The following is a 72,089-nucleotide window of genomic DNA, read 5'->3' as shown; positions in this document are numbered from 1 at the left end:
ATTGCCATGTTCTTGTTTATTTTCACAATAGCTGCTATTCATAATGTGTGTACTAGGACAGGATTAATCTTGAAAATATATTCCTAGTATCATAGTGTTCTTGAGTTTGTCAATTCATGATGAAAGAGGGCTGGGGTTCCACTCCACTAAATGCCTGTCAGTCTCATAGGACCGATCATTACCTAAAACCAGGGTGACTGTAATTATGCGATTGCGCGGCTGCGGTGATTTTCACCTAGTTATACGTTTGCCGCATTTGTCACATAATCCATCATCTACCGCAAAATCTGCAAATGTGAACAAAAATGATTGTTTATCACTCAAACGGTTCGAAAGTAACTAAAAATGAAGTTACATGTATTGCTGCTCAGCGGAAAGCCCTTTACAAAGCTGGGCCTTTCTATTGCTTAATGCTATATTTGAGTGTTAAACTGGCCATAATGAGGTGCAATCAATGCCCACACACTGTTACCAAGTTTAAAAATGAAGAAATAATGAAGTAATACTATTACAAAATGTGCTACATTATGCCACAAAATTAGCCTTTTCTTGCCCCATAACTTACTGAACCGTGACGCATTATCTGGCCCTCTCCTGCCACGTAATTCCAGCTGCCCTGCCTAAAACACACTTTACTCATGTATTGCTCCATAGGTTGCAGTCCACCAGGTTCACTGTTTCATACTTGCACATGGGCTAACGCCTTAGTGCCTATGGTCTAGAAAACTGACTCCCGAGCCATGTTCTAGAGCGAAATACAGAAGACATATCAGCATATTACTCTATTCTATTTTAAGATGAGCCAAATATGTGACTAGGCTGCACAAAGATTGCTCCAATAATTGCATCAAGCTCCAAGCTATCCTATGCTATTACACACTGGAACTTGCTTGGTCCTCAAATATCTCTATAGAGTGTGCCTTAACCATCCTATAAGAGGTTTAAAAATGTAGCCTGTGACCAATCAAGTGAGTCAGAAGTGATTCAGTATTACATTTGTCGTTGTTGCCAGTGTCTTCGAGGTAAAGTTTGTAAAGGCTAATTAAGGTCATAGTCAGACTCTGTCCCACGTCTTTGCCACCTTTCTACTGCCACCCTCTGACCACTCAATGTATGAATCCGATGCAACTTTTGCACATTTGCAACATTGGTGACACCTATACAAAGACTTAGACTACCACATTAGTCCCATCAATTCAGACTTTCTTTTATATTGAAAAATAGAAGGCAGTTTTAGGCAGACCAGTTTACACTCTAGGCTTGATGGACCTGGAGCATATTTTTAATAAGATAAGAAATGTGTTGTTCTCCTAATTCCTACATGATTCTGATTTTAGTACGAAGTAGGTTGCTTCTGTTTTATTTAAAGACATTATAATTGTCATTTGTCCAAAACCTATTAAAGAAAACAGTTATTATAGACATCAGGGGGCATATTACTCGGAGTGCCCGGGGCACGACAGGCATGTTTGCCTGCTTTTCCCGCCCCTCCGGGCTCTATGGTATTACAGAAGGGTCTATTAGGTGCTTGTGCTGCCACTTCTGTGATAGTAATAGTGCTGGCACACATGTACATCCCACATGTACACCAGTGCTATCCCAAGATGGCATTCCCTCATTTTCATGAGGTTATGGCCCAATGCAAATGAGGGAATCACATTGCCTTGGTGCCCACGTCATGGTGATAGAGCGGTCCGTACTAATAATTTTACCTGTGTTCGGACGCTCTTTAGGCCGATGAATCTTTTGACTAAGTGGGACTCTCTGTACTCTATATCGATCAATTTCCTTAAATCAATAATTAATAACGAACATAAGCAATACCTTGATCAACATAACACTTGACAATTAATCCAGAATACATTTTCGGCGAACCCTGACCTTTCAGTCAGGAATAACCACACCAGTTTATTCAAAGTTAGTGAATTTATTTCCCTATATTAACAAAGCTAGCACAATATAGATGTGTCTCAACACCAAATGATAAACATAAATGAACATTAATAGCTGTCCATAGCGGCGAAACAGGTGCAATCTATGTAGCATTTGAATCACAAGGCATTCGATAATAGCAATGCAAATCACTAATACGATAATCTGTAGTGAACTAATTTCATACATTTAGTCAGCATAACAAGATCTCAAATTGCATCGTGCGACATATGGAATCCTCGTCTAACCTCAAATTAGCATCGGCATGTGGGACTTCATGCAAAAACAATTTAGCAACATTAATTTAGAAAACTCCTAACTAGGGCTCTTATCAAAATCAGCAGTTGGTTACCTAAAGGAAACACAATGCAATTTTACAATTTCCTTTCATATTTACCAATTACGATCAGCAATCAAGGAAGTCTTCGTCTCACAGGTACCGTTTCTCGATCAGCATGGGGCGGGGCAAAAAGGGCAGGGGTGGACGGGGCAATTGCCTCACGGCGGCAAGGTAAAAACTACTACTTCATGCAAGGGATCAAAGTTAAAGTCTCTAGGGCAAGAATCATTAAAGTCTCTTTCTCTCGATTAGAGAAAGCATCAAAGTCTCTCAAATGGCGTCGCAGCAAAGTGGGCCATAATAGTTGCAATGTCCTGCAAAATGGCGGGTATCGAGCTGGTAATGGCGGATAATAGCGCAATCGCTACCTTCTTCTCGTGCACCTGGTTTTTATAGCCAACAGTTCAAATCCAGTAGGGTCTTCCATTGGAGGGTTCATAGGTTAGCTTCAAATTGTCCAATCAAAAACGACAGTTCTCAAGCTTTTACTTAAGCATACATTATCCTTGGAGATGGGTACGCAAGTTGCAACATTTTATACCAATTAACTCACTTTCAGAGCTTCCATTGTCCGCACCTGCAGATCGACCTTGGAGTAAAGAGAAAATATGCCAGGCTGGCACGAAACCTTAAGATAAGCATGTGAACGATCTCAGTGGAAAAGTACAGCTTCAAGCAAAAATACACGTTTATTAGCACATTGGAAAAATACGAGCATTTAAACCGTGAGACCAGGCAACTAGGCCGAAGCCTGCACTAAAGTTATGCTAAGCTAGAACATTTCAAACAAGCAAATCATAGCACACGTTTATAATTATGTCGGATTAGTGCAATTCTAATACATCACGTTATATAAAGCACGCTTATAAATGTTGGCAAACTACTCTGAGGGCACATTTTGTCCCCGTACAATCTTTATTAGTTCGGTTAAAGTCACACATGATTATTTCACACTACGTTTACGCGTTAATAAATGTAAAACCTTCATTTTCTGCTTCATCAATCCCTCCTCTGATGACTACTTGTCATCACACCAAACCATGCCCACAAATTTTATTCCATTAAAATTCTGTCAGTTCCCTTTTCCTTTTAATTCCCCTAGTTTGCGCTTTGTATTCTTCTGCCATTCTTTTCATAATTTTCTCTTCTTTTCTTCTCTTAATTCTTTCCATAATCATTATTATTCCCCTTTTTATTCCCCAAATTCCAAATATGCAAATTATCACTATTAAAATTCCCTCTATTATTTTTAACAATATTCCATTCCAAATTCCCCCCAATCCAATGTCCCACTTAAGCAATACCTTTTCCAACCTTCTCCCACACTCCTGGTTCTTTCAATTCCTTCAAATCTGCACTCTCTTTTGTTAGATTAGCAAGCATAGTTTTAATTTTCACACTATTGTCTGGAATATAAGTACAACAGTGTTGTGCACCAAGCATTTTGCAAACGCCACCATCCTTTGCTAAAAGAATGTCTAAAGCAAGCCTATTTTGAAGAGTCATAGCTCTTTCCGCTGCAAGTTCAGCATCTATCAGGATTATAGCACCTGAAAAACTTTGTCAACATGTTATCCACTATAGTAGACAACTTTCTTATTTTGATGGAATTCAGCACAACTCCCAATGAAGGAATCATGGCTCCAAATATATCTCCTACCACAGCAGCTGCGGTCTCTCTTTTCTGGATACGATGGGATCCAGATGTCTTTTGAATCATCGATAGGTCATCCAGTTGATAAACCTTTGGGAACACTATACCCAAATAACATCTCCCCCACCATCCCTTTGGAAGACGATAATAGGCATTATACCCACAAATGTAATATACACCTGGAATGACAGGGTCAAGTCCGTCCATCATGAATGTCCATTTGGCCTTAAAGATAAACGTATGTTTACACTCACTCGCTCCTACAAAAATGTTGTCATAATAAGATTCACTTCGATATATACAAAATTTCCCTACATGCCAAGCATCTAAAGCTAATTTCCCTTGTGTCTTTATTGCATCAAAATCATAATTATCTACTGAAGTCCTCTTATGTAGCTCTTTTTCTAATTTCGCCTTCATTTGTGCCCTTCTATCATCTGTGCGATCTAAAAAGCTTATTTCTACTGCAGAGAGCGAGCAGGTGAGATTTTCCCTATGAGCGTGAGCCGTTTCAAAAGGTTGCATTGGCTCGAAAAATTCCCTCATAATTTTAGCATCCCAATCTTTAGCAATCTGGCTTAGCTGCGCTATTATAGGAACATATGCAAAGGTAACATCATAATTTGAGTAAAAATACTGTATGTTAGTTTGACCATAAAATCTAGACATTACTATACTACATGTAATCCCGTATGTAAGAGGCATGTGGTGATATGTCACCCCTTCCTTCACTGATGTCGGTATCTGTGTACACACATAACAATCTTTTGCATCCATAGTCTCAACATATTCTGTTAGCAAGCAATAGAAAACGTTATACGAAAGCTCTTTCTTATCGTGCAAGAGTCTCTCATCCAATGCTAGTCTCTTCAATGCGGTTAGTTCGGTGACAGTAACAGGAGCAAGAGTAGAAGCATCAATTCTCTCATTCTCAGTCTTACCATGTATTCCAAGTACAATTGCCATTATTATTAGTACACATGCAATTATCAAGCCTATACACACATATTTACAATATTTCTTTCTATTGTTTTGCGTCATGATCTGTATAGAATCAGAGAGCTAGAAGCACTTGTAAATAAAACTATTTAGCAATTCAGTTACAAAGCTGAGCGAGCGCAATGTTCACACTGTCTTCTTCAAGAGGCCAGTCACTTATCGGTTAGCAGCATTTGTCTCAATTCGGCAATAACTCAGTCTTTATCGGTTTAGCAAATGTCTCATCCGGTTTAGCAATGTCTCAGCTGGTTTTATCACTTTAGATTGTAGCAAGCAATATCATTTATCACCCTTTCAATCAACACTGTCCATAAAACTTTTCTTTTCTATTGGTATCTCTTCTTCTTCGTTCTCGATGCTTAGAGATACAAATTCGTCATTCCAATCATCATTGACTGCATATGCCCATTCAGGACCGCAATATCTCCTGTTTGGTATCCTTTTCCTTTTCAATTTTGCTTCTCTTTTTGATTCTGCTTCGCTGGTACTTTCCTCTTTTGTCAAGTCTTTTTCTTCACTTGAGGATTGTTCCACAACAGTCACTTCCTTTCTTTTCTCTTTCACTTTTGGCCTTTCTCCGTCGTTCAAACTTTCTTTTATTGGTGATATACTTAGTCTCTTTGCACCGTGTCCATTTGATGGACCTGCGATCTTTTCTGTGGAAGCTTGAACTGTTTCGTTCTGTTCTGCCTTGTCCCCTCCTTCTGGGGAATCAATCACGTTCTCTTTTTCTTTTTCTGTATCGTCTGCTTCTGGGAAAGCCCTCCTCTGATCAGGCTCTCCTGCTTTTTCACCTTTTTCGAGCCCTTCGTCACCGTTACTTTCGTCAGGCTCTTTATCACTTTCAGCTGCTTCAGGTTCTATGTCACCTTCAGCTGCTTCAGGCTCTTTGCTACCCTCAGCTGCTTCAGGTTCTTTGTCACCTTCAGCTGCTTCGTCGCTGTCTGAACTTTCTCCTTGGTCTCCCCCAAGCGAATTGGTCTCTTCTTCCTCAGAGAATATCTCCCTCTCTCCCGTTTCTGCCTGTTCGCTTTCAGTTCGGTTTTGCTCTGTCTCAGCACTCAGCACTGTTTTGTCAGGCACTGGCAGTTTTAGCGCTTCAACTTCCTCATCTGTGGGACACAACACCTTCTTTGTGTGACTGGCGTGAATCCAGTTGGGAACCCCCGCACACTTCACAGCGGTAGTTGTCGTCAGGATCACTTGGAAAGGGCCTTTCCAACGGGGTTCCAGACACGACTTTCTCACGTGCTTCTTTACCACGACCCAGTCACCTGCTTTCAGTGCGTGTCCTGGACCTTGGATCGGTGGCAAGGTGGTCGCTTCCACCTGGTGAGAGAAAGAGCGAACCACGTCAGCCAGACCCTTGCAGTAGTCTAACACCATATCATCTGTAATATTCAAAAGCGCGTTTGCGGGAACTGCAGGAAGTCTCATAGCCCTGCCCATGAGAATTTCGTGCGGAGACAATCCAGTCTTTCTATCAGGGGTGTTTCTCATTGACATTAGCACTAAGGGCAATGCGTCAGGCCATTTCAAATTTGTCGATGCACATATTTTCGCCATTCTTGATTTCAGTGTACCATTCATTTGCTCCACCAGTCCTGAGGCTTCAGGGCGATAGCTACAATGTAGTTTTTGCTCAATGTTCAGCGCTTCGCAAAGTAACTTTATCACCTCGTTATTGAAGTGACTTCCCCTATCTGATTCTAAAGAGATCGGGAATCCGAAACGTGGTATTAACTCTCTCAACAATAGCTTTGCAACTGTAAGGCTGTCATTTCTACGTGTGGGGTAATCCAGTGACTAAAAATGCACACAATCACCAACACATATTTCAGACCTCCATGCACAGGCATCTCAATGAAGTCCATCTGCATACGACTAAAAGGCCCGCTTGCCCTACCAATGTGGCTCGCGTTCACAACTGTTCCCTTTCCTGGGTTCATCTGCTGGCAAGTGACAAATCGATGGCAAACTGCTTCTGCACCTTGACGAAATCTGGGGTTAAACCAATCAGTTTTGAACAATCTTATCATGGCATCTCTCCCTAGGTGAGCTTTCCCATGATAGAACCGCGCAAGCTGTGATAAGAGACTGTTTGGCAAAACAAATTTTCCCTCATTTGAAACCCATAACTCGTCTGGTCTTTTTATACATTGTGATTTAATCCAGGAATCTCTTTCATCCTCCCTGACATTATTTTGTAATGCTTTTAATTCATCTATTGTATCTACGACCTTCAAGGCAAATGCTTCAGCTGGTTTGAGTTCTGGCTCACTTATTGAATTCCATTCGTCCCTGAGTAATATACAGTTCAAGGCACAAAATCTTGCGACTTGATCCGCATATGCATTTCCCAGAGAAACCTAGTCCTGTCCTTTCGTGTGAGCACTGCACTTTACCACTGCAACTTCGGCTGGCACTTGAATGGCGTGTAACAATTCCCTTATCCTCTCCCCGTTCTTCACTGGGGATCCTGAAGAAGTCAGGAAACCTCTCTGTGACCATAGTTGTCCAAAGTCATGCACAATCCCAAACCCGTATTGACTATCAGTGTAAATGGTGACTTTCATCAATGCAGACAGTTGACATGCTCTGGTAAGGGCTACAAGTTCTGCTACTTGTGCAGAATAGACTCCTTGAAGCCATCCCGCTTCCAAGACCCCTGTTACAGTACATACAGCATATCCTGCTTTCAAAATCCCCATCCCGTCTCTTAGACATGAACCATCAACAAAAAGAATTTGGTCATTTTCATCAAGCTTAGTGTCCTTAATGTCCGGTCGGGGTTTTGTGCAAAATTCAGTCACCTGAAGGCAGTCATGCTCGACGTCTTCAGCGTTCTCAATTTCGGCATTTTCTCCAGGGAGCAAGGTTGCTGGATTCAACGTAGTGCACCTTTTCAGCTGCACATTCGGTGAGCCCAGAATTATCGTTTCATCTCTTGTAAGTCTCGCTCCGGTCATGTGTTGCGTTCGGGAGCGGGTCAAAAGTATCTCAACTGAGTGAGGGACCATGACTGTTACTGGGTGTCCCATCACTATTCCTTCACTCTGAGTGAGGCTGATACCAACTGCTGCTACGGCGCGCAAACACCCTGGGAGTGCTGCTGCGACCGGATCCAAAGTAGCTGAAAAATACACTACTGGTCTGTTTACGCCACCATGGGCTTGAGTCAAGACAGACAGGGAACATGCATCACGTTCATGACAAAACAATGTGAAAGGCTTTGTGTAGTCAGGCATACCTAAAGCTGGAGCCCTACACATGCATTCTTTCAGTTCAACAAAAGCATCCATCTCAACTCCTTTCAGCTCAATTTGATCCAAGGCATCCTTCTGGGTCAATTTCAGTAAAGGCTTTGCTAGAGTTGAGAAGTTGGGAATCCACTGGCGACAATAACCCACCATTCCCAAAAACTTCCTCACCTCCCTCCTTGTCTTTGGTGGACTCATTTGAAGTACGCTTGTTATTCTTTCCTTCATTATTCTCCGTGACCCTTTCTCTATCTGGTGACCCAAGTATTTCACTTTCTTCTGACAGAACTGCAATTTGGAAGGAGACACCTTATGTCCATTCCTTCCCAAATGATTCAACAGAGCAATGGTATCGGCTGTGCAGCCACTTTCTGTCTTTGATGCAACCAGTAAGTCATCAATGTACTGTACTAGGGTTGACTCGAATGGCAATTCTAATGCTTCCAAATCTTTCTTTAGAATCTGATTGAAGATTGACGGTGACTCAGAAAACCCTTGAGGAATTCGACACCAACTGTACACTCTGTCTAAGAATTTGAAACAAAAGAGAAATTGGCTGTCCTCATGAAGAGGCACCGAGAAGAACGCTTGTGACAAATCGATGACTGAGAACCACTCGGCATCGCCAGGGACCTGGAACATTATCACAGCTGGATTCGGTACTACTGGGCAGCATTTGACTATGATGTCGTTTATTTTCCTCAAGTCCTGCACGAGTCGGACCTTTCCACTCGGCTTTATTAGTCCCATTATTGGTGAATTACATGGACTGCTTAACACTGCTTTCAGTACTCCCTGTTTTACAAATTCGTCAATAAGTTGGGCAACTTTCATGAGGGTGTCTTGTGCCATGTGGTATTGTGGGGTCTGGGGAAAGATTGCATTGGGCTTTACAGTCACTTTCACTGGTTCCACTCCTTTCATCAATCCCACCTCTTTCCCTGTCATATCCCACACTTCCCTTCCGACTGTTTCCCGTAATTCGGCTGGAATATCTTCTTCAGTTATCATCGGGAAAAGACAAATCAGAGGATACTCTTCATCTACAGTTTCCATCTCATCCCCCTCTACACTGTCCTCTTCTTCCCCATCACTGCTCGTCTGTATTGTTATTCCTTCGTTCGAACACATGATCGAACAACCCAATTTGCACAACAGGTCTCTCCCTAACAGTGCTATCGGGCTTGAGTCACATACCACAAATTTGTGTAACCCTTGATAGTTACCAATGCTGACTGGTACCGGATCTGTTATTGGGTTTGTCAGGTGCCTGTTTGCTACTCCCACCACTTGAACTGTACTCCCTGAGAGTGGCAAATTTGGTACTTCACTGCTCTTAACAGTTGAACGTGTGGCTCCCGTGTCAACCAAGAATGAGACACGATGACCCATTACTCTTCCCTCTACGTACGGACCCTTTTGATCAACTTCCAAGGATGCTGCAAGCACACAATCTCCTTCTTCTTCTGAGCTTTCACTCTCCCATACATTGTTTATTTCACTCTCACTGTGTAGTGGGAACTGTTGCACGGTGCCATTTGTACTCATTACCTGACCCGAGACCTGTGGAGGAACCATCACTTGCTGCTGACTCATTGGTGCCAAAGGTATTTGCATTTGCTGATTAGGTACCATAGGTAACTGCTGTTGCATTGGCTGCATTTGCGTCATCTGCATACGGGGCATCTGCATCTGCTGCGGCTGCATAGGTTGTAATCCCTGCAACTGATTTATGGTCTGAAAATTTGGGTTTGGACCTCTCATTTTCGGTCCCCTCATTGTCTGAAATGCATTGACATCATTGTTTTGCTGACCAACACCTACACCTGCACCTGCACCTTCCTGCACCACCATCGGGCACTCGCGTTTCCAATGACCTACGATTCCGCACGCGTGACACGGCATCACCTTCTTCATTGCCTGCACACCCGTCACAACAGTGCTCAAATCTGGACCATTATTCACAAAACCTCCTCTGCCTCTGCCTGTGGCTGAAACGCTGTGTTTCCCTGTAACTGCGGCTGCGGTTGCGGTACCTGCTGTTGGAACCCTTGCAACCCTTGCAGACCTTGCAAACCTGTCTGAGCTGCCTTAAGCTGCATCATCATCACCTTCTCTTTCAAATTTTTCTGTTTCACTTCAATTTCGTCGCTACAGTATTTCGCATAATTCAAGACTTCGTCAATCGGTTTAGACTGCCAGCAAATCAAATGCGACTTTATCATCTGACTTATCTCTGGCCTCAGCCCTTCCACAAATCTAAACTCAAAATGAAGCATGTCCTTCGCCTCTATTGTTTCCGTGCCACTGTAGTTCTTAAACGCCTTCAACAACCTCTCATAGTAACTATGAATCGATTCTTTAGCCTCTTGGGCAGTTCGATCAATCCACATTTTTCGCGGCAACCTTCGTTTTCAAATGCTCAATCACCTTATAGTACAAGCTCATCACCATAGGTGATGGTGCACCCGTCTCCCTGTCTCTCTCTGGTTCACTTGTCGGCCAACCTACAGCTCTTTTGCAATCCTCCCACAAATCTGCCGGAACCACAATCTCAAAGAGAGTATTCAGGTCTTCCCAGAGACATTTTGCAAGCTTCACAAACCTGTCAGTCTGTTGATACCATTCGATCGGTTTCTCTCTCAGTTTGGGAAAATCGTCCGTAAAAGACTGAATATCGCTTCTGTGCCATGGTACATGTATTAATTTTCCCCCTGCTGTCTCCCTCATTGGTAACATGGTTACTGTCTCGCTGCTTTGTGGTCTTTTCTCATTATGCTCTGTAGCACTGTCCCTCCTCTTTTCCTTTCTCTTTACCCACCTGCTTTCCCACTTGTCTAAACACCTCCACACTTGTGCACTCTGCAGCAATTCTCTAAGGTGTGCCTTCATGCCTGCTGACCTCATGTGTTCAAAATCTGTGGCCCCAAAATCCAACCTGTAGCTTCTGCTCAAGTGTTTTGTCTTGTCTATGTCAACCCCGTTTTTTGTCGGCTATTTCCTGCAAGCTTTTATGTACCTTGTTCACTTCCTTCATAATCTTTGGACATAGATACCTCAACTCTTCTTCCGAGTAAGACTCTAACCTATTCACACCCATAGTCCCTTCCACCAATTCTTGTGCTTCCATGTTTAACCTCATCCTATTCAGATAATCTTCTCCTTTCCCACTGGCTGAGCCCTGTGTGGAATTCAAACTGTTGAACCACCGTGTCAGCTGTTGCGCATTCACCCCCATCAGTGTAGCGTTCACATCGACTGCCATTGATGGTTGCGGCAACTTTTCAGTGTTCGATGTTAGAGGTATTATCAGGGGGGGCTCGACCTCACCAGTGTTGACTGAGCACACATGGGACTAAACTCCATCAAGGACCCGGATCCATTTGGCTGAGCCGCTATCGGAGTTATCCCTGGAGTGTTTTCTATGCACCTCCTTTCGGTCCCATTCTGCAGCATTGATCCCTGACCGCTCATACCTAAGTTAGGCTGACTATACAAAGGTACCGGTGGACCTACAGTAATGGGTAGTGATATCGCATCTGGGTTTTGTCCATTTCCCATGTTCTGAGGCATGTTCATGCCCACACCATGGGTCATCATTGCCGGCATACCCATCTGACTCCCCGTCATTTGAGCATGTGCGTTTCCCCCCTGCATCTGCTTTTGGGGCATCAAAAACTGAGTTGATTCAGCTTGTGCCAATGTCTGGTTGTGACCATTCTGTACTCCCCTTACGGTTTGTTCTAGAATCATTCCTCCACTGTTGTCACTGCTGTAGTACCCTGGCATCTGCGGCTGATAATTTTCTGCTGATTTCAACATGGGCACATCTGGATATATTCTCCTAACCTGCGGTATCTGCGGGGTGAACAATAAACTCGGGTCCTTAGACCCCGATGATGCTCCTGAACTCTGAGTTTCACTGTTCTGTACCGGTGCCGGAGGGGCAGAACTGGTACTTGGACCTTGTCCATTCTCCGCATAAGGTGGTGGACGGTCGTTCAGCAATTGCATTATTAACTCCTCATCCTCTAATTCCTCTTCTCTTCTCAACTTTTCCTCGTCCTCTCTATCCTTGGAACACTTCCTGTCTGTCTTACAGGTAGCTTTCTTACCTGCCTCCCCTTCTTCCTTAGTAATTGCGGGAAACAATTTTATCCCCTGCAATACATCTGACCTCCACACCTTCTGTGCATTATCCCACCTAGCATCCGCTAGTGTCTTTTCTACCTTTCTCATCCTGGTCTCAAACTTCTTCTGCTGTTGCTGTCTGGCCATTAGTTCCCAAATCGCTAGAGCCTCAAACTGGGCTGGCCTTGGAGGCACCTTCCTGTCGTACATCGTGAATCTCAAATTCTCTAGGATCCTTATATTGAATGTCCCATGTATCGGGAACGCTACGCTCCCATGTTTCTCTGTCAGTTTGTGCCATTGCTTTAGCCAAAGACACGGAGCTACCCCCTTCTCTTCCATTACAATGTAAGCTGGTGTGCCTTCGGGCGGCGTTTCCTCTCCTACGCTCGCTTTAATGTAAGACTCCCCCTTCATCGCACTCCTAAATGCTTTAAAGAATTTCATTTTCTCGTCCTTTTATTTCACAAAGTTTGTAATCAATAGGTGACTTTAATTCCCGGAATACTCTTCGCTTGCCTTTCCCCTTCCAATCGAGTCCCACGGACTGCGTCCAATCCGTGCGCGACCCTTCTCTGCAACCAACCTATCCCAGCGCGGCTCCTAGTGACGTCACACTCACACACACTGCGGCTGACAAAGCCTCGCGGCTAGTCTTCCTTCACTCAGCTCCTCTCGTAACAACTTCTTGCATGTATCGCGAGCTACCAAAAACTAAAACAGATCTGTCGGTTTACTACAGGAAGGGTAACACAATCGCTTCAGGACCTTAGGGACTTTTCACTAGCCTCGGCAGTTATTCCGTCTTTCTCGGTCCCCACGTTCGCAAGCAAATCTGACCCGCAGACCTACTCTCAACTTGTCAATGATCTGTTCTAGTGCACTTAGAATCTTGTCAAAGCCCGAAGTCGAAGTTTCTTTCACTCCCTTACACACGTACCGACTCGTTGACCACGCCCGATCAACCTACTAAACCGCCCAGACCACAACATAAAACAACATACTCCGGAGTCTCTTGACCTCGCAGGGCCCGTCTCAACAACAACAACCACGTGGACCTTTTTATGCACAAAGCGCCACACGCACATGAAGTTCGACGACTTCCCTACTCTCACACTCGGAGTCGCACCTCCGCTATTTCTATGAAGTTCGACGACTTCTCTACTTCTACACTCGGAGTCGCACCTCCACTATCTTCTAAAAGAAAAATCCTCGCAACCTTTTCACACACCCTGCGGCAATAAGCTGTGCAAGCGCAAAACCCTAACTTCACTCATACCATCACTAGTACCGCCAACGCCGAATCCACACCTCCATTCTCTCCATTCGCAAGCTCCGAGATCCCGGGAAAGTCGCGGTGGACCTAGCCCATCATCATTCTGTCAATCTATTTTACCCAAGAAAAATCTAATTCAACTTCTCGAGTGGGGTCTCAAAATGCGTGCTCGTTAATTCAACACCATGTACTTTAAGAGTACAGGGTCCCAAAAGACGAAACCGTCCTCTGCTACCATCTACTGATAGAGCGGTCCGTACTAATAATTTTACCTGTGTTCGGACGCTCTTTAGGCCGATGAATCTTTTGACTAAGTGGGACTCTCTGTACTCTATATCGATCAATTTCCTTAAATCAATAATTAATAACGAACATAAGCAATACCTTGATCAACATAACACTTGACAATTAATCCAGAATACATTTTCGGCGAACCCTGACCTTTCAGTCAGGAATAACCACACCAGTTTATTCAAAGTTAGTGAATTTATTTCCCTATATTAACAAAGCTAGCACAATATAGATGTGTCTCAACACCAAATGATAAACATAAATGAACATTAATAGCTGTCCATAGCGGCGAAACAGGTGCAATCTATGTAGCATTTGAATCACAAGGCATTCGATAATAGCAATGCAAATCACTAATACGATAATCTGTAGTGAACTAATTTCATACATTTAGTCAGCATAACAAGATCTCAAATTGCATCGTGCGACATATGGAATCCTCGTCTAACCTCAAATTAGCATCGGCATGTGGGACTTCATGCAAAAACAATTTAGCAACATTAATTTAGAAAACTCCTAACTAGGGCTCTTATCAAAATCAGCAGTTGGTTACCTAAAGGAAACACAATGCAATTTTACAATTTCCTTTCATATTTACCAATTACGATCAGCAATCAAGGAAGTCTTCGTCTCACAGGTACCGTTTCTCGATCAGCATGGGGCGGGGCAAAAAGGGCAGGGGTGGACGGGGCAATTGCCTCACGGCGGCAAGGTAAAAACTACTACTTCATGCAAGGGATCAAAGTTAAAGTCTCTAGGGCAAGAATCATTAAAGTCTCTTTCTCTCGATTAGAGAAAGCATCAAAGTCTCTCAAATGGCGTCGCAGCAAAGTGGGCCATAATAGCTGCAATGTCCTGCAAAATGGCGGGTATCGAGCTGGTAATGGCGGATAATAGCGCAATCGCTACCTTCTTCTCGTGCACCTGGTTTTTATAGCCAACAGTTCAAATCCAGTAGGGTCTTCCATTGGAGGGTTCATAGGTTAGCTTCAAATTGTCCAATCAAAAACAACAGTTCTCAAGCTTTTACTTAAGCATACATTATCCTTGGAGATGGGTACGCAAGTTGCAACATTTTATACCAATTAACTCACTTTCAGAGCTTCCATTGTCCGCACCTGCAGATCGACCTTGGAGTAAAGAGAAAATATGCCAGGCTGGCACGAAACCTTAAGATAAGCATGTGAACGATCTCAGTGGAAAAGTACAGCTTCAAGCAAAAATACACGTTTATTAGCACATTGGAAAAATACGAGCATTTAAACCGTGAGACCAGGCAACTAGGCCGAAGCCTGCACTAAAGTTATGCTAAGCTAGAACATTTCAAACAAGCAAATCATAGCACACGTTTATAATTATGTCGGATTAGTGCAATTCTAATACATCACGTTATATAAAGCACGCTTATAAATGTTGGCAAACTACTCTGAGGGCACATTTTGTCCCCGTACAATCTTTATTAGTTCGGTTAAAGTCACACATGATTATTTCACACTACGTTTACGCGTTAATAAATGTAAAACCTTCATTTTCTGCTTCATCAATGGCAAACATGACCTTAGCAGGCACACTGACAGTGTGCCTCAAAAAGTCACAGCCAGGGCGCCCCCTGAGTACAGCCCTCTCAAGGGATAAATGAGGTCCCATGGACCCCCTTAAAATCCGAATGAGCAAGGGGAACGCGCTAGCCCCTCTGTAAAGTGCAGGTTAGCTGCTGTCTGCACACTGAAACACGGAGCAGCTTTGAAGCAGCTGCTCAGTATTTCACTGAATGTGCTGTCCCCAGAGCAGGGCAGCTTTGCGACTGCCTTGAAGGAAGCATATTCTTAATAATAGGATGCACTGTCCCTGGTTGCATCCGGTGTACCCTTTTAAGCATGCGCCATTGTGCAAACATAGACAGTGCGCCCTATCAGTAATACAGTCCAAACTCCAACTCCCTTATTCCTTTTGATGGGAACTCGTATTCTAGGTTATTGACCAACAGATTGGCACTTTTTATCAACTCTATTGTAAATAAGGATTAAACTTGCCTCCCTAAAAGCAGACTTGTGGCAGACAACACTAAGTTTATTTTTCATATCTGTAACCGAAATACATGTAATTATCCACGTACAATGTTTGCCAAGAAGGTTTATGATTAGAGGACATGGGATTTTCTTATTTCGTGCAATGCATTACAATTTGAAGTGATACTATTAGTGGTGACGCAAAAAAATCCTTAGATTTTGCGGGCATTATAATTTTAAATGCATTTAATACTAAAGACTCTATGCTAGACATACTTTATTAAATAGCATGAATGTAATTTTTTTCTCCATGCCACCTGTTTTGTGTAATAGAGCACCTCAGACCGTGTGGTGTTGATTCATGATTTGCAGGAATTCATTATCTCAGAGTTCTAGTTATTAGTGATATATCTACTTGCGCGTTCAATGCACATATGATGACAGACATTATTAAAGCAGACTTTTCTAGGTCGTCTCCCTATATATTACACATTACCTAGTAGGTGAAATAGAATAGAAGCAATACTGGTGCTAATTGTTCCAAAATTGCATATTTAATTTACCTGTAAGTCCCTAGTAAAGTGCACTACAAGTGTCCAGGGCCTGTAAATGAAATGCTTCTAGTGAGCCTGCAGCACTGCTTGTGCCACCCACATAAGTAGCCCTTAAACATGTATCAAGGCTGACAATGCTAGGCCTGTGTATGCAGTTCCACTGCCACACTGACTTTGCATTTAAAACTACTTGCCAAGCCTTAAACTCCCCTTTTTCTTCAAATAAGACACCACTAAGGTAGGCCATAGTTAGCCAATGGGGCAGGGTGCTATGTAGGTAAAAGGCAGGGCAGGTACTTATGTATTTTACCTGTCCTGGTCGTGAAAAACTCATAAATTCGTTTTCCACTACTGCAAGGCCTGCTCCTTTCATAGACTAGCATTAGGACTGCCCTCATATACTTTTTGAGTGGTAGATTTTGATCTGGAAGGAGTAGCCCTGTCATGTTTAGTATTGCCAGAGTGGTAATAGAAAATACTGGTTACTGGTGAATGTTTTTTATTGAGTTAAATACAAGAACATTACCTGAACATTGCCAGAACAGAGACATGCAGTTGTGAATATATATGAATAAAGAATATTGTACTTATAAATGCATATTAAACATGTAAATTAAATAGGCATAGGCAGCAATATAGTATCAAAGACTCCAAGTTTGAATAAAGAAAGAAGAAAGAGAGAGGGAGAAGAGCTATAGGGATAGAAAAGGGAATCAAGTGATAGGCATGTGGAGAGAGGAGTAATAGGCAATAGTTATAGCGAATGTAAGATGAAATAAGTAAATATAAGAAGAAAAACAGGAAATATATTGACATTTTTAAAAAGGAGGAAAATCAATTTCCTCCCCAGTGCATGATAGATAGTTATTTAATGGCAACCATAGCTGATGACGTTTTAAGAAAGTTCCTGTTGAATCAAGCTTGTAGCTGTCAAGTCTATGATGATAACATACAGAATTCCACCACTGTCTGAGAGCAATGTTCTACGAAGATTTCCAGTTAGAAGTAATAATAGAGATTGCAATAGAAAGCAAAAGAAAGTAATAGGTCCACCAATTTTCCAAGAGGCTTGAATGAACTCCAGATTTCGTGTATGCCACCCAAAAACAGTAATTCATTTGACATTGGTAAAGAGATCTAAGCTGTTGCTGAAATGCAAGACCATATTGAGGACCAAAAAGTAGATAGGGACAGGCGAGAAAAAAAACAAGTGAAAGTCAGTACCCTGCTGAGTGTGGCAGTGCCAACAATTGTCATTTTGTGTAAGTTTAAGTTTGTAAAGATGTACAGGAGTGTAGAAAAGCCTATTATAAAAAAATATAGGGTCTGCGTGAGGCTTGCAGTGCGCGCAGTGAAATGTATCTTATACCATATTCTATCCCATAAAAAATGTGGCCAAACAACACCAAGATCTGATTCCCACAATGTCTCAATAGGAGATTTGAGTCTGGGTGGAACAGATGTTCTTAAAAGTTTATAAATTCCAGCTGCCTAGGATAATTAGAAGTTACGATCAGGTGGGGAGATGATGTAAGAGAAGAATGATTGCGATGTATAAGTTTATTGAGGGCCTCTTGGACCAGAGTAGAAAGAATGATATATTGGGATTTCATGCAAATAGGGAGACTATACGTTGCTGAGAGAATAGTAAAATGGATGAGAGAGTCTTTATGATATAATTGGTAAATGAGAAGAATACCTTTAGTCATCCAAGTCTTCCAACACAAGGTTTTACCTTGTTTTCTAAGAGAACTATTGTGCCAAATAGGACTGTTAAAGAATTGATTAATGCGGGTAAGATGCAAAATAAAAAAAGTTTCAGTAAGTTGACTGAATGGGAGATAGTGCTGGGCAACCAGAATTTTTTTTGGGGGGGGGGTTAGTCATAAATATAATGTGTTTATGGGAAAAGGGAGAAATAAATGTTTCTTCCAAAGAGAACCATAGCTTTTGAGGTGCATTATTGAGTGTAGATAAATAGGGTTATACTTGCTTAATGCTAAAAGATTTGTGATAGGTTAAAGTGTCAGGAAAATTAACTCCACCTTGTACTTTAGGAAGTTTTAATTTTGAGAGAGAGATTCAGGGTTGTTTACTGTTCCACGGGAACTTGGATAGAATTTTATCAATTGAACTAAAAAAAAGTTTAGGTATCTTAATAGGAAGCATCATAAGGAAGAAGTTAATGATAGGGAGAAGCATTATCTTAATGGTGTCCAAGCGGCCCCACCATGTGAGATATAATGGAGACCATTTCTGTGTGAGATATACAAGCTTTGCAGATAGGGTTTCTGAATTAGTCTTTAGTGTATCCTTGAGTGTAGTGCAGTCCCATACCCCCAGGCATTCAATCTTAGAAGAATTCCAAGATAATCCTGCATGAAGGAATACAGAGCCAGTGCAATGAGCATTAAGGGGTAAGACCACTGTTTTGTCTATATTAAGTTTATAGCCAGATACATCAGAATATAAGTTGAGCTCATGCAGGAACGCAGGAAGAGTAGTGTCTGGGTGAGAGATTAACAAAATAATATCATCAGCATATGCCATAAATTTAATGTGTGTATTATTAATTTGAAACCCTGTAAATTGTTCAGATGTTTTTAATTGGTATACAAAGGGTTCAAGAGCCAAAATAAATAGTAAAGGAGATAATGGGCATGACTGACGAGTGCCCCTTTTAAGAGGGAAAAAAGGGGATCGGATACCATTTGTTATAACCAAGGAACATGGTGAGGAATAAAGGATGAGTATAAAATGTCGGAATTTAGTACCTAGTCCATGCCATTCCAATGCCTTCGACAAGAAACCCCAGTAGACCCTATCAAAGGCCTTTTCCTCATCCAATGATAAACCTGCCAGAGGAATCTTAAGTTAGAAGCCTTGTTAATGATTTTTTTTTTAAGTACGACAATTATCTGCAATTATCTTCAATTAGGGATAAAACCAGATTGATGAGAATCAACAAGTTCAGGTATATATGGGAGTGAACGGAGAGCTAATACTTTGGCATAGAGTTTACAATCGGTATTAATTAAAGATAGGAGTTCATAATTTTTACATTCAGACGCATCCCCATTTTTTTGGGAACAAGACAAATCATGGCCTCCGTAAATGAGCCAGATGCAGAACCTGACATTATAAAGTGATTAAGTAATTGAAAGAGTTTGGGGAAGAGAGACTTAGCAAACTGAATGAAGAATTCTACTGTGAAGCCATCTGGGCCTGGAGCCTTCCCCTTGGGGAGAGATTGTGAAGCTGTATATAGTTAGGTAAGCTGTAGGGGTTGGTCTAAAGATGAGAGGTCAATCTGCAGTGGGTCTCTTGGTTTGAGATTAGAGAAATATTGGTTGATAGATTCAACTGATGGTGTATGTTCTGGAGTGTATAGGTCCTTATCGTAAGAAGCGAAACACAATGCTATATCTTTATCTCTAAAATGTTTGACACCATTGTTATCTGTGATAGATTCAATAGTTGTTTTTTTCTTTTCTTTGTTTCAAATATCGAGCTAGAAGAGAACCAACTTTATTGTTACCACCATAATATCTGGCATTTATTTTCAGGAGGGTGCTGCATGCTTGTTCAGTGGTATATTGGTTAAACTCCATTTTAGCTGAGACTAGTGCTTCAAGATGTGATTTACTAATTTTGTGAGTATAGTATTCAGGTTAAAGGGACTTTGGCCCTCATTTCAACCCTAGAGGTTGGTGATAAAGCGGAGGTAATACTGCCAACAGGCCAGTGGTAAATACAGCCAAATTATGACCATGACAGAAAGAGCTCAGACAGACAGCCACTTTACCACAACGACCGCCAGAGCAGAATCGACAAGCACCACGGTGGTAGCCGCCAACAGCCAGGTGGAAGCCAATGTCCAGTCCACTGTATTATGACAGGCCAATCCACCACCTTTTCTGGGGTGGTACCAACGACATCAAAAGCTTGGCCAAAACACTGCACAGAAGGGAAACGACTCACCATTGGAGACTCAAGGAAGAACCACGCCGCCATCGAACTGCAAATCTTCCCAATGCTATTCTACGTCCTGCTCCACCACGAACACCAACAACGGCGAAGACAACCACTGTAAGTACAGCTGCCTAGCACACAGGGAAGGGGGGAGGAAAAAGAGTGACACACACACGCAACATGCAACACCCCGAACACCATACACACAAGCAGATGCAGTAATAAAACATATTTACCCTGTACCCCTCAGGAGTAATGCAAGGAATACATGAAAGTGCGTGCAATAATATAAATATAGTAGAAATACGAAACTTCTATCTAAAAGTATATACATATGTATAAACAAGGGACACTGCCCAGTCCTCAATCTGCGTGGGCCACAGGGCCACATTAAAGTCCAAGGCCCCACTTGACTCTTGCAACAACACAGAGAGAACACTGCCGGGGCATCAGTTCAAAAATAGGCAGGCACCTCAGGGGGAGAGGGAACGGGGGCACCCCAGCCGGCACATGGTACATCACCACTGGTCCTGGAGGGGGCAACATGCCCTGTGCTTGGTCCTGGGGAGTGCAAGGCCAGAGTCTCTCAAGTGGGTGACTTGCCCACATGCTCTGGAGGGGGCAACATGCCCTGTGCTTGGTCCTGGGGAGTGCAAGGCCACAGTATCTCGAGTGGGTGACTTGACCACTGGCTCTGGAGGGGACATTGTGCCCTGTGATCTTCATCCCTGAGAGGATGGGGTGAGTGGGTGCCATACCCACCGGTTCTGGCGGGGTCATTGTGCCCTATGATCTTAATCCTAGGGAGGCTGGGGTGAGTGGGTGCCATACCCACTGGTTCTGGAGGGGGCATTGTGCCCTGTGCTTCTGATCCTGGGGAGTGCAAGGTCACAGTCTCTCAGGTGGGTGTCATACCCACAGGATTTGCAGGGGGCAGGCTGCACAACAGCCCATGAAGGCAGGACTACAGACTGTCCGCAGGTGGTGACGGCTGCTCAGTGGTGGTGGTGGTGCTGCTGATGATGGTGGGGGGGGAGGCTCCAGCCCATCCCCTGCAGCCTTGGACGGCTTCCCACTGGTGGTGGTGCTCCTGATGCTGAAGGGAGGAGGCTCCAGCCCATCCCGTGCAGCCTTGGACGGCTGCCCACTGGTGGTGGTGGTGCTGCTGATGCTGGTGGGGGGAGGCTCCAGGACATCCCCTGCAGCCTCGGACGGCTGCACCACCATGGTTGGTGGTGGGGGCTCCGACTGAGTCCCAGCACCAGGCCTCTTGTCCTTTTTCTGCCTGCTGGTGCTGGCCCCTTGCCTTTCCTGGCAGCAGCTGGGGATTGCTCCTTGCCCTTCCTGTCAGCAGCTGGGGGTGGCGCCTTGCCCTTGCTGGCAGCAGCTGGGGGATGCACTTTGACCTTCCTGGCAGCACTTGGGGCAGGCACCCTTTCCATGTGGCTGGCTTGTGGCCTGGATCCTTTACCACCATGAGTTGCTGTGGAAACTACTGGGCCCGTGGACTGGGTGGCTGAGGTGCTTGCCTGGGTTTTACACACCCTGGACAGACATGAAGGACGGGCGGGGAGGGGTAGGGAAGAGGTCAATGATGGAGAGAAAAAACCTCTTAGGGACATTGGGGCGGGAAGAGGGAGAAGGTTTGGGAGTGGAGGAAGAAGGAGTGGTTGTAGGAGGTGTCTGCTGTGTTTGGGTGCAGGTGCATGGGCTGGATGACGCTGTGAGGTGGAGTGCTTGCGTTTTGTATACCTCGGGAGGGAGAGGACACAGGGGACGTGTGCATGGATGTTGGGGTGGTCACTGCCAGTGAGGTGTGTGTTGTGATAGGTGTCTGGTGATGGAGGTAGGGGATGAGGATGTTGTGCATGCAGGTGTGAGTGTAGACACAACTGGGAGGGACGAGGAGGAGGGGACCACAGTGGAGGCAGTGGATGTTGGTATGTCTGTATCTGGATGGTGTTTGTGTGAGTGCCTGTTGGATGATGTGTGGTGCTTGTGTTTGCCATGTCCACTCTTGTGTGTTGTCCTGTGTGCATGCTCATCTGTCTGTGTGCTTGGGATAGGTTGGGGTTGAGGGGAATGGGATTGGGCAGAGGACGTTGGAGGGGGGAGGGTGGAAACAGGGACAATGGCTGCCATCAGAGAAGAGGCCAGAGCCTGAATTGATCTCTATTGGGCTGCCAAGCCAGTGTGAATGCCCTCCAGAAATGCATTAGTCTGTTGCATTTGGGCTGCCAGCCCCTGGATGGCATTCACAATGGTTGACTGCCCAACAGAGATGGATCTCAGGAGGTCAATAGCCTCCTCACTCAGGGCAGCAGGGCTCACTGGGGCAGGGCCTGGGGTACCTGGGGAAAAGGAGATGCCCACCCTCCTGGGTGGGCGGGCACGGGCAACTCGTTGAGGGGCTGCTGGGAGGGCGGTGCTGGTACGGGGGTGGCGGCTCTACCTGTAGCTGGGGTGGGCACAGAGGTGTCCGCCACCACCAGGGAGTTTCCATTGGAGGAGGTATCCATTTCCGACCCACAGACACACATCCCCCACCCGGATACCACCCAACCAGGCGTAAGTTGTAATGATGGGCACTGTACTCACCCCCTTGTGGTTGTGACGTCCGTGGCGGTGCATACCGTCACTGCCGGCGCACATCACCATTGGCCACTGTAACCCATAAGGCCCAATTATAATTATAACCAATAAGGAGTTGCACTGCGGTTCCTGACCACCTCCCGCAACAGCGCACAACGTCAGCGGAATTACCTCACTTCCACCTGTCCCTCCATACAGGACAGGCGGACGCCATTTCAGGGGGCGGGGGCAGTGCATGGAACATAACTGCGTCACAGATCACAATTGTACATACAGGACATATGCCAGTAATACATTTAAAATTCACATCATGCATTGAACTGTAGTGGCTACAATGTACATTGTATGACCGGCTCCTCACTCTTTTGCACCATAGATTGCAACCGCTGCGGATAAATAGGAAATGGAGACATCCCCCTGTGTACAGACCCCTGGTGGACTTGCCAACAATGGAGGAGAGGCACATTATACTCACCTAGAGCCTTGACAGGGCTACTATCACTGAGCTGTGTACCCAATTGGAGCCTGACCTGATATCTGCTATACGTCACCCCACTGGGATCCCGCCACTTGTGCAAGTGCTATCTGTGCTCCATTTCTTGGCAACTGGTTCTTTCCAAGTGACAGTGGACTTGGGAGCAGGAATGTCACAGCCAATGTTATCAGTAGTGCTGACAAGAGTGTTGGGTGCCCTAATTAAACACATGTACAGCTACATTGTTTTCCCTCAGGTGGAGGATTTACCCACGGTGAAGGCTGACTTCTATGCAATGGGACATATCCCCAACATAATTGGGACGGTTGATGGAACACATATTGCATTTGTCCCCCCCCCGCAGCAAAATGAACAGGTCTTCAGAAATCGAAAAAATAAAACGCTCGATGAATGTGCAGATGGTGTGTTTGGTGGACCAGTACATCTCCCACGTCAATGCTAAGTATCCTGGGTCAGTGCATGATTATTTTATCCTGAGGAATAGCAGCATCCCAAATGTGATGGCCCAACTACAGAGGCACTGTGTGTGGCTAATAGTTGAGCCCTGGTTCCCACCCAGTGGATGTTGGTATATGGGTATGGTGTGGGCCATAAGGGATAGTGTGTGGCTAACAGTTGTCCCTCGATATTTGCAGGTGACTCAGGTTACCCCAATCTATAATGGCTACTGACCTCTGTGAGAGAAAACCCAGGACAAGGGCTGAGGAACGTTACAATGAGGCACATGGGCAAAGAAGAAGGATTAAGGAACGTACCTTTGGCCTCCTTAAGGCCAGGTTCGGTTCCTCCATCTGACTGTTGGATCCCTGTGCTACTCACCCAAGAAGGTCTACCAGGTGATTGTGGCATGCTGCATGTTGCATAACCTTGCCTTGAGACGCCATGTGCTATTTCTGCAGGGGGAGGAGGCTGGAGATGGCCATATGGCAGCAGTGGACCCTGAGGACAGTGAAGATGAGGAGGCAGAGGATGAGGACAACAGATCTGCAGTGATTAGACGATACGTCCAATGACACACAGGTAAGACAGTGTTACTTCACATTTCATTGTCAGTTTTTTGTTTCACACGGTCACTGGCAGGCTGTGATTTCCCACTTCTATGCCCACTCACTATTCCGTTTGGCAACTCTTTTTGTAGATGTTGGTGCCCCACTATCGCTCCTGGTGTTGCACTGCAGCCAACTACAGGTCTATCCTATGTTAACATTACTGTACAGTTGAACTGCAATGTTTAAACCTTGTTAAACGAATACATACTTCAATCATTTGACATACTCCATACTTGTATTTTTTCGAATTGTGTTTATTGCAGTGCTAAGAAGAAAAGGGGGAGGTGCAATGGGCTGGGGTGATGATGGAGGAAAGTCCAGGGTATAGTTCCAATCTCTTTGTAGCACAGGTGCATTGTCCAAGGGGACATAGGAAGGGGAGCAATGGCAGTTCTAGGTGGAAAAGGTGACAGAGTGGGACACAAGGGTGACAATCAGGAGAGTCTTATTTCCTGGCGGAGGTCTTGTCAATAGTCTCTGGCTTCTGTCTGGATTGCAGGTAAAGTTTGTCAGGTGGTTCTCCTTCTGCAGGGGGAGGGATGCTGGTGGCCTGATGGTCCTGTGGCGGGGCCTCCTGTCCATTAGCGGCAGCGGAGGTGGAGGGCTGTTCAGTAGTCTGGCTAGGGGCAGGGGCCTGCTGGTGTGACACTGCCTCTCTCATAATGTTGGCCATGTCGGCCAGCACCCCTGCAATGGTGACCAGGGTGGTGTTAATGCCCTTCAAGTCCTCCCTGATCCCCTAGTACTGTCCCTCCTGCAGCCGCATGTTCTCCTGCACGTTGTCCAGGATCTGACCCAGCGTATCCTGGGAATGTTGGTATGCTCGCAGGATCTCAGTTAGTGCTTCCTGGAGAGTTGGTTCCCTGGGCCTGTCCTCCCCCTGGTGCACAACAGTCCTCCCAGCTTCCCTGTTGTCCTGTGCCTCTGACCCCTGAACCGTGTGCCCACTGCCACTGACCCCAAGTCCCTGATTGTCTTGGGTTTGTGGTGTGCCCTGGGGTCCCTATAGTGGTGGACACACTGCTGATTGACGTGTCCTGGGAACAGAGGTATGGACATGCTGGGTGGGTGCTGCGGTGGTGTTTCCAGAGGCTCTGTGGTGGTGTGTGACTGTGGCTGGGTAATCACCGTCCAGAGGTCCCTGATGGGCCAGGTTGGACATCTAGATCCAGGCGACCATAGTCACTGTCATCACTGTGGGCATCTGCTGTGGGGGTGGGGGGGCTGGATGCTGCTGGTACCTCTTCTCTGGTGACATTAGCTGGGATACCTGTGAGGATGTAAATGCAGTGTTATTGTTTCTGTGTGTGACATATTGTGCATGGGTGGTTTGCCCTATATGGTTGTTTTTGCCCTGGCAGCTTTCGCTTGTATATGTTAGTGTATGGTGGGATGATTAGTTCTCTCTAGTGTGCATGCTTTAGTGATAGGTGTCCATGCAGGTCTGTGAGTGGTGTCCATGCATTGGTGGTGCATGCAGGGCTTGACATAGGGATGAGTGAGATGTGATGGTGGGGTGTGTGGGTAGTGGTGGAGTGATGAGAGTGGGGGTATGTGATGGCCTGCAGGTAGGGGGTGATAGAACTAGAAAGTTGACTTATCAGAGTCCAGTCCTCCTGATACTCATGCCAGGCCCTCAGGATGCATGATTGCCAAGACTTGCTCCTCCCATGTTAGTTGCGGGGGAGGCGGTGGGGGTCCACCTCCAGTCCTCTGTACAGCGAGTTGGTGTCTTGCTGCAATGGAATGCACCTTCCCCCGTAGGTCGTTCTACCTCTTCCTCATGTAATTCCTTGTTCTGGGAGTACTGTCCCATGGCATTGACCCTGTCCACGATCCTCCACCATAGCTCCATCTTCCTAGCAATGGATATTTGCTGCACCTGAGCTCCAAATAGCTGTGGCTCTACCCGGATGATTTCCTCCACCATGACCCATAGCTCCTCCTCAGAAAATCGGAAGGATCAAGTTCAGTAATCACAGGTGCGTGATCTGAGATCAAAATAGCAATGATTTCAGAGTTGACCATATGTTGCAATAAACCTTTACTCAGAAAGATATAATCAAGCCTAGAATGGGAGTGGTGGGAAGGAGAATAAAAAGAGTATTCCAAGAGGTCGGGATTGTATATTCTCCAGGAATCAGAGAGGGAATGCTGTAAAATAAAGTTTTTAAAAGCTTTGCTGGAGGCATGTTGAACGAAACGTGACGTGGAATGTCTGTCCAAAAATGGATCGATAATTTGGTTGCAGTCACCACCTATTTGTAAATTGTTTGAGAAAGGGATGCGGTTGAAAAAGTAACATGAGGATTGCATGAAGAACACTATCTAAAAAAATAAAAAAAATAAGAAGACGCAGTGAAGGAAAACCATGGATATAAATACTAAACATAACCATTACCATTAAACTGTCAAGAAAAAAAAGAAAGGACATTAAAGACAAATTAAATGATATCTTCAAGTAATTGCAGATGCTCCTAGTTCCATTGCTTCCATTGCTTCTGTTTTGTGTTGGTTAATACAAGTTTGTAGTGCTGAAGGTTCCTTGAACGAGTAAGATTTGTCCTTGAATGTAATTTTGAAAAGACATGGGTGAAGAAGACCATATCGAATATTCAAGGATTTGAGTTGTGGACGTAAGTCCAAAAACTGTTTGCGATGTGCAGCTGTAGCAGGAGAGAAGTCTTGTGTGAAAAACACTTTGGTCCATATTTAAACTTTTTGACGCAAAACTGTGCCGGTGCCGTTTTGCGGCGAAAATATTACCACCGGCTAACGCCATTTCTGTGCGCCGTGCGGGCGTCAAATTTATACTTTGATGCCCGGCGGCGCAAACCACAGGTGTAAGTCTTTTTTTTTTTTTTTACGCACACCGCAGCATCAAGTCGTAAAGCAAAACGACGTTAACGTGGCAGAAATGACTGTGGGTTGATTTACGACACCGGATATGCAGCGTTTTTTGACGCAATAGCGTCGAAATTCCCCGCGAACACAGCCATTTCAGCAGAGGAGAGACAAAATGGATCCCAGATAACCTGTACAGACCCCAGGAAGATGACAACAGACCAGGAACCAGTCAGGAGGACCCACACAAGACCCAGGACAGTTTTAAGAAGAAAAGAAAGTGTTGCTTCAGTGCAGAGGAACAGGAAATTCTGGTTAAAGAGGTGACAGAACACCAGCACCAACTGTTTGTCACCTCAAAGTTGCCAATCAGTAGGAGAGAGACAATATGGCAACAAATTGTTGACAAGATTACCAGTGTGGCAGAAGTACGCAGAACAGTCATTGAGTGCAAGAAACGCTGGCATGACTGCAAGCGCAGGACCAAGGAAAAAATGGCCAGAAATAGGAAGGCAGCACTGCAGACTGGAGGTGGCAGTCCAGCACCACAGGAGGCCCTGGACCACATGGAGGAGATGGTCGCAGCCGTCATCCCTGAGGAGATCGTTACAGGTATTCAAGGACAGGACAGCGCAGACTACCAGGAGGCAACGCACATGCAGGGTAAGTCGCATGGGGAATTAAAATGCACTAATGACAACTGTAAGCAGGGGGGATATGGACCACTAAATGCATGGAAGTCATCATATACATGGAGTGCCATGGGTAAAGGGGTATGGCATGGGGGCATGGCCTGCACAGAGAGAAGCTGGGGCACACCATTACACTACACCAACAACAGTCCAATGGGGGCATGCTGCCATGCCAACGATGGAGCAAAGGTAAAGGCACGCCAGGAGGGAAGGGCACAATGTCAAACTGACATCCGTCACACGTCAGCCACTATACCCCCTACATTAACTAGGGCCCAATTAAAAACCTCTAGCCATACTGACAACTGGAATGTAACAGTGACAACAGTTGCCACTACCACCTCCGCTCTGTGTGCAGCTCAAGTTGCCAATGGCAGTAACGTCCCCATGGATCATACACACCTAAATTAGAGGGTTGAGGATGACAACTTCAACAATCCCCTGAAACAATACAAAGGCTCCAGTCCTGTCAAGTGTGAATGCCCATAGTTGCCGCAAACATCAGCCAATGTCATCAACATTAGGAGCTACACAGTACTAAGGACACACCCATGCTGCATATGCCAGGGTCCATCCTGTGCCTGGGTCACAGTGCAACATCCCAAATGTTATACTGCTCAGACAACAGCATTGATGGGGAGGACAGATGTAACTGGTCACTGACATACACCTGCACAGTCAGAGGAGGAAATAGGACACTGCTACGACTATCAGGGCAATCCAATCTCCATGCATTCCCCAACATCAGCTGTACACATTACCAATGCTAACATCCATATTGTGCCATAACAATGCTATGCATAGGATACGCTGCATATCAACTACATATAAGTGGATGTGAAAGATCAGAGACTGGGGCAGGTCCATATTGTTAAGTGTGCTGCTAGAGCCATTAGAGCACCCACAGCCAGTGAAAGGCCTCACCATGAGAATGGAGGTAGACGGAGGCTTGAGTAGGACAAGAAGGTGGCAATTCACTATTTGGCCTAAAACAACACTAGAGGAGATGATGCCGACAAGTCTAATAACTTAATACAATACATGTGACATGCAGGTGGGCCATAGGCCTGGGAGAATGCCCATCTGAAAGACTGGAGCAATGAACAGGAAACAAGATCACAATGTGAATTCATCACAAGGCAGGCATGTCACATCACCAATGCCACAACACAGACACTAATTGTACCCTACTTCATTGCAGAGGATGATGGATCTCCTGCGGATATGCCTGTTCAGGAATACCCTGATGACATGGATGACGAGCTGACAAACATCACCCAGCAGACCATCCAAGATGTCCTTGGAACCCTCCAGACCCCACCTTCAGTCAGAACAAGCAGCCATCACAGAGGACCCACCCACCACCCCAACTGTAGGACCTGCTAGCTCCAATACAGCTGAGGACTCAGACAACACAGGCACCAGCTTTGAGAGAACTGTAGTCGGAGTACAGCGGGAGCTGGCCAATGAGGTGCGGGTGGGGATGCAAACTATGGCAGCCAGCCTAGAGGGGGTGCATTTGTGCATGATATCGTCTGCAGATCAGGCAGCAGCTATGCAAGGGCGAACAACTATCTTGCAGGAAGTAGAAAAAAGGCTGAAGGAAATCAGCACAGCTGTAATACAGTTGACTCAACACCTACAACAACAATCCTGTCAACGTGTGCACGAATGCAACATTGAACCCCTCAGGGCCGACCTGGCTGCCTACCATCGTGATGTGGCTGCTATTCTTAAGAAGCAGCAGTACTGCCCTTAAGACCTTCACAGGTAGCAGCGACCGGGATGTCTGACTCCACGTCGTCTAACACTGAGGTGTGTGTTACCCCTTCACAACCACCACCACCAAGAACAGAGGAGGCAACACACACATCAGATGAAGAAGACATGGAACAGATCACCTTCACACAGAAAAGTACCGGGAAGCACTAGTCCCTGCCACATGGCCAACTATTACCAGGGTCTGGCGCTTTGTAACATGCCAGTTTTACAACAACTGTACTCAATGACTGTTCTGCAAACCACTGTTAATCTTATCATCCTGCCAAGTGATTGTCTCTCACTTACTCATTGGCAACTCCTGTCCCTCTGCACTGTCTGACACATCACCCCAGCATGTCAAAAGCATTTTCCTGTAGCACTTGTGTAGGATCACAATGGAAGATGTCACTATAATGGACTCACAATCATGGACAATGTACATATAGCACTACAGCACTTTTCAATAAATAGCACTTACACAACAAATTTGTCTCTGTGTAATGTGACACATCAACTGTGCAGTAGATAACTGAAATGTGCCTCCTGTCAAAATACGGAGCTTGTCAATACAACTGTCCTGAAATTATGTAGTCAGATAACTTTGCACAGTGGCCTGGATTGCATCATATTCTGCCCTTCCTGAGGGTAATATCTGCTGAAGAGAGAAAATATACACCATCATGCTGTGTTGGTCAGAATAATGCTTCCTCAAGGGATATCTAAGTCATCAAATAGTGGCAGCTAAATGTTGTCACCATGCAATACTAACACATATAACAGTGCCCACAAATCTAAGCAAACACTCAAAAAAATGCATAAATGAAGGTGTCTGAGTTTCCATCGAAATAATTAATCATGCTGAACAGTGTCACAAATGATGTCTGTGAGTCATGAAGACGATACTACAAGAGTGCTTACGACCACTCACCTTATAAGGGTTCCCTTGAACATTACACTGCAGTCAGACCTAAAACAGTTCCCCCAATACCAAATATGGAAGCACTGTTTGTGACTTTGAAAACATACTTATTGAAAAAAAACACAGTGGGATCCATATTAACTGTGATTGGTGGTTGCAATGAATGGTGGAATCTTTGCAAGGTAGCTCTGGGGTAGCTGCCAATTTTACAGCTCAGTTGGGATTTGTTCGTAGCATAGGACACAAATGTAATAGTACAAAATTCATGTATTCGTATGCCAAGGCCCTGATCAACAAGCATTTAACACATACTGTAAAGGGTTCACTATATATTTATTAAACGGTAATAACAGTTGAGGAAACTCAGGAAAAAGTCTTACCTACCCTAATCTACCCTAACTACTCATTACCCACAACTGTCCCTAACTAACCTAAGCTAAACTTACTTATCACATGTAACAAAATGTTCTAAACATCAACCTCCCACCCCCCTATGAGACGGGACACATGGAGGACAACAGATACTAACCTAAACACATACTATCCTATACTAAACAAATATATTTTTTTGTAATTTTTTGATATATATATATACATATATATATATATATTTTTTTGTAAACACACAAGAACCCCAACATAGCCCCCCACCCACACACTCAAAAAGAAAAAATAGAAATAATCAGGACCCCCCACCCACTAACACTAACTAAACTAACAGCCTATACTAACCTAACACTAAGCCCCCTAAGCCCACTAAGTATAAGAACAAGGAAAGAGGAAGGAGTGGAGGGAATCCTGTCCATTTTAAAAGTCTAGAGGTTGGCCCTCCAGAGGGTCCGCTTTATGGACCGCACACACCTGCTCATATGGCGAAAATCCCGCTGCAGGTGACTAATTTTCCGTAGGACACGGTCCATTTTGCGTTCCATTTCCTGAAAAGCTGCAGAGTCAACTGTAGCAGCTGGGGCGGTCTGGGTACCAGCTGAGGACGTGTGTGGGCGTGTAGAGTCTATGCCTGTGGGCTGCCCTGAAGGTGTTCCACTGCTAGGGCCTGGAGCAACTGCAGACGTTGTTGGGACAACAGTCCCAGCTGTGGGTGGTGCCACCTGGGTGGAAGTGGTGGTTGTGCTGGTGGTGGCTGTGGTGGGTAAGGTAGGGCCACCCGGTGGGAAAGCCCTCCATGCTCCGGAGGCCCGTTCGTTCCGGTATCTTCGGGCCATCCGTCTGAACCCCGACTCTACCAGCAGGATATGCTGGTAACGCATTGCCCACCTCTGGAACTCACGGACCTGGATGGGTGTCATGTTCGCAGCTTTGAAGACAAAGCCAAAAAATGTACATTAGGAACTGTATTGTGTGAAATGGCACAAGAAGTAAATCAGACAGTACATCTACTGTACTTGTAACAGCTCCTATCATCATACAGATCATTGAATGTCCCTGAGGAAGTACATGGCAGTCCAGCCTACAAAGGTCGTATCACACATAGCACATCCAAACCCTACAAGATGGGTAACAACTGGCATTAATTTGGCATCAGAGTTCTGACAGTTGTCAGCTAACAATCATGCAGCACATCCTGCGCCAATGCCAGGGCTACAAATGTCAGTGTACGGGATGGAAATCTATGGCCACATGATCTGCAAGTTGTAAATGGGCTTGCTAGTATAGTACTCATGTGCTATACCTGAGGGTGTATACTAGGTTCCGACCAATCATTCACTGATTGACAAGTCTGTGTAACATACTTGTATCATCAGTCCTAGGTATACTAATCACAGACCCATGCCTGTGTTTGAGGGTGGGGGGGAAGGATAAACAACTAACAATTTCAAACAACATGGACACCCAGGAAGCTATAGAAAGCTGGACATGTGTTTGGCTCTACACACACACCACAGGTAAGGTCTATCAACAAATAGGAGACAGCAAACCCTTGACCAATTCCAGTGCCACACGTCTGGAAATGCAGACCTTTGTCCACATCATATACTTCCAGTAAGGCATGGTTTACAACAGACCCAGAGTTGCAAGAACATCCATGGTCATGATTTGCATGCACACCTAGGCCATTGCACTCAAGTGCCCCATACTTGTAGCACTACATGTGGAGCTACATGCTGCTAGGAAGTTCACCCTACATTTTCATAAGTACTTTGGTGAATAGGGAAGCAGAAGTCTTTGGGTAAGCATTTTGCAGCCTCATTCTGGGAGAATGTGGGTCTGACAGGCAGACTAAATCTGAGATTAGTTCTAGTGTGACTCTTGTTGATACAAGTGTTATCCACATGACTCACCCCAGTTCACATTGTGGGCCTACAGGAATGACCTAGAATCCCTAGATAAGAAAATAGGATAAGCATTGGCAAACTCCAAAATGCGTAGAAAATTAAATCCCACTCATGTAACAAGACAAATGATGGGCCAGCGCAACATACCTTGCTATGTGTTCAACACACAGGAGTCCATCACACATCAACAGCAAACACAACACATAACAGACATATCAACACTTACTGGAGTTGTTGGGGTCCTGAAATGAAGCCACCTCGCCCACAGTGTAGGGTGCCGGTCCACCTGTAAGGCATGGAAGGAAGAAATGTGCTCAAAATCTGTGCACGGACTAACAATTCCAAAGACATTAACTATGTGTAAGATGACATAAGTAAATCCACTCAGACATGATGATACTGCATCCGATATAGCACGGCTAACATGTACATAGCATGGGTCTCCTGTGACAATTACACACATATCTGCACATATGCAGTGGCCCTAACTATCATGTGGTGGCAAACATGCCCCGTCATTAGTGAGCAGACATAATAATGGCGTGTATTTGTCTCATCATGTGTATCCAAGAGAGACATCCAAAGCCTGGTTACTTGAGGACTGCATTACCGGTCAAACAGCCTATGTGGCCACAACACATTTTTGACACATAGGTACAATGCACAGAAGGGCAGTGACTTTTGTAAGCCCTCATGTTGTTACAGTTTCTTCATTTGATGTGGCCCAGCTATGGTGATTTGCACCAACCATAGAGATATGAACCCATGTGCATACCTTTGGCCTGCCATCCCTAAATGAAAGGTGGAACACCAGACACCAAATACCATTGGAGGATGTTAGCTGAGAGCACCTTACATCGTTTCCCTATGTTTCCAAATCCAGCTCTGACATGTATCCAAAATGATGAAGGACCACAATAATCCCTAACATTCATAGAACTTCCAAAAACGCTTTCCTTACACACTCACCAGACACACATGAGACATATGTCTAGGTCACTTTGCTATCATCAATTGACGTGAAGCCAGCACTCAATTTCTGCATCATGTAGTGTTTAGAAAGTCAGTCTAGCTATTGCGTCAACAAAGGTTGCCAATATTTTAGAAAATCTATACTTCACTGCCAAATGTGATCTATATTGACATGATTGGCTCCTAATTTGTGTTGCTGTCTGACACAAAGGCGGCACCAAATTACATTAAGCAAAAGTATTCTGTAAGTTTGCAGAGCACGTGCTTCCTGACAGCTAGCAATTGTGGTCCTTCACATAGTCCATCAATGACTCTGTATGTTTCCGAAGCATTCCACACAGTCAGCAACTTAGCCGGCAGATATTGTACAAATCATCTGATGTCACTACAGAGCTTTTAATTGTGCACATTTACATGATTTGTACTCACCAACAGGGCCACCAATCACTATTTCCAGAAGGTCCCGCAAGTCTGGCTCCCTGGTGATGAGGTCAGCCTAGCGGTGCTTTAGCTGGTGGTCATTCCTCTGGCTCCCATACACGCGCTGCAACTGATGCAGGACCTTTCCCCACCGGATTAGTTGCGCCTCAGTGTGATACCCCTGTATCACCCTGCCCCCTGCCACGATCATCAGTGGGAGGAAATGGCACACCAGCCATATAAATCCCCCAAGCTCCTCCTCACCCATCCTGCAAAGCCGTGGCCTACCCAACATCTTAGCACCGAAAAGGGGAATAGGGGATAAAGAAGGACAAAGGAGAAAAGGGGAAAGTAGAAGTACAAAAAATTAAACTTAACAACTAAAAGAGCCTAACTATCCCCAAACTAGCACTACCCACAACAGACTCCCACAAACAACAAATACAATACAATACTGGACAATTGTACACAAAACACACTCAGACAGTATACAACAACAATATTTATTTCACAAACTAACAAGTAATGGAGCACACAGGAGACAAAAGCACAATTTCACTGGACAACACTCAGAACACAGCCACACAGTCTAGAAGAATCACAGACTGCAAAGTGAAAGTGAACGTACACCCACTGTACATAATCTGTAAACAGGATATCCTATTACATAACTTCCTGCATAAAATGGCCTCCGTTTTTATCGTTATGCGCCATATTTTTTCACGCATACAGTATGTGCGTCCTTTTTTTTTTTAGACACCCAGGAGTAAAAAATAGCCCGCATCCATATATTTGTAAATAGTCTTAACACTTAAACAATTTTCTGGGCATTATGCATCATTTTTCAGGCATAAGCGTCATTTTTTTACGCTCGTGTGTCAAAATTTCAGGGCATGAACTGGTTTTGGGTATTTTTTCCATAATAATGTAATGTTACATTTGGGACACAACTGAGATAGGCTGATTGCACCCACTTTGGTGTTGATGGTGTATGTTCACATGTGAGACAACATACTGCTGCGGACCATGACCCGCTACCCCCTTAACAGGATTTTCACGCTTGGCTGATGCACTAGATGGCCATATGTGTGGCCTACATGTATGTATTGCACAACTTGGGAATGTTTGGCATCAGGAGAGGATAGCAAGGTGACGCACATCAGTACAATACCTCAATGCCTATGGCTCAATGTGTGTGCAGAGGCTAATAATGTATTAATCGACCCAGTGTGTGTGCATCACAAGATGCATTATTGCAAATATGCATGTATGAATGTGAAGTCAATGTGTCCAAACCTTAGATGCAAGTCACTGTGGAAATGAGAGAGGACATGTGTTAGTCATACATGTAGCAACATCTGTTGTGTGCACTTCCAAGATTTTGGGTAACGTAGACACCACAAATGACAAAGCATGCACGGATAGATGGCAGACGCTTGTTCATGTCAATGGTCTACAAGTTGGCCATCCCATGTCCTAGAATTTTGGTAACTGCTTCCTAGGCACTTGCTAGTGAACCCACAGTGAGTCAGGCACATGCATAGACGAAGTGGGTACCATGTCATTGGTCCAGACAGCCAAAGGTAAACCACAAATGTAATATAACGCCACAGTTGTGGTCATATGACTGAGCCACAACTATCCAGTGGCAGTGGTGGACCAGCAGACGAGGCAGCACGTGTCCACATATTTCCAGTGATCAATTGCACAGAGGTGTCTTGTTCATGTGTGTGGTCCAATGTTGATCCTGTATATTTTTAGGGGTGTATGTTGTCACAGTTACGTCCAGGTCTCATCATTAGTCAGTGGCAGCTATTCCTGTATCTACTGAGTAACCTTCGGAGATCAATGTGAGTAAAGTGGATGAGGACATGAGAACCTACATGAGGATGGTCCCACTGTGTCACTGAAGACGTGTAATGAGACTGTCAACATGGCAACCTTGGTGTGCTGAGTGAGATAATGTCTCAGGTGTCATGTTCCGGCAGGTGTCATTACAACATTTGTACACAGGTTGGCCTGTGAAGTTCCCACTGCATCTGGGAACATCATAGCCTCTGTGTTGATTAATGTAGCAGCTATTCAGCATGCACAGGCCATCAATATGTTGTGATTCAGCGTGTGAACTGTCATACCCAATCCCTGCATTTGACCCTGGTACACTGTCACACTTTGTCGTTCATACATAAATGAGACTCAGACAAGGGATGGGCCATGATTTTGGTATTCAAAGATAATTTTACTAATATGGTACAATTAAAAAGCAGATGATGCTATACAATGTATTTGGGTATGCATTGATGAAGCACATGACAAAATACCCTCTGAGGAATGAGAGGTTTGCTAACGCAAGTGTGGTACATATGTAGCCACAAGGCACCTTTATGGTAACGCACAGACAGGTGCCAGTCAGGCTGACAGGATGCAGGGTCATTCTGGATCCAGCAATTTCACAAGGTACATAATCAGTGGTCTGACTAAGACTGGTCGGAGGAAGAACAAGACAGTTGACATGGAAAACTGTGTATGTCCTGTGTTTTTGAAGGTGACACATAAAACCAAGGGCTGTGTTACATGGCTTAATTAGTAGCAATGCATTATGATGTATTTGACAAAATGGAAACTTCTATGCTGTTCCAGGCATCAGCAAGGGCAGTGCATGTTCTAATGGGTGGTGTGCATGGAGGTGATCACATGTGTGTGCTGCATCAGTTTCTCACAAGTCTTTTATTTGAGATTTGAATTCAAATGGCCAACAGTGCCTTTCACAGGGGAAGCAATCTACAGGTGATACCAGGGCTTAGAAACTACAAGCCAGTGTATTAATTGACCTGACGTCCATGCAGTCAGATGTACTATGACAATGGCATAACGAAGGAAAGGGTGTAGCACACAGGATTAGTATTGTTCGTCTGTGTGTGTAGAGGAGGGAATATATGGGTACACATATTACTATTCCAGGGACCTCTTCAGACAGGTGGGGTGAGACCAGGAGCATGGGTGTGTCAGGAGTTAGGAAATGGGCTGAAATGTACATGGAATGTCATGTGCACAATGCTTGTCATAGGTGTGGCACTTGTGCTGTCTATGTTCTGCTTATATGGAACTCTAGTCACAGATAGTCCTTGCACAGATCGGTGCAGTTGGACTTACTGCTGTCAAGGGTCTGGTCATACATTCCTGTTACCAATGAAATAGCACATCAAATGCCTCATGTATGAGGCTTGTTTTCCACTTATTGAGTGATGGTGTCTTAGTTGTGTGCCATATGCTGCGATGAACCATGTTGCCAACATGTATGTGTGAAATAGGTGTGGTTCTCTGCTATTGCCCTTCCAAGGTGAAATGTACAGGATATATGTCATTTACAGTGTGTGTATGTGACTGTTGTATGATACGCATCACAATTGCTCTTGGATTTTCTGTGTCCTGATCGGTATATCAGCAATGCTCCATGAGGCTACACTCTTATTCTGATAGTTAATGATAAAGGTGACCAAAAATGAATAGCCAGACCATGATAGGGTAGGTCGCTCCCCCTGCCGCTGCAGCTCCTCCAGCTCCTCCAGGTTCCTGAGTTCCTGAGACCCACCTCACAGTAAGTACCCCCCCACCTCCCAGCCCCTCGCTCTGCCCCGCGCTACTCACCCTCTCTCCTGCTCCTGCTTCTTTTCTTCTTCTCTGTTCTTCCTCCTCGCTCCTCGTCTGTAATCTTCTTCTGTACTCTTCTTTTCCCCTTCTTCTCTCTTCTTCTGTGTGCTTCTCAGCCTCTCCTGTCGCCTCTCTTCCTCCTCATCTTCTTCTGTGGTCTTCTGCCCTCTGTTCTTCGTTTTCTGTATCTTCTTCTGTGTTCTTCTGTGTTCTTCTGTGTTCTTCCGTCTTCTATCTTCTGCCTTCGGCTCTTCGGCCTCCTCTGTCTTCTTCTCCCCGCGCCTGCCCTCCTGCTCCTGCCTCATCCTCCTCCCTCACTTGCATCCCCCTCTCTATCTCCCCTATCTAACCCGTTCACTATCTACCTCCCTCACTCCTCCTATCTACCTATCTCTCTATCCCACTATCTAACTCCCTCACTCTCCACCTCCTCCTATCTTCCTATCTCTCTATCTATTTCTCTATCGATTTCTCTATCTATCTATTTTCTCTATCTATTTTTCTATCTCTCCCCCCCTCCCGCCACCCCCTCTATTACCTATCTTCCTATCCTCTCACTCTACCTCTCACCCTCACCCACCTCTACAACCCCCCCTCCCCTATCTTCACAACCCTACTCCTATCTTTCTCCCTAATCTCCTAAACCTCCTAACACTCACCCCCCTCCACCCTTAAACCCCCCTCCCCCAGCTCTTCTCACTCTACCTGTCCCCCCCTCCCTCGCGCTTTCCCGCCGCGACCTCCTGCACGCCCCCGCCCCCCAGCTCCCATTCGCCCCCAGCTGACCCCTCCCCCCCCTCCTACCTCATAGGGCGGCCGCTGCGCGACAGTGGTAGCGACCCTTGACCCAAGGGTAGGTCGCTCACCCTGCCGCTGCAGCTCCTCCAGCTCCTCCAGGTTCCTGAGTTCCTGAGACCCACCTCACAGTAAGTACCCCCCACCTCCCAGCCCCTCGCTCTGCCCCGCGCTACTCACCCTCTCTCCTGCTCCTGCTTCTTTTCTTCTTCTGTTCTTCCTCCTCGCTCCTCGTCTGTAATCTTCTTCTGTACTCTTCTTTTCCCCGTCTTCTCTCTTCTTCTCTCTTCTTCTGTGTGCTTCTCAGCCTCTCCTGTCGCCTCTCTTCCTCCTCATCTTCTTCTGTGGTCTTCTGCCCTCTGTTCTTCGTTTTCTGTATCTTCTTCTGTGTTCTTCTGTGGGCTTCTGCCCTCTGTTCTTCGTTTTCTGTATGTTCTTCTGTGTTCTTCTGTGTTCTTCTGTGTTCTTCTGTGTTCTTCTGTGTTCTTCTGGTTCTTCCGGTCTTCTGTCTTCTGCCTTCGGCTCTTCTGCCTCCTCCGTCTTCTTCTCCCCGCGCCTGCCCTCCTGCTCCTGCCTCATCCCCCTCCCTCACTCGCATCCCCCTCTCTATCTCCCCTATCTAACCCGTTCACTATCTACCTCCCTCACTCCTCCTATCTACCTATCTCTCTATCTCTCTATCCCACTATCTAACTCCCTCACTCTCCACCTCCTCCTATCTTCCTATCTCTCTATCTATTTCTCTATCTATCGATTTCTCTATCTATTTTCTCTATCTATTTTTCTATCTCTCCCCCCTCCCCCCACCCCCTCTATTACCTATCTTCCTATCCTTTCACTCTACCTCTCACCCTCAGCCACCTCTACAACCCCCCTCCCCTATCTTCACAACCCTACTCCTATCTTTCTCCCTAATCTCCTAAACCTCCTAACACTCACCCCCCTCCACCCTTAAACCCCACTCCCCCAGCTCTTCTCACTCTACCTGTCCCCCCCCTCCCTTGCGCTTTCCCGCCGCGACCTCCTGCACGCCCCCGCCCCCCAGCTCCCATTCGCCCCCAGCTGACCCCTCCCCCCCCCCTACCTCATATGGCGGCCGCTGCGCGATAGTGGTAGCGACCCTTGACCCAAGGGTAGGTCGCTCCCCCTGCCGCTGCAGCTCCTCCAGCTCCTCCAGGTTCCTGAGTTCCTGAGACCCACCTCACAGTAAGTACCCCCCACCTCCCAGCCCCTCGCTTTGCCCCGCGCTACTCACCCTCTCTCCTGCTTCTTTTCTTCTTTTCTGTTCTTCCTCCTCGCTCCTCGTCTGTAATCTTCTTCTGTACTCTTCTTTTCCCCGTCTTCTCTCTTCTTCTCTCTTCTTCTGTGTGCTTCTCAGCCTCTCCTGTCGCCTTTCTTCCTCCTCATCTTCTTCTGTGGTCTTCTGCCCTCTGTTCTTCGTTTTCTGTATCTTCTTCTGTGTTCTTCTGTGTTCTTCTGTGTTCTTCTGGTCTTCTGCCTCCTCCGTCTTCTTCTCCCCGCGCCTGCCCTCCTGCTCCTTCCTCATCCCCCTCCCTCACTCGCATCCCCCTCTCTATCTCCCCTATCTAACCCGTTCACTATCTACCTCCCTCACTCCTCCTATCTACCTATCTCTCTATCTCTCTATCCCACTATCTAACTCCCTCACTCTCCACCTCCTCCTATCTTCCTATCTCTCTATCTATTTCTCTATCTATCGATTTCTCTATCTATCTATTTTCTCTATCTATTTTTCTATCTCTCCCCCCTCCCGCCACCCCCTCTATTACCTATCTTCCTATCCTCTCACTCTACCTCTCACCCTCAGCCACCTCTACAACCCCTCTCCCCTATCTTCACAACCCTACTCCTATCTTTCTCCCTAATCTCCTAAACCTCCTAACACTCACCCCCCTCCACCCTTAAACCCCCCTCCCCCAGCTCTTCTCACTCTACCTGTCCCCCCTCCCTTGCGCTTTCCCGCCGCGACCTCCTGCACGCCCCCGCCCCCCAGCTCCCATTCGCCCCCAGCTGACCCCTCCCCCCCTCCTACCTCATATGGCGCCCGCTGCGCGACAGTGGTAGCAACCCTTGACCCAAGGGTAGGTCGCTCCCCCTGCCGCTGCAGCTCCTCCAGGTTCCTGAGACCCACCTCACAGTAAGTACCCCCCCACCTCCCAGCCCCTCGCTCTGCCCCGCGCTACTCACCCTCTCTCCTGCTCCTGCTTCTTTTCTTCTTTTCTTCTTCTCTGTTCTTCCTCCTCGCTCCTCGTCTGTAATCTTCTTCTGTACTCTTCTTTTCCCCGTCTTCTCTCTTCTTCTCTCTTCTTCTGTGTGCTTCTCAGCCTCTCCTGTCACCTCTCTTCCTCCTCCTCTTCTTCTGTGGTCTTCTGCCCTCTGTTCTTCGTTTTCTGTATCTTCTTCTGTGTTCTTCTGTGTTCTTCTGTGTTCTTCTGTTCTTCCGGTCTTCTGGTCTTCTATCTTCTGCCTTCGGCTCTTCTGCCTCCTCCGTCTTCTTCTCCCCGCGCCTGCCCTCCTGCTCCTGCCTCATCCCCCTCCCTCACTCGCATCCCCCTCTCTATCTCCCCTATCTAACCCGTTCACTATCTACCTCCCTCACTTCTCCTATCTACCTATCTCTCTATCTCTCTATCCCACTATCCCACTATCTAACTCCCTCACTCTCCACCTCCTCCTATCTTCCTATCTCTCTATCTATTTCTCCATCTATCGATTTCTCTATCTATTTTCTTTATCTATTTTTCTATCTCTCCCCCCCTCCCGCCACCCCCTCTATTACCTATCTTCCTATCCTCTCACTCTACCTCTCACCCTCACCCACCTCTACAACCCCCCCTCCCCTATCTTCACAACCCTACTCCTATCTTTCTCCCTAATCTCCTAAACCTCCTAACACTCACCCCCCTCCACCGTTAAACCCTCCTCCCCCAGCTCTTCTCACTCTACCTGTCCCCCCCCTCCCTCGCGCTTTCCCGCCGAGACCTCCTGCACGCCCCCGCCCCCCAGCTCCCATTCGCCCCCAGCTGACCCCTCCCCCCCCTCCTACCTCATATGGCGGCCGCTGCGCGACCGCGCCAGAGGCAAGCCCGCCTGCGCCCGTCTGCGCCTGGCCCGCGCCCAGCGCCACGACCCCTGGTCCCCAGCTCTCCCAAGCCCCGCTGATCCGCTATGACCCCACCACCCTCCACGCCCTCAACCCAGGACGCTCCAACACCTGCTTCCAAGCTCACCCCAAACGCACCCATGGACCCTTCGCCTGCAACTCCTGCAAACGCATCTTCCACCACGCAACTACCACGACCACAAGCCCACGCGCCATCAACCACCTCAAGTGCATCCTAGTCAACGCTCGCTCCGTCCACAAACACGCCGTTGAACTCTGGGACCTCCTGGACTCCACAGCACCGGACGTCGCCTTCATCACGGAGGCCTGGATGAACGCCTCCTCTGCTCCAGACATCGCCACCGCCATCCCCGAAGGCTACAAGATCTCCAGGAAAGACCGCACCAACCAAGCAGGAGGAGGTATCGCCATCGTCTTCAAAGACTCCATCACCGTCATCAACTCTTCTTTTTCTTCTGCTACCTTCCCCGAATGCTGGAAACACGCCGAAGTCAACGCTCTACTAGAGAAACCCACGGCTGACCCGAGCGACATGAAAAACTTCCGCCCCATCTCTCTTCTGCCTTTCCCAGCCAAAGTAATAGAGAAGACCGTCAACAAACAGCTGACCACCTTCCTGGAAGACAACAACCTGCTCGACCCCTACCAAACCGGATTCCGAACCAACCACAGCACTGAAACCGCCCTCATCTCAGTCACAGACGACATCAGAACCCTGATGGACAACGGTGAAACAGTCGCCCTCATTCTTCTCGACCTCTCGGCTGCCTTTGACACCGTCTGTCACTGCACCCTAATCACCCGCCTCCGCTCCACCGGGATCCAAGGCCAGGCCCTGGACTGGATCGCCTCCTTCCTCGCAAACCGTTCCCAAAGAGTTTACCTCCCTCCGTTTCGCTCAGAACCCACCGAGATCATCTGCGGCGTACCTCAAGGCTCATCGCTCAGCCCGACACTCTTCAATGTCTACATGAGCCCCCTCGCCAACATCGCACGCAAGCACAACATCATCATCACCTCCTACGCCGACGACACCCAACTTATACTCTCCCTCACCAAGGACCCCGCCAGCGCCAAGACCAACCTACAAGAGGGTATGAAGGACGTCGCAGATTGGATGAGGCTCAGCCGCCTAAAGCTGAACTCTGAAAAAACTGAAGTCCTCATCCTCGGCAACACCCCGTCCGCCTGGGACGACTCCTGGTGGCCCACGGCCCTCGGCACCGCACCGACCCCCACAGACCACGCCCGCAACCTCGGCTTCATCTTGGACCCTCTTCTCACCATGACCAAGCAAGTCAACGCCGTGTCCTCCGCCTGCTTCCTCACCCTCCGCATGCTCCGCAAGATCTTCCGCTGGATCCCCGCCGACACCAAAAAAAACGTGACCCACGCCCTCATCACGAGCCACCTGGACTACGGCAACACCCTCTACGCCGGGACCACAGCCAAACTCCAAAATCACCTGCAACGCATTAAAAACGCCTCGGCCCGCCTCATCCTCGACGTACCCCGTAGCAGCCACATCTCCGCACACCTGAGACACCTGCATTGGCTCCCAGTCAGCAAAAGGATCACATTCCGACTTCTCACCCACGCACACAAAGCCCTCCACGACAAGGGACCGGAATACCTCAACAGACGCCTCAGCTTCTACGTCCCCACCCGCCTCCTCCGCTCCTCTGGCCTCGCACTCGCTGCTGTCCCTCGCATCCGCCGCTCCACGGCGGGTGGGAGATCTTTCTCCTTCCTGGCGGCCAAGACCTGGAACTCCCTCCCCACCAGCCTCAGGACCACCCAGGACCACTCCACTTTCCGGAGACTCCTAAAGACCTGGCTGTTCGAGCAGCGATAACCCCCCCTTTTTCCCCTAGCGCCTTGAGACCCGCACGAGTGAGTAGCGCGCTTTATAAATGTTAATGATTTGATTTGATTTGATGATATGGTGATTATTATCGGTGTTTATTTACTTAGTTAATACAGTGGTGATGGTGATTATTTTTAAAAGAAATTGTTCACGATATGTTGGCGCCTACGCAATCCAGCAGCCATGTTTTGTTGTTCCCCCTCATGTTGCAGGCCACCATCCTCCTCTTCAGGCATGTGTGGCTCTAGTTCCAAAAGGGGAATGTTCCTTCTTATGCAAATGTTGTGCAGGATGGCACATGTTAGAATGGTCTTACAGATCATTTCAGGGGGATATAGGAGTCTACCACCAGTGATGTCGAGGCACCTGAATCTCGACTTCAGGATGCCGAAGGTCCTCTCGACTATGCTGCGTGTCCTCCTATATGCGTCATTGTAGGCACGCTGTGCTGCAGTGCTTAGGTTGCCAAATGGTGTCATTATCCATGGCTGGATCCAAAAACCCTGATCAGCTGAAAAAGAAAATGAATGGGATCATGTTGATGTAGCTTGCCCCATTGAAATCACCTTGCATGGCAGTAGTTGTATTGTATTGTCTGTGACTCTTTTGTATTATAGTGTTCCTTCTTAGGCTTGTAGGATGTACCATCTGCATTGTGTTTCCTTGGCTGAACGAGTGTTTGGCTGCTGACTGGTTGTCAGCAGTAGGTTTTGGGATTTGCAGTACAGTGTGCACTCCATAGCATTGTGACTTGTGATACAGGGGTCCCTGTGTCTTCACTGGGGTTGAGATGATAGTTCCATACACAGATTACTTTTGACAGTGTTGTTAACACGTTCACATCAATGTACCGTGGACATCCCATACCTTTAGACTTATGCAATGGATTAATTTGAACATCAGTGAGACGCTTACATTTGGCAAGGTGACAACTAGGCAAACCACTCCATACGTTGTGATCAATGATGTCTTAACATTAGACTGTACACTAATTTCAGATGTGTGACAGGTTCAATGCAGACCTATGAAACATGGCTAGCGATGTCACGACCTCAGTGTGTTCCTGTCGACATGTTGCTGTTGTGGTGTATGTGTTGTGTGTCCTAGAGGGTTCCTGTGCAGTGTGTATATAAGTAGGTTTCTGTACTTACCAACAAGTAGTCCATTGCCATACCGTCCATCCTGGAAGAGCTGATTGATGGTAGAGTATCAGAAGATGAATGAGTCATGGACACTCCCAGGATATTTTGCCATGATGTTGGTGATAAATCCTTGGTGATCAACAATGGCCTGCATATTGATGGAATGTGTGGGCTTCCTGTTGCGGTAGAGGTGTTCAGTTGCAGCAGGTGGCACAAGGTGTACATGTGTGCAATCAATGGCACCAAGGATGTGTGGGAAGCCACTAATGAGGTAAAACCCCTGTTTTGTCTCCTGCTGCTTCTGCAGTGTGTTTGGGAAGCGGATGTGTCGGGGTTGAGTCCAATGATGGCATCTAGTACTTTGGGCAAAAAGGCAGAAAATGATTGCTGTGATATTCCGGCAACCAGGGCACCAGTTGTTTGAAAAGAGCCACTTGCCAGCATGTGTATACAGCTAGCAGCTTGGTTTCTGTTGGGATGGTGCGGGGTGTCAGCAAGGTGGGTGCCAACTGTGGCTCTATGTTTGGCAGCAGCTGCTGAATGGCCTGCCAGTTCAACCTGTACCTCTGGATGATGTCATGTTCCCTGAGGCCATGAAGGGTTGTTCTCATGTAGAATATCCTCTCCTGCCTTCTGCGCTGCCTTTGGGGTCCCTGCTGGTGTTGTGGAAGCTGCTGTTGTTGTTGCTGCTGGGTTCTGCGTCTGCGTGCATGCTGGATGAGAAGCACCTCCATGTCTCCCTTTTGCTGCTCTGCTGCTGCTTCTGTGTGTTCTGATTAAATACAGGTGTGTTTGCCCCATTTTAATACCTGCTCCGACCCAGGCATTAATTTTTGACGCAAATCGGGCTGTGCGTCATTTTCCAGATCCGCCTCCCGGCCGTGTGGGATTTTTGCCCAAAAGCATCAATACGACGCACTGCCGTTTAAGTCATTTTTGGACGGGAACGCCTACCTTGCATATGATTAACGCAAGGCGGGTTGCCGCATCCAGAAAATGACGCACACGGCGGGATTTTGAAGACCGTGGGCTCGGGCGGCAAAGTTTAAATATGGGGCAAGGTTTGCGCTGAATGTGCGTCAAAAATGTTGACGCACATTCGGCGCAGACAGAGTATAAATATGCCCCTTTATGACCTGACCTTTGCAAGGAGCCCATCTTTTTAGCTTCCAAGAATATTTGCATCAAGTCAGTAAATTGGAGAAAGAGAATAATAATACCTCTAGGGTGTGCACGAGGGCCAGTTGAAGTCTGTGGACCTAAACGATGTGCCCATTGGATAGAGAGGGGAGAGGTAGAAGGCAAACAAAGAATTGAAGGTATTGCTGTTTGAAGGAATGCAATCATGTTAGAGCCTTCTGAACCTTCTGGAATCCTAAAAAGGCGAAGATTATTTCTCCTCTTTCTATTTGCTAAGTTTTCGGTAAGCCTTTTAAGTTGAGCTGTGTCCATTGAGATCTGAGGTTTAACTGTGTTACAATCTTCAAGGTTGCTGACTGTCTGTTCCAGAGTAATAACGTATTGTTTGTTTTTGGACCATTGCTTCTTAATACGTTGCAAAGAAGCATTATCGTCCATCATAAAGGGCTTTAATGCACGCAATTCCTCCATGACATCATCTAGAGTAAGTGTAGGTGATTTTGAGGGAGATTCAAGGTCTTTTTTTGGGGCGCTTGAAGGAGGAGGTGTTAGATTTTTTTTCGCAATTGCGCCAGCAGCATGAGATGAAGAGGCGCTATCCTTTAAAAAGTCTGTAGCACTATCCATTGTTAAAGCTGATGGTAGAGAAGATTTCATTATCTGGGTGCGCACCACTCGAAGAGGATTATTAGACTTGGAAGAGGATGACTGGCTGGTCTGAGAATTGTATGGTCTCCCATAAAAGCCAGTAGCACTTTGGTAATAGGAAGTCAACAATGTGAGGTGATGATGAAATTATATTACGATGAGAAGCTGTTGCGAGAAGTTTCCAATAACAGAGCAATATATAATAAAAAATAAATAGATAATCCTAAATTATTCTCTCAGAACGGCATGGCAGAATACCACAAGAGCAAAGCACTTTACTGCACATAGTCCAACAATTGGTGACTAGTTTTAATGGAACCTTCTGAAAAGAAAAAAATCTCCCCATCAAAGAAAAGCATTTACCCTGTTATGAAGAGCAATTTGAAAGAGCTCCTTGATAACAAGAGCTGCCAGTGAATACTGAAAGTTGAAAACCTAAGCTAAATGTGTTTGAAGAGAGAGGTCAAAAGTTCAGCTGGCTGTCAGAAGGTAATAAATATTCCATTGCAGAGGAAATTAGATTTGCAGAATGACAGCCAGGCAAGCAGTTAAAAGTCTAATAGAAACATCTCTGTGAAAGTTTAGGTTTGTGCAGAGGCTTATGAAGTGGAACACAAATGACGCAGATAAATAATTACCTTAGGCCCTCACATGAAGTCTCTCAAATGACTTTAAAACTCCATGTCTCTGTAAGATACAGGCATATTTATGCAGCGTGTTAAAAAATGGTGGAGAAATTTAATCATTTTGATGAGGAAACATCTCACTCCTTCCAGGAAGTGCTGAATCCTCACGGAGCTCTAAAGAGCAGTAGACATCTTGCGTGACCTCAAGCCACGCCCCCCCAGAAGTTGGATTTAATATTACTATTTTAGAAATGGCACTTTTAGACAATGAGCATTTCTCTGCACTTACTGCCTTCTGAATCTTACAGCCCTGTCCCCAATCCACATCTGGTCTGTGCTGGTTGACAGCTCCCCTTGTGCATTCCACCCAGACAGCCATAAATGCAGGACACTCAGTCACATCTGCATTTATCTGCATACTGAATAAGTCTTCCTTGGCAGGAAGAGTGGAGGTGCTCTCTCTTACATTTGAAAGGCTAGTGGCCTGCCCTCACACAAAGGACTGATAACCCCTCACAGGGATCCTGGCAGAGAGGACTGGGCTCAAAGGGGAACTTGTGCACTTCAACATCACTCTTTGAAGTTTCCCCCGCTTCAAAGGCATTTTTGGGTATATAAACTGGGTCTCTGACCCCACAAAATCAAATACTTCTGGGTCTACACCTGAACTCTGTCAGAGGAGCTGCCTGGGTGCCCAAAGGACTCATCTGGACAGCTTTGCTGAAAGGGACTGCTCTGACTGTGCTGGAAGGACTCTGCCTTCCCCAAAAGTGCTCTCCAATGGCTTAGATTGAGCTTGCCTCCTGTTCTGAGGTCTCATGGACAGCAAATACTTCATCTACTAGCTTTTAGCTAGTTTTCCGACTTAAGTTACTCCAGGAACAACTTCAGCAACGCCAGCAATGATGCAGAAGCCTGGTCCCACTCCATGGACATTGCTGCACGCAACGACTGTGGCCTGCAACACAAGTCCCACTCTGCCGCGACACCGCAGATGTCACACAGTATCATCACAACGCTGTGAAGTTGACAAATCACCTCTTGACTGACTGTATCCATCAACCCCGCCTGGTCACAAGGAACCGAGGCCTCGACAATGACACCGCACTAGCTTCCCTCTGCACCCAGACGGAACCAACGCCTTGCCTCCCCTGCCTTGCAGTATGGAACCAACGCCTCATCTCCCCGGATCCCATAAGGGACTGATGCTGCTCTGCCCCAGTGATGTCTCATTTCCACGACTCCGTGCAACGTTTTTGTTTCTTTGTTTTCAAAGGTACTGTACTGGGGGTCCTTGCCACTCAATGACTGGTGCCTGTGGCATCAGACTACTGGAACAACTCCGTCAACGACACTGTGATAGCCCCAGTTGGAGCTATTGTGTTTCTAAGCAGTTTAGTGGGATTTAATCTTTAAAAATTCATAATTTTGCTTTTGTACATTGAATTTTCATTGTTCCAGCCTTATTTGAGTCAGATACTTATTGTCTATTTTTCTTAACCTGTGTGGTGTATTTTTGTAGTGTTTTCACTGTGTTATTGTTTGAGTTATTACACAAATACTTTACACATTGCCTTCTAAGTTAAGCCTGACTGCTCAGTGCCAAGCTACCCGAGGGTGGCCACAGGATAATTTGGATTTTGTTGTGGTTTATACTGACTAGGATTGTAGTACCTTTTTAAACAAAAGTGTATACCTCTGCCTATTACAGACCCTGATTTCTAACACTGTTGATCAGTGGTGAGGATAGGACTTGTGTTTGTGCAGTGCCATACAATAGCTAAGTGTACACTACCCACCCACAATCAAAGGTTAATTTGATTTGTTTTCTGTTTTCTGCAACTTTCCCGGCTTTACATTTTTAACCAATCCTATACATCATGTTTCTCACTGGGTCCACAAGTGGAGCTAGAAAGTTTGACCTGGCTAAGCTGGAAGATTACACAGTCCCCCAGCTAAAGGGCTTTTGCAGAGCTATGGGGGTACCTGCCTGTGAAGCTTCCAAGAAGGGAGAATTTCAAAAGACGCTGAGGGCCTGGGCAGAGTCCCCCACGCAAGAGAATGATAAGTTGGGGGAGCAAGAGAATGGCTCTCCAGAGGAGCTGCCAACAGCAGTGGGGATGACATCCCTGGATTTTTGCCCCCTGCGAGACCAGGGAGCAGTGTCTCAAGTCACGGCCTGACCGCAGCAGAAAGGAGAGGGGGGAGCGAATTCAGGCTGCAGTTGGCAAGATTAAAAATGGAGGCAGGGGAGAGGAGGGCGGATATAGAGGCTGAGAGAGCCTTGGCAGAAAAGAAATTACTTCTGGCTCATGAACTGAGTCTAAAAGAGCTCGACCTCAAGGCTAGGCAGTCTGAGTCTAGCAGTGATGGTAGCAGCATACATGCAGGACCTGCTAGAGACAAGAAGGTTTGTATACCCAAAGATTTGGTGCCCAGTTATGTGGTGGGAGATGACATTGACAAGTGGTTTTCTCCTTATGTAGTTGTACTGAGGGCATGTGGAGTTCCTGAAGAGTACTGGGGTGGCGAGTCTGTGGAAACACATACCTACACTTGGGAGGGGCGCACTTCTGACATTAGAGGATGAGGACCAGAACAAGTACACTACCATGAAAACCATTTTAAATCTCAAATTTGGACTGACCCCTGAGAAGTATCATCAAAGATTCAGGGACAATAGCAAGCTGCCCAACCAATCCTGGGTAGACTTAATTGATTATTCCAGGAAGGCACTGAATGGCTGGGTGCGGGGCAGCAAAGTCAGTGATTATGTTGGGTTGTACAATTTAATCCAGAGAAAGCACATGCTCAGTATTTGTTTTACAGAGTTGCGCCAGCACCTACTTGACAGTCAGCTTTCTGATCCCAGGAAGCTTGCTGAGGAGGCGGACCTCTGGGCTAGCACCAGAGTATCCAAATAAGTATTTGGGGGGGGGGGGGGGGGAACTCCCACAAAAGTGGTCATGGTTCCCAACAGACGAAGGGGGGGGAGAACATTTTTTAAAATAAGGAGTTCTTTAAAGGCCCCCAAAATAATTCCCAAGGTAGGGAGGTTTGTACCTCAATGTGCAGAGTACTACAAGTATGGTCACTCCAAGGGCAACTTCAGATGTCTAAAGAGGGCACAACCCCCCACTGGTGGCAGACACCTGGGTTGTTTAGTGTAGTACTAAGAGAGGAGGTGGTCCCAGGTAACTTTGGGGAACAGACAGAGGTAACCCTAGTGTCTCTGGGAGATGCAGTAATGGTGCAAAAGCCAACATGCCCATCAATACTTCTAAGTATCGGCAGTGGGTCACCATTAATGGGCAATGGGTGGAGGTTAAGTGTGACACAGGAGCCAGCGTGACTACTGTCAAGGGTCAGCTGGTGTCAGCAGAGCAGGTCCTACCAAGCACATTCCACCAACTTATAGTCACTGACAATCACGAAAGTCATCTACCGGTGGCTCTGGTTCCCTTTGAGTGGTGGGAAGTCTCTGGTAGCTGTGAGTTCTGCCATGCCTGTAGATTGTCTGTTAGCCAATGACCTAGAGTACACTACCTGGAGGGAGGTAGAGCTCAGGTCTCACTTGGAGATGGTGGGATTGCCTGAGTGCGTCTGTATGACCACATGGTCCATGGCTGCCCAGGAGGGCAGTCAAAGGCATATGGAGCTTGGAAAAATGGCCCAGACAGCTGCCAAAGAGAGGGGTAGGAGGTGTGGGAAATCAGCCCCCAAAGTTCCCGTGGTGGAGGCTGATGGGGTCCCTGAAGAGGAGGCCCCTGAGCCAACCAGGAAGACATTGCCACCCTAGGTGACCTGTCTGAGCTTGCTGGTTGGCAACTTGGGGGTGGGCCCACCAAGGAGGAATTCTGCATAGCACAGAAAGAGTGTCCCACTCTTAAGGGCTTGAGGCAACAGAACTCAGCCCTTGCAGCAAGTAAAGCCTATTGGGATCACCTGATCTACTGGGACAATGATCTCCTATATAGTGAGCCTAAAGCTCCGGGTAGTGGAGCAGCATATGTGCTGATGGTCCCCCTGTGTTACCGGGCCTTCCCAATGTGTTTGGCTCATGACATACCCCTGGCATGACACGTAGGGCAAGAATAGACCTTTGCTAGGCTTGCACCCACTTCTATTGGCCCAAAATGAAGACAGCCTCAGATACGTTCTGCAGGTCCTATCCCACCTACCAGGCCAGTGGGAAGTCAAGGAAAAAGCTGAAGGCTCCCCTGATCCCACTTCCCGTCATTGGCACCCCCTTTGAAAGGGTGGGCATCGACATCATTGATCCATTAGACCCCAAGACATCCCTAGGCAACAGGTTCATCCTGGTCTTGGGTGACCATGCCACATGCTACCCGGAGGCAATCCCTGTGAGGACGGTGGCTGTACCTGTGGTGACCAGAGAATTGATGTGAATCTTTGCCCATGTGGAGTTCCCCAAAGACATATTGGCCCTCATTATGACATTGGCGGTCAGCTGACCGCCACGCAGGCAATAGCGGTAGTACCGTTGCCAGGCTGGTGGTGAAGAGTGCCAAATTATGACCATGCAGCCAATGTACCACCCGAACCGCCAGTGCAGTCTGTCCACTGACCATGGCAGTAACCATCTTCAGGCTGGCGGAAGACAACGACCCGCCCACCATATAATGACGTAGCAGACTGCCAGGATTTCCGGGGCAGGACCACTGCCACCAAAAGCCTGGTGGAAACACATCATATAAAAAGAAACACTCACCTCCAGGGATATAGGGGAGTCAGCGGCCACCATGGAACCCGAACTGGATGTCCTGCCGATGCTATACCACGCGATGGCAGTCCAGGAGCAGTAACGCCAACGAAGATGATGACGGTGAGTACAGCCACCGAGCACACAAGGGAGGGGGGAGTGATACACATGCACGCCCAACACACACCATACACACATACCACACACCGAAAACTATCTGCAGAGCAATTCAACAACAACATAAGCCAGAAGCAAATAAAGCCAGGGCACATCCCTTTGGTCTAACCACTATAATACGTTGGGTATAATGACCTCAAAGAAATTAAATATAAATATTTACAGAAAGGGCCTTTGGCCAGTCCAATTGAAGTGTAATGCCACAGGGCAACGTCCATGGCCCAACTTGACTCCTGACAGCCCGAGTTACTCCACTGGGCCGGGGAATGATGCAGATGGTAGGTAGGCACCTCAGAGGGCAGGGGTGGAGGTGTTGGGTGGGTTTCTTGGGAGGAGGACTTGGGTTTGGGAGGGGGTGGGTCCTTGCCCCATTGTTTAGGGGGTGGAGGTGGTTGCTTGGGGATGGGTGCCAGAGTGCCACTCTTGTGCTGCTTAGTAGCATGTGAAGGTGAAGCTTCAGGGGGAGGAACAGGAGTGGCCTGGGTGCTGGAGTTAGTGGGCTGGGGAGAGGGATCTTCCTCTGATGGGCAGGATGGGGGGGGGAGAGGTCAAGGCAGGAAAGGAAAAGTTTCTTAGGTCCAATGGGGTGGGTGGTGGGAGGAGGTTTGGGAGAGGAGGTAGAGGGAGTGGTTGTAGGGGGAGTAGGTGTGCTAGACTTGGGTGCAGGTGCACGGACAGTGTGTCTGAGGTGGATGGCTGTTGAGTGTCTGAATGGGAGTGTTTATGTGTATTGGGAGGGGGCAGACAGGGTGGGAGAGGACAAACAGGACGTATGTATGTATGTATGTTGTTGTGGTGTCTGCAAGTGAGGTGGATGTGCTGCATGAGGTTGTGATGGTGGTGACTGTGCATGTGGTGAATGGGGTGCTAGTCTGCATGTCTTCTGTTGTGGTGACTGTGGGCAAGGCTGTACAGGTGGTCAGATCTGGGACTGATGATGCAGTGCATGCAGTTGTGTGTGTTGATGTGACTGTGAGGGAGGAGAAGGAGGGGGAGACAGTGGCAGTTGTTGCATGTGCTTCTGTGTGTTGCGTGTGCTTGTGGAGTGACGTGTGGTGCCTGTGCGAGTCCTGTCTGTTGTTTTGGTGCATGCTTGTCTGACTGTGTACATGGGATGGGTTGGGGGAGAGGACTCTGCGGTCTTCTGGGCCCAGGGTCTCAGGTCCTCCCAATGTTTCCTGCAGTGGGTGCCCTGCCGACTATAGACCCCCAGGGTCGGCATGTCCTTGGTGATGGCACGCCACAACCCTTTCTTCTGATGGGCGCTGACCTCATAGGGAACACAGATAGAAGGACACCATGAACTCAACACTTCATTCTGTAACATAAATGGCTTACATACTGCACAGATCCCACATTAAACACACATGACCCGTACCTCTGCATACACATTGCATGCAGCCAAACCGCCACAAATGACACACTTCTAGCACACACATACATCTTCATGCAGCCATGTTGCATCCAATGTATCCATGATATACTCACCTGTTGGTCTGGAGGCCCATATAACTGCTCATACAGGGCTAGGACCCCATCCACAAGCTTCTCCAACTCTTCCAATGTGAAGGCTGGGGCCCTTTCCCCAGTAGCACGGGCCATCGCAGGTTCCAGACACAGGACATAGCAGCACACGCAGTGGAGGTGTTGAACCGTACAGGAATCAAGTGAAGTGGTACAGAGAAAATGGAGGTCACGTCCGCGGCGGTGAATATCGCCACTGCCGGTGTTGATCTTCATTGGTTCCTGTGCTCCATAGAGCTCCATGTTAGCCAATGATGTGTTGCACCGCGGTGCAGACCACCTTCCGCCATGACGCAAACGCCGGCGGAGTGAGGTCACTTCCACCTGTCCCTGCATACAGGACAATTTAATGTGCATCATTGGTATCGATTGTACAGGCCAAGACAAATCCAGTCTACTACATATATACATGCTGTAGTGAAAATGTTCACCAATAGCACATTACATTTTGTATTCAGTTTAGCTGCCTATTGGCTTTATTGTGGCGTTAGACATTACATTTTGTATTCAGTTTAGCTGCCTGTTGGCTTTATCGTGGCATCAGGCATGGCAGTTGAGACATTGCAGATAAGCTGTGTTTTTCCACATGGTAAACTAAGCTTGTGTTTTTCGTATTTTCTCTTACCGTACACAACAGCATGATAAGCAAGGGCATATATATTATTTTTTTTAGTGCAGGGAAAACTCAGCCTTTGGAGAGAGAGCCTTGAAAACTTGGCCAACTTTCGACTTTGTTCCTTCCAACTCTGACCAACAGTAGCCAGCATGCTTTGAATATTCACATCTGAGAGGGAAGGGCCTTTCAGAAGGCTTTTTCCCATGATTATTTAATCTATAAAAGGTGTCCCTGGACAGCAGCAAGGGGAATTTTCCGATACTCTAGTCAGGAGTGGACGTCAACTGCCTGAACTCCCGTGAGGGTGGAAAAACTCTTTCTCGCAGTTGAACAAGGGTCATCAACTTGCGGCAAGAGAAAGATGAAGAGCAGTGATAGGCCCTATGGTGATGAATTTTGACTTTATTCTTTGCTTAGCAGTTATGCTATAATATAATCACATATATTTGCTGTGTACACTGCAGTTGAGAATCACTTTGATATATTTTCGTTTCATTGCTGTGACTATTTTTAAATGTGTGCCTCCAACCTACTAATCTCCTCTCTCAGGAACCTTGTGGTGAAGTAATAATAAATGTCTTCTTTAAACTAAGAAGTGCATTCCAGAGGTTTTTGTCAGATGGTCATTAGTGAAAGCAAAACATTTTGGCATAGGGTCTTCAGTCTGGGAGTGGAATTGGAGATTGGAAGTGCACGATTTAAAAGTGTAATTTGTTTTGTTGTTTAGAGAATTAAAGGAAGCACCGCAGACCATGTTTGAAAATGCATGTGAAGTTAAACTGCCTTATGGTGCTGTGACAAACATGTTTTCTTGTTTATCAGGACTTTCTAAGTTTTGGGATGAGTGCTTGGATAAAACATAAGTGTTTTCATATTTAGAAAAGGTGCTTTTTGAAAGGAGTGATGTCCCTTTTGTTCTTGACAGAAGGGTTTGGATACTTTTGTCTGCTTACACAAAAATACATGAGAAATGTAAACAGTTAGAACATAAGAATAAGAATTTACGTGAGCAAATCAGCCAGTACAAATTATTGCAAGATAAAGCTGAAATTTACAAAGCTGTTACAGGAGAATCTGACTTCTCCCATTCCAGTAATGAGGAGGTTAAAAAAGGTGGGGGCCAGTGTGAGCTTTATGAGCAGAGCGTAGTTCTCCGTGCGCAGAGCAGCCCACAGTTTTTGGCAGGAGTTGAAGTGCATTCTTTAAAAGATTACATTGAGCAAGAAGTTGACGATGTTACCAGTATCTTCAGGCCACCTTTGCAGAGTACGATGTGTAAAATCAATACAGACTAGACAGACGTCCTGTCGCAAAATGTGCAGTTTCTGGGAATTCAGTAGAATCCTTAACATAGACAGATGTTGTGACAAGTAAAACAAAAGATTTTAGAGTTTGCTCCTATTTGCACTAAGCAAGAGACAGAGTTTCATGAGATTGTTTGATTTTTGGAAACAGTATAGCCCTCATCTGAGCAAAATCTTAACGCTTTGGTACAAAGAAACTAGGAAAAAACATGCGTTTGAATGGAGTGAGGCGCAGCTGTGTGCTTTTGATTTGGCAAATTAAATAATTCAACAGACTTTTGATTTGTGCGCAGTGCAAGAGGGAAACACTGATTTAGATGTAAATCAGGGACAATATGCCAACTTGAATATGTGGCAGAAACAGGGGAGGACAAGGGCTCCCCTGGGGCTTTGGATTAGAAAACTATCTGACTTTGTGGAGCGCTATACTCCTTTTTAAAAACAGCTTTTGACTTGTTATTGGGCTCTAGTGAATACTGAGCAAATGACACTAGGTTGTAATGTAATTCTGAAATCTGAACTACCAATCATGCAGTGGGTGATCAGTTCACTTAAATCTCACTGTATAGGACATGCACAAGAGGCTAGTATCATACACTGGATCTGATACATACAAGACAGGGCTCGAGTAGGACCGACAGGTACTGCAGCCCTACATGAACAGGTGTCACTAGCCCCTTTACAGGGTGAGGAGAGGGTGCATGGAGTACCACAGGTAAGAGTCACCAGTGAAATTGAGTGCACCATTTAATTCTTGTCCCCTGAGGATAGAAAGCGTGTTTGTTTTACTAATGATTAATTGAAATACGCGAGTACTAAAAGACATTGGAAAGCAGTGTTATACAATCCGGTTACTGAAAAGTTGTTGTCTACCACAGAAAAGGAAAAAGTAGCCAGTCTGCAGAGTTGTACAGTATGTGTCAGACTTTAAAGCAAGAGCTGCTTGAGATGTGTCATTTTCACACTGATTCTTGGTTCACTGCCAATGGATTAGCCGTTTGGCTTTCCACATGGCTTGCACATAACTGGTTCATTCATTCAAAGGAGGTGAGGAGCAAGTAGTTGTGGCAGGGAATTTGGGAAATGATAAAACAGAGTAAAGTCACAGATGCTTATTGTCCCATTGACTCATTAGAACGCTGGTTCAATTCCCTTGCAGATGTTAAAGACAAAACTGCAAAGACAGAAGTGTCAACCCAGAATTCTGGCTTGGTGGGGATGGCTAAGTGGGCGCACCAGAAATGTGGACACCTGGGAGAAAAAGCCACTTACAGCTGGGCAGAGATTAGAGATCTACACATTCCCCTAGATTTGATAAAAACTGTGATTTTGCAATGTCCTATTGGTGAGCACACACAACAGAGATCTGTCCCACAAACAGTCAAAGTTCAATTGGGGAGAGGAAAGTTACCAGGACAGATATGGCAAATTGATCAGGTTTTAGGGGGAGTGATTGCTGCAGATTACCAAGGAGAAATCAAAGTTTTTCTGATAAATAGTGGATAATTTAATTCATTCATACAGATTGGAGACAGAGTTGCCCAGTTTGTCATAAGTGCAGTGAATGGAGGTTTGGTAAGGAAGGAGTCTGCCCTAGCCCTTCTGACAGTCAAGAAAAGGGAAGCTATGGTGCAGCAGATAAAAACCTCAGTGCTAAGGTGTGGGTTAAACCCCCAAATGGCCCTCCAGAACCTGCAGAAATTATAGCAAAGGACCCAAATAAGGTCCTGCTGATTATAAAACAAGGAAAGGAAAAAGGAGAGCACATTTCAGATGACAAATGTTATTTGCAAGAAAAGTCATACTTTTTTCTTTTGCAGATCCTACTACGACTTGCCACTGACCATGAGTGTGCTGTGTGGTCTCCCTTCGGGCGTTTGCGTGTGGGGTCGGGGGAGGGACCACACCTCCAACCTGAACCTGATTGATTAAAGTACAAAACTCATGGATCCATTTTACGCAACTGGCGCCTCTGGTTCAAGTTCTACATGGGATCAATATAGAGTACGATGGATGTTCTGTCAACTTGTTTGATTACATTCTTCCACTGGAACTAACTCATGGCCTATTATCTGTTGACTGCTGCCAGTCTCACTAAGGAACATTGCCAGTTAGCTGTTTTTTGTGTGGAAACCTGACTTTCACTTACATTCCAGCAAACCTTCCAGGTGGACCGTGTCAATCAGTTATTATCCCAATTAGAATAGATATAAGCTTCAGTCTTTTAATTGTAGGTGTGTCTGATTTGCAAGTTTATAAGATCAATACGTTAATCCACTTCCATTGCTTTACAGTGATTGCTTATATCATTACATTATGTTGCTGTATACAATGCAAACCTGATTTGCTTATAATGCTTCTGTTTTTTCTTTGAAATAAGAGAAAAGTAAACAAAAGTCATTGGTCAGAGGGTGGAGATGTAGTGAAAATAAGTATGTTTGACCACTGACTTTGTGTTTCACCACTGTGCATATTAGTTGTTCAATGTTCACCAGTAGCACATTACATTTTGTATTCAGTTTAGCTGCCTATTTGCTTTAACGTGGCGTTAGACATTACATTTTGTATTCAGTTTAGCTGCCTATTGGCTTTATCGTGGCGTTAGACATTGCAGTTGAGACATTGCAGATGAACTGTGTTTTTCCACATGGTAAACTAAGCTTGTATTTTTTGTATTTTCTCTTACTGAACACGATAGCATGATAAGGAAGCGCATATTTTGTGTTTTTCTTTAGTGCAGGGAAAAACTCGGCCTTGGGAGAGAGAGCCTTGAAAACTTGGCCAACGTTCAACGTTGTTTCTTCCAACTCTGACCAACAGTAGCCAGCATGTTTTGAATATTCACATCTGAGAGGGAAGGGCCTTTCAGAAGGCTTTTTCCCATGATTATTTAATCTATAAAAGTTGTCCCTGGGCAGCAGCGAGGGAAATTTTCCAAGACTTCAGTCAGGAGTGGATGTCAACTGCCTGACCTCCCGTGAGGGTGGAAAAAGTCTCTCGAAGTTGAACAGGGGTCATCAACTTGCTGCCATTAGAAAGATGAAGAGCAGTGATAGGCCCTACGGTGATGAATTTTGACTTTATTCTTTGCTTGGCAGCTATGCTATAATATAATCACATATATTTACTGTGTACATTGCAGTTGAGAATCACTTTGATATATTTTCATTTCATTGCTGTGACTATTTTTAAACGTGTGCCTCCAACCTACTAATCTCCTCTCTCAGGAACCTCATGGTGAAGTAATAATAAATGTCTTCTTTAAACTAAGAACTGCATTCCAGAGATTTTTGTCAGCTCAGTCATTAGTGAAAGCAAAACACATGATATGTGTAGTGTGATGTGTGTCCATACCTTTAGTCACACACACGTGAAATGTTTGGTTTACTTAGATAAATACCACTTCGTCGGAGGAGGCAAGCACCTGTGTACAGACCCCTAGTGGACTTCGCTAAACTGGAATACAGGCATATCATACTCACCTATTGTCTGGACAAGGCCAAAATTACTAAGCTGTGTCAACAATTGATCCAGATCTAATTTCCGCTATCTGTAGCACTAAAGCAATACTCTCTACAGTAAAGGTAATGTCAATGCTCCACTTCCTGGCAAGTGGCTCATTCCAGGTGACAGTGGGCTTGGCTGCAAGAATGTCACAGCCAATGTTTTCGATTGTGCTTGGAAGGGTTTTGGCAGCCTTGCTCAAACACATGAGCAGCTACATCTCATTCCCCCAAGTGAAGAGTTGCCCATTGTGAAGGCTGGATTCTACACCATGGGACACATACCACATGTGATTGGGGCCATGCAGTCCCTTTACTTTCCAATTGACTGTCACTTATGCCTTTCCTTTTTGCAGATGTTGGTGTGGTCACAACTGTGTACTGATGTGATGACTATAGACTGCTTAAACAAATTTGATGGATGGATTCACACATTACTGACCAGTTGCGCAGGCTAATGCAGTTCAATACATTGCAAATTGTTGTATGATAAAGCCCATATACTGCAGTTGTGTTCAAGGGTGTTTATTGAAGTGACAAAAAAAAAGGGATAGTGCAATAGAGTGGGGTGATGGTGGACGAAAACTTCAGTGTAGTGGCCCAGTAGGCATGTAGCACAGGTCCAGTGTCCATGGGGCCATAGGAAAAGGAGCAATGGCAGTCCAAAGTGAACAAGGTGACTCAGTGGCACACAAGGGGGACATTCTGGAGAGGCGTATTTGCTGGTGGTAGTCTTGGTCTTGGCAACAGTCTCTGGTGTCTGTCTGGGTCGAAGGGAACGTTTGCAGGGGGTTCCTCTTCTGCAGGGGGTGGGGTGCTGGTGGCCTGTGGGTGGTGTTTCAGGTCCTCCTGTCCACTAGCTGCAGCAAATGATGATGGCTGCTGGGGGGAGTGGCTAGTGAAAGTGGGCCACTGCTGTGCTCTGTTCTCCCGCACGGTGTTGGCCATGTCACCCAGCACCCCTACAATGGAGGCCACGTTGGCATTTAGGCCTTGCAACTGCTACATGACCTCCTGGTGGTGTACCCCCTGCAGCCGCTGGATCTCCTGCATGATGGTGATCACCAGGCCCATCCTGTCCTGGGATTGTTAGTATGCCCCCAGGACATGTGTAAGTGCCTCCTGGGCAGTAGGTTCCCTGGGCCAGGCCTCCCCCTGGCACACAGCTGACCTCCCACTATCCCTGGTCTCCTGTGCCTGTGTCCCCTGAAGTGTTGCCCACATACACCAGGACCTTCATTATCTTGACTGTGTGGTGTCGACTCCGGTCACTGTACAGGTGGGCACGCTATTGATTGACGTGTCCTGGGGACAGAGTTTTGGGGATGTTAGCTGGCTGCTGTGGTGTTGGAGTCAGAGGGGGATCCTGTGGTGGACTGGGTGTGGAATGTGGGAGCCGACTGACCAGTGGCCCCAGATAGGCCAGGGAGTTCATCCAGCTGGGGACATCCAGAGCTGCTGTCATCACTGAGGGTATCTTCTGGTGGAGGGCTGGGTTGTCGTGGCACCTGCTCACCGCTGACATTGGCTGGGGCACCTATGTAGATGTGAGTGATTTGTTAGAGTCATTGTCTGTCACAAATTCCGTATTTCTGGCTTTCCCTAAGGGTTTGGTGCTGTCCTCCCACCTTTGGTTAGTGTATGGTGATGGATTGTGGGATTGGTAGTGATACACTCTGCCCATGCATTCCTGTTGTTTGTGCATACAGAGCTGGGAGGGGTGTGCTTGCAGTGGGTAGAGCATGCAGGGGTACACACTTAAGGGTGGTTATTGGGGTAATGCACTGTAAATATAGATGGAGTGGGGCGTAGAGAGTCAGGGTGAGGGGGTGACATGCCATGCATGTATTGGAGGAGGTAGGGTAGTAATGGTGACTTACCAGTGTCCAGCCCTCCAATTACTCCAGGTGGACCCTCAGGATGCAGGATTGCCAAGACTTGCTCCTCCCATGCTGTCAACTGTGAGGAAGGAGGTGGGGGTCCACCACCAGTCCTCATGATGGCGACCTGGTACCTTGATGCAATGGAACACACCTTCCCCCGTAGGTCGTTCCACCTCTTTTGAATGTCATCCATTGTGCTTGGATATTGTCCTACAGAGTTCACCCTGTCCACGATCCTCTGCCAAAGCTCCATCTTCCTGGCAATGGAGATCTGGTGGACCTGTGCACCAAACAGCTGTGGCTCTACCCTGACGATTTCTTCAACCATCACCCACAACTCCTCATCTGTGAAACGGGGGTTCTTTTGTGGGGACATGCCTATTGTGTAGTGTGTGTTGTGCAGAGGGTACTATGTGTTGAGATAGGGCTTGTGTGATGTGTGACGGGTGTATAGGTGGATGTGGTGTGTGCAGCTCTCTAAAGGTTTGGCTTGGCAAGGTGCCGCAGTCTTTTTGTGTTTGCAAAGGATTGCGGGTTGTGTGGGGGTGTGCTTTATAGAGCTGTTGGTGGGTGTGTACGGTGTGTGTATATGTGTCTGAAGTGTGTATTTTAATCTGGCCATTGTTGGCTTCTAGTGTTGTTGGATGCCCAATTCTGCCACGATGGTCTGCACCGTCAAGGGTTGACCACCATGAATGTCCGCTGTGGTGATTCGTGGTCCATAATTTGAAGGGTGGTGTATTGCTGGCGTAGCGGGGAGGGTGGTGGGTCCAACAGTTTTTCACCTCCTTTGGGTCTAACGGGATTGTGGTTGTGGATGGTTTCTGTCAGTTTTGTGTTTGTGTGTGTCGTTATCTGGTGGGCAGATTACCACCTCCGCAGCAGTCTGTTGGTGGCCATCACCATGGCGGTCTTCAGAAAAGACCAACAATGTCATAATGAGGGCCACTGTATGACAGAGGCACTAACTTCATGACTGCATACGTGAAGTTCATGTGGGATGTGTGTGGTGTAACTTACAAGTTCGCCACACCCTATCACCCTAAATCCAATGGTCTAGTTGAGAGATTCAACAAGGCCTTGAAGGGCATGATTACAAGTCTACCTGAGGCCGTGAGGTGTAAGTGGGACGTCCTCTTGCCAAGCCTTCTCTTAGCTTACAGAGAGGTGCCCCAGAAAGGGATAGGATTCAGTCCCTTTGAACTTCCCTACAGCTACCCTGTTAGGGGTCCTCTAAGCATTGTCAAGGAGGGGTGGAAGAAAGCTCTCAGGACCCCACCACCAAGATGTGGTCAGCTATATGTTGGCCCTCTGCAACCAGATGCATCGCTTCTGGAGAAAGGCCAAAGGCAACTTGAGGCCAATCAAGAGGTAATGAAATGCTGGTATGACCAGAAGGGCACTCTGGTGGAGTTTCAACATGGCAACAAAGTATGGGTCATGGAACCAGTGGACTCGCTGGACTGGACCCTATGAAGTAAAGAAGCGTAAGGGGGTGGCCACTTACTAAGTGGATCTCCAGACCCCTAGAAACCCCCTAAGGGTGCTCCATGTAAACAGACTAAAGCCTCACTTTCAGAGGTCTGAAGTCAGCATGCTCCTTGTGACAGACGAGGGGGGTGGAGGAGGAGAGTAATTTCCCTGACCTCCTCTCTACACAAGAAAGTGATGGGTCAGTGGAGGGTGTCATCCTCTCTGACCTAGACCAGCGTGGTGACTGTTACCAGTTACAGGGACAGTTCTCCTCCCTGTGTTCTCTGAACCCTGGACTCACACACCTGTCTGTCCATGATATTGACATGGGAGACAGTCCCCCTATAAAGAACACAATTTACAGGTTGTCAGACAGGGTGAAGGCCAGCATCAAGGAGGAAGTTGCCAAGATGCTAGCTGTGGGGTCATTGAAACTCCAACAGTCAATGGTCCAGCCCAGTGGTGTTATTGCCTAAGGCTGCCCAACCGGGCGCCAGACCAGAACTTCCATTCTGTGTGGACTATCGAGGTCTCAGCTCCGTCATTAAGACTGACACACACCCATCCCCAGAGCTGATGAACTCATTGACAGGCTAGGCGCTGTCAAATTCCTCAGTACCTTTGATTTTACGTCAGGATACTGACAGATCACCTTGACTGAGGGAACAAAAGAGAGGTCGGCATTCTCAACCCCTAAGGGTGATTACCAATTACAGGTGATGCCCTTTGGCTTGAAGAATACCCCTGCTACCTCCCAACGGTTGGTTAACACAGTCCTGGCTGATAAAGAGGCATTCTGTGCTGCCTACTTAGACAACATTGCAGTCTACAGTGCCAGCTGGGAGGAAACACCTGCTTCACCTCCAGGAGATGCGCCAGGCCCTGCAACAGGCAGGACTGACAACCAAGGCCAGTAAGTGCCAGATTGGGCAGCGTTCCGTGGTGTACTTGGGACATCTAGTAGGTGGTGGCAAGGTGCAGCCCCTCCAGGCCAAGATTGAAACAATAATGGCTTGGCAAACACCTAAAACCTAAACTGAAGTGAGATCCTTCCTAGGCCTCACCGGCTACTACAGAATATTTGTTGAGGGATATGGCACAATTGTTGCCCCCTTAACTAAGCTGACTTCTAAGAAGCAGCCCAGGTTGGTGAGCTGGACAGAGGCTTGTCAGAAAGCCTTTCATTCCCTCAGGGAAGCCATGTGCACAGCACCTGTGTTCAGTGCCCCTGATTTCATAGGAAGTCATAGTGCAGACAGACGCTTCAGGGCATGGCATGGGGCAGTCTTAGCACAGCTGAATGAGGAGGGCCTAGACCAACTGATAGGCTTCATTAGCAGAAGGTTACTTCCACTAGAACAGAAGTGGAGTGCCATTGAAAGAGAAGCATTTGCTGTGATCTGGGCACTGAAGAAGCTCAGACTATACCTGTTTCGGGACTAACTTCCAGGTTGACAGACCACAGGACCCTCAGATGGCTCATGCAGATGAGGGGTGAAAATCCAAACCTCTTGAGGTGGTCCATCCCCATACAGCATCGCCCGTGGACTGCCCACGCCAATGCTGATGGTCTCTCCAGATTCTTCTGCCTTAGTAATGAGATCTCACAAGGGGTTGGGTAGCTCTCCCCAATTTCAGCTGGGGGGGTCACATGTTAGACCTGGCAGCCTGAAGGTGGCCATCCCACAACTTTTTTGTCTCCTCCCTCCATTTCTCTGGTCCTGTTTTTTCTGGTTTTAGGACTCTGCACACTTTACCACTGCTGTCCAGTGCTAAAGTGCATATGCTCTTTCTCCTAAACATAACATTGGCTCTTATCCAATTGGTATATTTAATTTACCTGTAAGTCCCTAGTAAAGTGCACTACATGTGCCCAGGGCCTGTAAATTAAATGCTACTAGTGGGTCTGAGGCACTGCTTGTGCTACCCACATAAGTAGCTCTTTAACCATGTCTGAGGCCTGCCATTGCTAGGTCTGTGTGTGACGTTCCACTGCCACTCTGACTTGGCATTTAAAACTACTAGCCAAGCCTCAAGCTCCCCTTTTTCTACATATAATTCACCCCTAAGGTAGGGCCTAGGTAACCCGTAGGGCAGGGTGATATGTAGGTAAAAGGCAGGGCAAGTACTTATGTATTGAAGGTGTCCTGGTAGTGAAAAACTCATAAATTCGCTTTCCACTACTTGTGAGACCTGCTCCTCTCATAGACTAGCATTATAACTACCCTCATATACTTTTAAGGGGTAGATTCTAATCTGGAAGGAGTCGCCCTGTCATTTTTAGGGTCGAGCGTGCAAGTGCTCAGGCCACTGTTGTAACCTCTCTGTGGGCTTTTAGCCATACCCATGTCATGCCCATCACTTTCATTGGTTCTTGGGCTTGCCTTTTATAATTTGCTTGATTTTATTTGTGAAAGGCATGCACACGTCATGCCTTTTCTGGTGTTTAGCCCTACTCAAGCGCACTGGCCAACTACTGAAAACATTCAAGGCTCATTGTTTTCCGCATGGTTTCTTGACTACTTTTTTTTTTATTTCCTACACAGCACTATCTTGCTGGGTTTTACACAGTGCGATCGCGCTTTAAAAAAAAAAAAAATTTTTTGTAAATGTCTCCCATCCCCATCCACGCCCCCGCCCTTCCCTTGAGATTTGCGGCGGCCTCCGCTGCACATATGCATTGTCTCGTGTCCTCTAGTTAGGTCGAGCCTAGACAGCGCGCATGCGCTGTCTGGAAAGACTTGCTGTATTCAGCAAAAGGACTTTAGTCCCACCTGCTGCTTACAGTTGGTTCTCTGCAATGTCACTCTTCCTTGCTACCTCCTAACTGGATCAGGCCTCCGATACGTCACTTCCGTTCGGGCTGCGGCGCACCGGCCAAGTACAGTTTCCTTTCGCTTTTATTGTTTATCTGTTGTTAGGGGGGGACTCTTTTTTTAAATTATTTCCTGCCTCGGTATGTTCCTGCCCCTGTTTTGGAAATTTCCTCCTCTACGCCGACAGGAGTTCCTTTCTAACAATTTCAAGGTATTCACAATCTTGTTTTTAGGCACAGGACGCAAAGACTCGAACTCAGCTCCCCAGTGCCAAAGTCAGCAGCGCTGGATGTTACGCCACAAATTTTTCTCTAAATATTGCTTCAAAACACTTCAAAATAGTTTGCCATCAAGTTCCAAACAGCCATATAATTTCCGTTATGAAACGTTTAAAAACCCACGAGTGAATCCTGCCACTAAGTGCTGCACACGCTGATCTGTATTCCTTGTAATAAATCAGCATACGCAGGTCTTCCTGCACTTTACTGTGAGACAGATGCTTGGTTAATCATGCCACATTACTAAAACAAAGCTCGTGAGGTGAACCAAAGAACAGACAGCATTAGCAGTTCCTATTCCAATAAACCTCAGTTCACTCTCAGGCCAAACTTCGCGCTTTTGCCTCTTCACATTAAATGTCTTCAGAAAAAAAACATTTTCACGAGAGCGATAACTCAAAAGCACACAATGTAGGAGACGAAAAAACAGTGAAAAGGGAACAATAAATCCACAAACTTTGGCATGAATGGCGTTTCAACATAAGGGTGACTGGTGCATTTTGAAGTTTGTTTTGGCGATAACGGCAATACATGCTAATTGACTGCACGTACACGGGGTTACCTTACAACAATAAGATTTAATTGAAATGACCCCCGTTGTATCTACAAGCTTTCCAAAATGCAGTGCTTGGGAAGAGGCTATTTCGGCTTTGACACCAGGAACGAGCCCGGGTTCTCGTAGGGTAGTAAATGCAGGGGCGAGGTAGTTCAGTAGAATGATTAGTGTCGATATTTACAGCCACCCGGACACCACCAGTAGAAACAATCACAAGTTGTTCTGTTCCGGGAACAAGTGCGCCATGCAATACTGTTTAACCGTTGCATTGTTGGCTTTGTAGTCCTGAGTTGTTAATGGGAAATGTAAATCTGTCAGAATACAAAGAAACTAGGAGTGGATGACGTACACATATGCACCAAACAGGCACGTAGAAATTTGAAGTTCAGATCGGAAAGGCAGAGAAGGGATGGCTTACAATTTGTGTGAAAAGACGATTTCAATTAAGTTTTTGCATCACTTTAATGATGCAACTTATTTATAGCATGAAAATCTGTAGTGATTATTTTGGTTTTGCTGATTAATATCCGCTAAAGTAATACACTCTTACACGTTTGAAGTGCTTAATTGTGAAAGAAAGTTTGGTGGTGTCCTAACCTCTGCTCTGAAGCGATCCGGTGCAATTAAAGGTCAGTTCGGTGAATACCAAGGCTGCACAGTCTACCCATTTCTCACTCTTACAATTTTGCTTTCTTCCTATTGTGACGTTTTTTCCGTCTTTCTCTTCCTCCATCTGTCTGTTTTGTGCATTTTCCCTCTCTTGCTCCGGTGAACATCTAATGTAGAAAGACAAGTAACGATCCCCAAAAATTAGTGCTGGTGGCCCCCTCCGGCTCAAATTAACCACTGGTCACAGTCTACCTAATTAAATCACAGTCCTCAGGTTAAACACAGCCCAACACATCACTGTTTCCATACCACAATATCTGAACAGAGTAAACAATACCGGCCAATTCTGCAAGTCGAGTTAACGCAGGTCAGTTTATCCGAAAAAGAATACTGGTACTTTTGGGTCTTAACAAAAACACACTTTATACGGACAATAATTTGAACTGGAAACACAGTGAATGTTTCCAAACATTAGCGTATGTTTTAAAAAAAAAAAAATATTGACAGTTTGTCTGTGTACTGAACTAAGCAGTCCGAGGATTTCAATAAATAAATTAACCCGACTTTTGTGACAAGTGAGCTTGCCCTAGACAAACACACCTCCCTCTTTCAGCCAGCAGAGAGGACTGGGGGAAAGCCTGCTTTTATTCTGATCACTTTACTCCTGACCATTAAGGCTCGTCTACCATCATGTGCGTCCAATTAGACAATCCTAGCACTTAACACTACCAGTCCCAGAATGCAACAAATGTTTACTGAATTCTGGCAGGCATATTCTCTTTTATGAACTGAGGTTGGTCCATTAGCTATGCGACCCTGAACCACACTCCCCGTGTTCGTATGTGGATGGTTCTCCTTCTATCACAAAACTAGAAGACAGGCACAAGAAGTTATTTAACTATGATAACGAAATGTATTTAAGTGCTGAAGTTAAGATTAGACCATTTGATTCAAACACCATAATTCTGGTAAATACATCATATCTCTGCTGGCTGTGCGGCACACTAATAGAGTGAAAAGAGCATTATTTATCTCTAATATTCGTACTGAATGTAGAAAAAATATATGAACCAATTCCCACGGCTATCACATGACCTGGAAGCTTGGCATGATTTCTTCATACAACTGCTATAAACTGATAGCGGTTGTGTTTTTCATTTTCCTAATCTAATCTCTGTTCCCAGTGGTAACTCCCCAGTCTTAGTCCTCTAGACAGTACTGCGTCTCTGTTCATGCATCCACAACACTCCAAACCAAACCACATAGGTAAAAGAAATTGTCATTTACGACGCCAGTAGCTTGAACTCTCACAAATGCGAGACCTATTGCATTGCAAATGCTTGTTTTTATTAGTGAAGATTAAAAAAATGTGTTTTACTTGTCAAGAGTAAATTAGAAAAACAATAGGTTGCGGAGAGGTAAAACACGTTTAATCTCTCATTTTCAAAAATACAAGGGCATTGATTTAATATGCTCAGTCAGGAAAATAATATTTGTGTGCGGGAAACGATTATCATTTGTGTACCGAAGCCAAACAAATACTGCAGAAATAACAGCCATCAAGGGTGTATAAACAGAGGAATCCACAGTGAGGCTGGGGTCTGGCCATATGCATATCCTCTTCGAAGCAACAAAAGACATGAGCTTTGTGTTGCCGCCACCCGTGGTGAAGGCCATAGACATTTTAAGAGAGAGGAGGACGTTGAGAGATTATGGCCCATGCACAGCCTTGAAAGGCTAAGGCGGGTACCTTTGCAGTGCTGAGACAGGAAGACCCAATGCCCCGTTTACAGAGGGTTCACAGTTTTGTGGTATGTACACTATTCATGTCCAGGTTAGCAAGAACAAAAGGAGCGCTTTTCTGCAAAAATTCTCATGTATTGAGATAATTAATGGACTTTAAATTCAGGCGTGGCACTGCATTGCATTCGCCCAGAAGATACAAAAATATCTCTGCCAACATTTAGAACGTTCAATTAGGGAAGGAACCCAAGCAAGATTTCTTAATTCCAAGTAGTTGAGGACAAAGGTTGTAATCTGTGTGTGGGGCGGGAGGTGTTGTTGATCTTCTTTGAACTAAAAAAATGAACATCTGAGGGTCGGCAGCAGGCAGTTGACAACTTTCTGGGATCTGCTTTTATTTTATAGGTTTGTGGAAGGGGTGCACAAGGATATTAATTGATCTTTTTCACTACATTTATAGGGTGGGATTCGGTGACGCTGTTTTTCTCTAACTAATTTGTATTCAAATATTGATTTTAGCCTGATATAAGTGTGCACCTGAAAGATACGATTTAGAGCTCTTGAATAAATGTTGTTTGGCAAATTATACCTCATAAAAGATGGGCAAATAACTATTTAAGCTTGCACTGATTATTTTGCAGATTGTGCTGGGTAACATTATGGGTGTAAAACGTTTCGGGTGGACGTGTTATTGCTTCTAAATAAACACTTTAAAAAACGGAAGTATGCACGTTTTAATTACTAAAAAAGGTAGTGATGCATTATATCGATTGGTGTTGGTACATTATGACAAATGTCGATTACGTTGTATATCAAACGTATGGTTTTATTAGGAATCTGCAAAGGTACAACTGTAAAAGTGATTAAAAAATATACCAAACAGTTAAAAAAAAAGTCACCTTTATCTTCCTGATTTCAAAGATCAAAGCAGTGCAAAATCTATGTAAACATCCAATTATTTTGCAAAAGAATCAGCGCTGCATCCTCCACTCTTGAATCATCATTAAAGGTTGTACGTGCTTCTGTGATCAGAAGGCTGAACACCATCTCTGGGGATGCCTGTCTCCATTGGGTTGCTGGGATGCAGATGAGTAGTGCCTTTAAGAGCACCTTGAAAACGGCTATCACGGACCCTGCTGCAGGCACGCCTGGGTGGAAAGGGCCACTTGCAGATCATCTTTAGCTGTTTCCAGGGAAGGGAAGCATCCTCCACCATCCCCCAAGGTTCTTTATCTAGGGGGTTTCACCCCCAAGAAGGTAACCGTGTTTGACGTCACTTCTGGTACAGCCTTCCTCTGGCAGCTGTCCCAAGGAGGGACCTTGTTGTAAGGTACTGGAGCGTGACCGTACAAAATGCCAGACACAATGTCCAGTGGAATCACTCAAGCACGGTCAATTACCAGTCTTGCACCTCATGCAGCGTGAAACTGCAATGAACTGGCTAGTAAAACATTTTTTTTACTGTCTAGTTAGGAATTTACAACGCTAATAGCTCTAACTCTAGCAAATGTGAGACCCATTGCATTGCAAATGCTTGTTAGTATTGCCAGCGTGGTAATAGAAAATCCTGCTTACTAGTGAAGTTGGATTTAATGTTACTGTTTTAGAAATGCCAGAAAGTGGGCATTTTTTCTGCAAGAGATGTCTCAACTTCACAACATCATGGTGATACTGCGTGACATCAGCGGTGTTGCTGCAATGTCGGACTTGCGTTGCAGGCTGCGGTCATTGCGTGCAATGATGTCCATGATGCGGGAGCAGGCTGAGGCGTCACTGCTGACTTCGCTGAAGTCGTTCCTGGTGTCGTTGAAGTCGGAAAACTAGCTAAAAGGTAGTAGATCAAGTCCTTGCTGTCCCTGAGACTTCAGCACAGGAGACAAGCTCAATCCAAGCCCTTGGAGAGCACCTTTGGGGAAGGCAGATTCCTTCCAGCACAGTCAGAGGCTAGCAGGGCAACAAGCAGGGCAGCAGTCCATCTCAGCAAAGCAGTCCAGATGAGTCTTTTGGGCAGCCAGGCAGCTCCTCTGACAGAGTTCATGTGTAGATCCAGAAGTGTCTGATTTGGTGGGGTCAGAGACCCAGTTTATATACCTAAAAATGCCTTTGAAGTGGGGGAAACATCAAAGAGTAATTTTGAAGTACAGAAGTTTCAGCCCAGTCCTGTCTGACAGGATCCCTCTGGGGACTAGCAGTCCTTTGTGTGAGAGCAGGCTACTGGCCTTTCAAATGTAAAAGAGAGCCCATCCACCCTTCCTGCCCAGGGACACCCATTCAGTATGCAGATATGACTGATTGTCCTGTGTTTATGGCTGTGTGGGTGGAATGCACAAGGGGAGTTGTCAACCAGCACAGACCAGATGTGGATTGGAGACAGGGATGTAAGGCAGAGATGGCAGTAAGTGCAGAGAAATGCACACTTTCTCAAAGTGGCATTTCCAAAATAACAATATGACATCCAACCTCACCAATAAGCATGATTTTCTATTACCTTTCTAGCCATACTAAATGTGACCTGGTTACCCCTTTCAGATCAGAATCTACCACTCAAAATGTATATGAGGGCAGTCCTCATGCTAGTCTATAAAAGGAGTAGGCCTCACAGTAGTGGAAAACGGATTTAGGAGTACATGTCCTGCCTTTTACCTACATAGCACCCTGCCCTATGTGTTTCCTATGGCCTACCTTAGAAGTGACTTATAAGTAGAAAAAGGGGAGTTTCAGGCGTGGCAAGTACTTTTAAATGCCAAGTTTAAGTGGCAGTGAAACTGCACACACCGGCCTTGCAATGGCAGGTGTGAGACATGGTTAAGGGGCTACTTATGTGGGTGGCACAATCAGTGTTGCAGGCCCACTAGTAGCATTGAATTTACAGGCCCTGATCACATGTAGTGCACTTTACGAGGGACTAATAAATAAATCAGATATGCCAATTGGGGATGAAGCAATTTTACCATGTATACGCTCAAGAGCATATACACATTAGCACTGGTTAGCAGTGGTAAAGTGCACAGAATCCTAAAACCAGCAAAAACAGTGACAGAAAATTAGAGGTAGGCAGGTTAAAAGTTGGGGGGGGTGGGGGGGACGACTAACCTATGGCTGTCAGGTCTAACAGTTATTGCATGAGTTATTGCACAGATACTTTACACATTGCCTTCTAAGTTAAGCCTGACTGTTCAGTGCCAATCTACTGGAGGGTGGGCACAGGATAATTTTGATTGTGTTGTGGCTTACCCTGACTAGGATTGTGGTCCCTACTTGGACATGGTTGTATACCTCTGCCAACTAGAGACCCCAATTTCTAACAATGGCAATCTTTTTATTATTTATTTTACCTTTGTTAGAAATGGGGTCTTTGGTTGGCAGACAGGTTACCACATGTCCAAGCAAGGACCCTCACTCTAGTCAGGGTA

This window comes from Pleurodeles waltl, chromosome 8 (genome assembly GCF_031143425.1).
Source record: "Pleurodeles waltl isolate 20211129_DDA chromosome 8, aPleWal1.hap1.20221129, whole genome shotgun sequence".
Lineage (NCBI taxonomy): Eukaryota > Metazoa > Chordata > Amphibia > Caudata > Salamandridae > Pleurodeles > Pleurodeles waltl.
The sequence above is the reverse complement of the archived record's forward strand: the minus strand, read 5'-3'. Positions refer to the sequence as shown.